The sequence below is a fragment of the Colletes latitarsis genome, unplaced genomic scaffold (assembly GCF_051014445.1).
Source record: "Colletes latitarsis isolate SP2378_abdomen unplaced genomic scaffold, iyColLati1 scaffold0006, whole genome shotgun sequence".
Classification (NCBI taxonomy): domain Eukaryota; kingdom Metazoa; phylum Arthropoda; class Insecta; order Hymenoptera; family Colletidae; genus Colletes; species Colletes latitarsis.
The window spans coordinates 13,004,910-13,076,998 of record NW_027488366.1 but is presented as its reverse complement, the minus strand read 5'-3'; positions in this window follow the sequence as shown (position 1 = coordinate 13,076,998).

Genomic DNA, 72,089 nt, shown 5'->3' with positions numbered 1-72,089 from the left:
ATATTTTAGAGGATAACGCATGTTAGGTTTGGGTTAGGTCTTGGATTTGCCCTCATCAGGCTCTTACTTTCGCATATCTCTCATACTTCATGGCTAGACCCTGGGCTGTTTCTGGATTGTATCACGAAGTAATGTGGTACCACGCTGAAACAGTCAATTAAACCTGATTTCGATCAATATTTTAGAGGATAACGCAAGTTAGGTCTGGGATAGGTCTGGGATTCGCCCTCATCAGGCTCATACTTTCGCATATTTCTCATACTTGATGGCTAGATCCTGGGTTTCTTCCGGTTTGGGTCACGTGGTAGTGAAGTACCACACTGAAACAGTCGATTAAACCTGGTTTCGAACAATATTTTTTAGGATAACGCATGTTAGGTCTAGGTTAGGCCGGGGATTTTCACTCATCAGACTCATACTTTCGCATTCTTCACATACTTGTTGAACGGATCCTGGGTTTTTACTGGTTTGGATCACGTAGTAATGTGGTACCACACTGAAACATTCAATTAAACCTGGTCTTGATAAATATTTTAGAGGACCACGCAAGTTAGGTCTGGGATAGGTCTGGGATTCGCCCTCATCAGGCTCATACTTTCGCGTTTTTCACATACTTGTTGAACTGATCCTGGGTTTTTTCTGGTTTGGATCACGTAGCAATGTGGTACCACACTGAAACAGTCGATTAAACCTGGTTTCGATCACTATTTTAGAGGATAACGCTAGTTAGGTCTGGGATAGGTCTGGGATTAGCCCTCATCAGACTCATACTTTCGCATATTTCTCATACTTGATGACTAGATCCTGGGCTTTTTCTGGATTGCATCACGTAGTAATGAAGTACAACACTGAAACAGTCAATTAAACCTGGTTTCCATCAATACTTTAGAGGACAACGCATGTTAGGTCTAGGTTAGGCCTGGGATTTGCCCTCGTCAGGGTCATACTTTCGCAGTTTTAACATACATGTTGACGTGATCGAGGGTTTTTTCTGCTTTGGATCACGTAGTAAAGTGGTACCACATTGAAACAGTCCATTAAACCTTGTTTGGATCAATATTTTTGAGGATAACGCATGTTAGGTCTAGGTTAGGCCTGGGATTTTCACTCATCAGACTCATACTTTCGCATTCTTCACATACTTGTTGAACGGATCCTGGGTTTTTCTGGTTTGGATCACGTAGTAATGTGGGGCCACACTGAAACAATCAATTAAACCTGGTCTTGATAAATATTTTAGAGGACAACCCATGTTAGGTCTGGGTTAGGTCTAGGATTTGCTCTCATCAGGCTCATACTTTCGCATATTTCTCATACTTCATGGCTAGATCCTGGGATATTTCTGGATTGGATCACGTAGTAAAGTGGTACCACAACTAAAACAGTCAATTAAACCTGGTTTCGGTCACTATTTTAGAGGATAACGCAAGTTAGGTCTGGGATTATCCCTCATCAGACTCATACTTTCGCACACTTCACATACTCGTTGACAAGATCCTGGGTTTTTTTCTGGTTTGGATCACGTAGTAATGTGGTACCACACTGAAACTGTCGATTAAACCTGGTTTCGAACACTATTTTAGAAGACAATGCAAGTTAGGTCTGGGATAGGTCTGGGTTTTGCCCTCATCAGGCTCATACTTTCGCGTTTTTCACATACTTGTTGAACAGATCCTGGTTTTTTTCTGGTTTGGATCATGTAGTAGTGTGGTACCACACTGAAACAGTCAATTAAACCTGGTTTCGATCACTATTTTACAGGATAACGCAAGTTAGGTCTGGGATAGGTCCGGGATTATCCCTCATCAGACTCATACTTTCGCACACTTCACATACTCGTTGACAAGATCCTGGGTTTTTTTCTGGTTTGGATCACGTAGTAATGTGGTACCACACTGAAACTGTCGGTTAAACCTGGTCTCGATCAATATTTTAGTGGATAACGCAAGTTAGGTCTGGGATAGGTCTGGGATTTGCCCTCATCAGACTCATACCTACGCACACTTCACATACTAGGTGAACAGATCCTGGGTTATTTTCTGGTTTGGATCACATAGTAATGTGGTACCAATCTGAAACAGTCAATTAAACCTGGTTTCCATCAATAGTTTAGAGGACAACGCATGTTAGGTCTAGGTTAGGCCTGGGATTTGCCCACATCAGGGTCATACTTTCGCAGTTTTAACATACATGTTGACCTGATCGAGGGTTTTTTCTGCTTTGGATCACGCAGTAAAGTGGTACCACACTGAAACAGTCCATTAAACCTGGTTTGGATCAATATTTTTGAGGATAACGCATGTTATGTCTAGGTTAGGCCTGGGATTTTCACTCATCAGGCTCATACTTTCGCATTCTTCACAAACTTGTTGGACAGATACAGGGTTTTTTCTGGTTTGGTTCACGCAGTAATGTGGTACCACACTGAAACATTCAATTAAACCTGGTCTTGATAAATATTTTAGAGGATAACGCATGTTAGGTTTGGGTTAGGTCTTGGATTTGCCCTTATCAGGCTCATACTTTCGCATATATCTCATACTTCATGGCTAGACCCTGGGCTGTTTCTGGATTGTATCACGAAGTAATGTGGTACCACGCTGAAACAGTCAATTAAACCTGATTTCGATCAATATTTTAGAGGATAACGCAAGTTAGGTCTGGGATTCCCCGACGGCGTCAGCACGGTGTGTTATGCGGATGACACACTGGTGCTGGCCGTCGGGGCGCACTGGGGGAGGGCCATGCGTCGCGCGGAGGAGGGGTCGCAACGCGTCGTCGACCGGATCAGGGGGATGGGGATGACGGTGGCGGTCCATAAGACCGAGGTGATTGCATTTCATTCACCTCGGCAGGATCCGCCACCCCCTCTGATCCGGGTGGGTGGGGCTGACATCGAGGTGAAGCCCCGGATCAGGTATCTAGGGCTGATCCTCGATAGCCACTGGCGTTTCGAGGAGCATTTCCGCTGCCTGGTCCCCCGGTTGGAAAGGATGGTTGCGGCTCTGGGCCGGATCCTGCCCAACCTGGGGGGCCCGGCGGGCCGAGTTCGTCGCCTCTATGTGGCAATGGTCCAGTCGGTGGCCCTATACGGGGCCCCCGTCTGGGCGGACGACCTGGCTGCCTCCCGGCGCAGCATGACTATGCTGCGTCGGGTGCAGAGGCGCATGGCGCTCAGGGTCGTCCGCGGGTATCGGACCATGTCACATGAGGCGGCGACGGTTCTAGCGGGGATGCCGCCCATGGACCTGCTCGCGCGGTCGCACGCGGTGATGTACCGGCACCGCGTCGACCGTCGCGCGGGGGTGGGGGCGGTCCCGGGCGGGCAGGAACCTGCTTGGGGCGATTTGAAGCGCCAGGCCCGGCAGTCCGTGTTGCTCGCGTGGCAGGAGCGGCTGGCTCTGCCAACCGCGGGGCACCGGACTGTCGGGGCGGTTCGGCCACTCCTGAAGGAGTGGCTGGACAGAGGCCATGGCAGCCTCACCTACCGGATGGCACAGGTATTTTCCGGGCATGGCAGCTTCGGAAGATACCTGTGCCGGATAGGGAAGGAGCCGACGGCGCGTTGCTGCCACTGCGACGCTGAGCAGGACACGGCGGATCATACCCTGGAGGTATGCCCCGCGTGGGAGGGGGAGCGCCGTGTCCTGGTCGGCGTCGTCGGGCGGGATGTCTCGCTGCCGGGCGTGGTGCGCGCCATGCTCGGCAGCGAGGAGAAGTGGAGGGCCGTGGCCTCCTTCTGCGAGAACGTAATGTTGCAGAAGGAGGCCGCGGGGAGGGAGCGCGAGCTTCAGCGGCGCGCTGAAGCTCGCGCTCGTGCGGTGGCCCGAGGTCGTCGCCCGGTCGCGAGGCGTCGCGGGCGGCCGCCTCGGCGTGGCGGATGACCTAGGCTGGGAGGGGGGTCCTGAGGGGACCCTCCTCCCGCCAGGCGGCGCCGGGTCGGACCGGTTGGGGGTAGGAGTGCCTCCCCCTACCGGTCCGACGCAAGGGGAGGCACCCTCGGCGGTCTGGTGCGGCCATGAACGCCCGGCCGCCGAGGGGTGGAAACGGGGTCGCGGGCGGTTGCGAGTTGGGGCTCGCAGCCGCCACTAAACGCGGCCCCGGGACGGATAGCGGCGGGATGGAGTGGCCCCGTCCCGCCGCTATGAGGCAGTGTGTCTACTGGGGGGACCGATTGTCCCCCCGGGGGATGGGCGCGAAAGCGCGGGCACGGGGAGGATACCGGAAGAATGCTTCGAGCGATTCCCGGTATCCTCCCAAAGCGTGCCGAAGGGTCACCGTGGGGTTTTTAGTGGGTAGGTCCCGCGCCTGTCGTTGTACGGGCGCGGGGAATCCCACACACCCCTCCCACCTCTCCCCAAGGAGGTGGGAGGGAGTCTTTCGAAGATTTTCCCCACGACAAAAAAAAAAAAAAAAAAAAAAAAAAAAAAAAAAAAAAAAAAAAAAAAGTTAGGTCTGGGATAGGTCTGGGATTCGCCCTCATCAGGCTCATACTTTCGCATATTTCTCATACTTGATGGCTAGATCCTGGGTTTCTTCCGGTTTGGGTCACGTGGTAGTGTGGTACCACACTGAAACAGTGGATTAAACCTGGTTTCGAACAATATTTTTTAGGATAACGCATGTTAGGTCTAGGTTAGGCCGTGGATTTTCACTCATCAGACTCATACTTTCGCATTCTTCACATACTTGTTGAACGGATCCTGGGTTTTTACTGGTTTGGATCACGTAGTAATGTGGTACCACACTGAAACATTCAATTAAACCTGGTCTTGATAAATATTTTAGAGGATAACGCATGTTAGGTCTGGGATAGGTCTGGGATTTGCATTCATCAGACTCATACTTTCGGACGCCTCACATACTCGTTGAACAGATCCTGGGTTATTTTTGCTGGTTTGGATCACATAGTAATGTGGTACCACACTGAAACAGTCGATTAAACCAGGTTTCGATCAATATTTTGGAGGATAACGCATGTCAGGTCTAGGTTAGGCCTGGGATTTTCACTCTTCAGACTCATACTTTCGCATTCTTCACATACTTGTTGAACGGATCCTGGGTTTTTTCTGGTTTGGATCACGTAGTAATGTGGGACCACACTGAAACAATCAATTAAACCTGGTCTTGATAAATATTTTAGAGGATAACGCATGTTAGGTCTGGGTTTGGTCTAGGATTTGCCCTCGTCAGGCTCATACTTTCGCATATTTCTCATACTTCATGGCTAGATCCTGGGCTATTTCTGGATTGGATTACGTAGTAATGTGGTGCCACACTGAAACAGTCGATTAAGCCAGGTTTCTATCAATATTTTTGAGGATAACGCAAGTTAGGTCTGGGATAGGTCTGGGATTTGCCCTCATCAGGCTCATACTTTCGCGTTTTTCACATACTTGTTGAACAGATCCTGGGTTTTTTCCTGTTTGTGTCACGTAGTAGTGTGGTACCACACTGAAACAGTCGATTAAACCTGGTTTCGAACAATATTTTTGAGGATAACGCATGTTAGGTCTAGGTTAGGTCTGGGATTTGCCCTCATCAGGGTCATACTTTCGCAGTTTTAACATGCATGTTGACCTGATCGAGGGTTTTTTCTGCTTTGGATCACGTAGTAAAGTGGTACCACAACTAAAACAGTCAATTAAACCTGGTTTCGATCAATATTTTAGAGAATAATTCATGTTAGGTCTAGGTTAGGTCTGGGATTAGCCCTCATCAGACTCATACTTTCGCATTCTTCACATACTTGTTGACCGGATCCTGGGTTTTTTCTGGTTTGGTTCACGTAGTAATGTGGTACCACACTGAAACATTAAATTAAACCTGGTCTTGATAAATATTTTAGAGGATAACGCATGTTAGGTTTGGGTTAGGTCTAGGATTTGCCCTCATCAGGCTCATACTTTCGCATATTTCTCATACTTCATGGCTAGATCCTGGGCTGTTTCTGGATTGTATCGCGTAGTAATGTGGTACCACGCCGAAACAGTCAATTAAAACTGATTTCGATCAATATTTTAGAGGATCACGCAAGTTAGGTCTGGGACAGGTCTGGGATTCGCCCTCATCAGGTTCATACTTTCGCGTTTTTCACATACTTGTTGAACTGATCCTGGGTTTTTTTTGGTTTGGATCACGTAGCAATGTGGTACCACACTGAAACAGTCGATTAAACCTGGTTTCGATCACTATTTTAGAGGATAACGCAAGTTAGGTCTGGGATAGGTCTGGGATTAGCCCTCATCAGACTCATACTTTCGCATATTTCTCATACTTGATGGCTAGATCCTGGGCTTTTTCTGGATTGCATCACGTAGTAATGAAGTACAACACTGAAACAGTCAATTAAACCTGGTTTCCATCAATATTTTAGAGGACAACGCATGTTAGGTCTAGGTTAGGCCTGGGATTTGCCCTCATCAGGGTCATACTTTCGCAGTTTTAACATACATGTTGACGTGATCGAGGGTTTTTTCTGCTTTGGATCACGTAGTAAAGTGGTACCACAACTAAAACAGTCAATTAAACCTGGTTTCGATCAATATTTTAGAGAATAATTCATGTTAGGTCTAGGTTAGGTCTGGGATTAGCCCTCATCAGACTCATACTTTCGCATTCTTCACATACTTGTTGAACGGATCCTGGGTTTTTACTGGTTTGGATCACGTAGTAATGTGGGGCCACACTGAAACAATCAATTAAACCTGGTCTTGATAAATATTTTAGAGGACAACCCATGTTAGGTCTGGGTTAGGTCTAGGATTTGCTCTCATCAGGCTCATACTTTCGCATATTTCTCATACTTCATGAATAGATCCTGGGATATTTCTGGATTGGATCACGTAGTAAAGTGGTACCCCAACTAAAACAGTCAATTAAGCCTGGTTTCGATCACTATTTTAGAGGATAACGCAAGTTAGGTCTGGGATAGGTCTGGGATTATCCCTCATCAGACTCATACTTTCGCACACTTCACATACTCGTTGACAAGATCCTGGGTTTGTTTCTGGTTTGGATCACGTAGTAATGTGGTACCACACTGAAACTGTCGATTAAACCTGGTTTCGAACACTATTTTAGAAGACAATGCAAGTTAGGTCTGGGATAGGTCTGGGTTTTGCCCTCATCAGGCTCATACCTACGCACACTTCACATACTCGGTGAACAGATCCTGGGTTATTTTCTGGTTTGGATCACATAGTAATGTGGTACCAAACTGAAACAGTCAATTAAACCTGGTTTCCATCAATAGTTTAGAGGACAACGCATGTTAGGTCTAGGTTAGGCCTGGGATTATCCCTCATGAGACTCATACTTTCGCACACTTCACATACTCGTTGACAAGATCCTGGGTTTTTTTCTGGTTTGGATCACGTAGTAATGTGGTACCACACTGAAACTGTCGGTTAAACCTGGTTTCGATCAATATTTTAGTGGATAACGCAAGTTAGGTCTGGGATAGGTCTGGGATTTGCCCTCATCAGACTCATACCTACGCACACTTCACATACTCGGTGAACAGATCCTGGGTTATTTTCTGGTTTGGATCACATAGTAATGTGGTACCAAACTGAAACAGTCAATTAAACCTGGTTTCCATCAATAGTTTAGAGGACAACGCATGTTAGGTCTAGGTTAGGCCTGGGATGTGCCCACATCAGGGTCATACTTTCGCAGTTTTAACATACATGTTGACCTGATCGATGGTTTTTTCTGCTTTGGATCACGCAGTAAAGTGGTACCACACTGAAACAGTCCATTAAACCTGGTTTGGATCAATATTTTAGAGGATAACGCATGTTAGGTCTAGGTTAGGCCTGGGATTTTCACTCATCAGGCTCATACTTTCGCATTCTTCACATACTTGTTGGACAGATACTGGGTTTTTTCTGGTTTGGTTCACGCAGTAATGTGGTACCACACTGAAACATTCAATTAAACCTGGTCTTGATAAATATTTTAGAGGATAACGCATGTTAGGTTTGGGTTAGGTCTTGGATTTGCCCTCATCAGGCTCATACTTTCGCATATCTCTCATACTTCATGGCTAGACCCTGGGCTGTTTCTGGATTGTACCACGTAGTAATGTGGTACCACGCTGAAACAGTCAATTAAACCTGATTTCGATCAATATTTTAGAGGATAACGCAAGTTAGGTCTGGGATAGGTCTGGGATTCGCCCTCATCAGGCTCATACTTTCGCATATTTCTCATACTTGATGCCTAGATCCTGGGTTTCTTCCGGTTTGGGTCACGTGGTAGTGTGGTACCACACTGAAACAGTCGATTAAACCTGGTTTCGAACAATATTTTTTAGGATAACGCATGTTAGGTCTAGGTTAGGCCGGGGATTTTCACTCATCAGACTCATACTTTCGCATTCTTCACATACTTGTTGAACGGATCCTGGGTTCTTACTGGTTTGGATCACGTAGTAATGTGGTACCACACTGAAACATTCAATTAAACCTGGCCTTGATAAATATTTTAGAGGATAACGCATGTTAGGTCTGGGATAGGTCTGGGATTTGCATTCATCAGACTCATACTTTCGCACGCCTCACATACTCGTTGAACAGATCCTGGGTTATTTTCTGGTTTGGATCACATAGTAATGTGGTACCACACTGAAACAGTCGATTAAACCAGGTTTCGATCAATATTTTTGAGGATAACGCATGTCAGGCCTAGGTTAGGCCTGGGATTTTCACTCTTCAGACTCATACTTTCGCATTCTTCACATACTTGTTGAACGGATCCTGGGTTTTTTCTGGTTTGGATCACGTAGTAGTGTGGTACCACACTGGAACATTCAATTAAACCTGGTCTTGATAAATATTTTAGAGGATAACGCATGTTAGGTTTGGGTTAGGTCTAGGATATGCCCTCATCAGGCTCATACTTTCGCATATTTCTCATACTTCATGGCTAGATCCTGGGCTGTTTCTGGATTGTATTACGTAGTAATGTCGTACCACGCTGAAACAGTCAATTAAACCTGGTTTCGATCAATAGTTTTGAGGATAACGCGTGTTAGGTCTAGGTTAGCCCAGGGATTTTCACTCATCAGGGTCATACTTCCGCGTTTTTGACATACTTGTTGAACTGGTCCTCGGTTTTTTCTGGTTTGGATCACGTAGCAATGTGGTACCACACTGAAGCAGTCGATTAAACCTGGTTTCGATCAATATTTTAGAGGATAACGCAAGTTTGGTCTGGGATAGGTCTGGGATTTGCCCTCATCAGGCTCATACTTTCGCGTTTTTGACATACTTGTTGAACTGGTCCTCGGTTTTTTCTGGTTTGGATCACGTAGCAATGTGGTACCACACTGAAGCAGTCGATTAAACCTGGTTTCGATCAATATTTTAGAGGATAACGCAAGTTTGGTCTGGGATAGGTCTGGGATTTGCCCTCATCAGGCTCATACTTTCGCGTTTTTGACATACTTGTTGAACTGGTCCTCGGTTTTTTCTGGTTTGGATCACGTAGCAATGTGGTACCACACTGAAGCAGTCGATTAAACCTGGTTTCGATCAATATTTTAGAGGATAACGCAAGTTTGGTCTGGGATAGGTCTGGGATTTGCCCTCATCAGGCTCATACTTTCGCATTCTTCACATACTTGTTGAACGGATCCTGGGTTTTTTCTGGTTTGGATCACGTTGTAATGTGGGACCACACCGAAACAATCAATTAAACCTGGTCATGATCAATATTTTAGAGAATAATTCATGTTATGTCTAGGTTAGGTCTGGGATTTGCTCTCATCAGGCTCATTCTTTCGCATATTTCTCATACTTGATGGCTAGATCCTGGGCTTTTTCTGGATTGCATCACGTAGTAATGAAGTACAACACTGAAACAGTCAATTAAACCTGGTTTCCATCAATATTTTAGAGGACAACGCATGTTAGGTCTAGGTTAGGCCTGGGATTTGCCCTCATCAGGGTCATACTTCCGCAGTTTTAACATACATGTTGACCTGATCGAGGGTTTTTTCTGCTTTGTATCACGTAGCAATGTGGTACCACACTGAAGCAGTCGATTAAACCTGGTTTCGATCAATGTTTTAGAGGATAACGCAAGTTTGGTCTGGGATAGGTCTGGGATTTGCCCTCATCAGGCTCATACTTTCGCATTCTTCACATACTTGTTGAACGGATCCTGGGTTTTTTCTGGTTTGGATCACGTAGTAATGTGGGACCACACTGAAACAATCAATTAAACCTGGTCATGATCAATATTTTAGAGAATAATTCATGTTATGTCTAGGTTAGGTCTGGGATTTGCTCTCATCAGGCTCATTCTTTCGCATATTTCTCATACTTGATGGCTAGATCCTGGGCTTTTTCTGGATTGCATCACGTAGTAATGAAGTACAACACTGAAACAGTCAATTAAACCAGGTTTCCATCAATATTTTAGAGGACAACGCATGTTAGGTCTAGGTTAGGCCTGGGATTTGCCCTCATCAGGGTCATACTTCCGCAGTTTTAACATACATGTTGACCTGATCGAGGGTTTTTTCTGCTTTGTATCACGTAGTAAAGTGGTTCCACACTGAAACAGTCCATTAAACCTGGTTTGGATCAATATTTTAGAAGATAACGCATGTTAGGTCTAGGTTTGCCCTGGGATTTTCACTCATCAGACTCATACTTTCGCATTCTTCACATACTTGTTGACCGGATCCTGGGTTTTCTCTGGTTTGGTTCACGTAGTAATGTGGTACCACACTGAAACATTCAACTAAACCTGGTCTTGATAAATATTTTAGAGGATAACGCATGTTAGGTTTGGGTTAGGTCTAGGATTTGCCCTCATCAGGCTCATACTTTCGCATATTTCTCATACTTCATGGCTAGATCCTGGGCTGTTTCTGGATTGTATCACGTAGTAATGTGGTACCACGCTGAAACAGTCAATTAAACCTGATTTCGATCAATATTTTAGAGGATAACGCAAGTTAGGTCTGGGATAGGTCTGGGATTCGCCCTCATCAGGCTCATACTTTCGCATATTTCTCATACTTGATGGCTAGATCCTGGGTTTCTTCCGGTTTGGGTCACGTGGTAGTGTGGTACCACACTGAAACAGTCGATTAAACCTGGTTTCGAACAATATTTTTTAGGATAACACATGTTAGGTCTAGGTTAGGCCGGGGATTTTCACTCATCAGACTCATACTTTCGCATTCTTCACATACTTGTTGAACGGATCCTGGGTTTTTACTGGTTTGGATCACGTAGTAATGTGGTACCACACTGAAACATTCAATTAAACCTGGTCTTGATAAATATTTTAGAGGATAACGCATGTTAGGTCTGGGATAGGTCTGGGATTTGCATTCATCAGACTCATACTTTCGCACGCCTCACATACTCGTTGAACAGATCCTGGGTTATTTTCTGGTTTGGATCACATAGTAATGTGGTACCACACTGAAACAGTCGATTAAACCAGGTTTCGATCAATATTTTTGAGGATAACGCATGTCAGGTCTAGGTTAGGCCTGGGATTTTCACTCTTCAGACTCATACTTTCGCATTCTTCACATACTTGTTGAACGGATCCTGGGTTTTTTCTGGTTTGGATCACGTAGTAGTGTGGTACCACACTGGAACATTCAATTAAACCTGGTCTTGATAAATATTTTAGAGGATAACGCATGTTAGGTTTGGGTTAGGTCTAGGATTTGCCCTCATCAGGCTCATACTTTCGTATATTTCTCATACTTCATGGCTAGATCCTGGGCTGTTTCTGGATTGTATCACGTAGTAATGTGGTACCACGCCGAAACAGTCAATTAAAACTAGTTTCGATCAATATTTTAGAGGATAACGCAAGTTAGGTCTGGGATAGGTCTGGGATTCGCCCTCATCAGGCTCATACTTTCGCGTTTTTCACATTGTTTAAATATGTTAAAAAACTATTTAAAATCGCGTTAGTCTGAAAACATTAAATTCTCGGCTGCGATTCCCGTATCCGTTTGTGTACGTGACACTGCGGAAGGTTAAGCGTTCGTCAGGTTCGTTGAACGTTCGGACGATTTAAAACCGCAGCCGTTTACGTGTTTTTGTACGCCGACCTCACGCGAAGATTCGCTTCGCACCGGTTTAAACGGTATCGTGACGTCAGCGTCGAGAGAGAGAACCGTATAATATATTGAAAAGAGATCGACAGCTGAATTCGGCAGCGCCGCATCGCGACGACAAGGCGCGACCGAGTCTTCGTCTGTCGATCCGCGACAATATTCGTAATTATTCACGAGCCGACTGCCAACGGGAGCGGATCCCAGAAGATCTCGCTCCTCAAGTACGGACTCGCACATAATATTCGGACTTGTATAAAAAAGAATTCTCTCCGTTGCTGCGGTTAGAGTTTCCCAGAACAATCTACCTGCGACAAAAGGGAGGTCGTAATACACGCAACGCGTGGCGCGACCGCCTTCGCTAGGAAGGATTGTACGTTGCAGTCGTTGCCGCGACCGCGACGTAAGGGACTCAGGGTGCACCCACCCAGAATCCCTTTAAAGCTATACGGCTTTGGAGCCTCCCAAAGGTCATACCGTTGAATCGGTACCGCCTCGTGGAGTGCTCTTCGTGCAAAGGTCGCCAAAAAACCCTCTCCAAAAACCCGTCGGTGTACGAGTCGACCGTACACCCTACGGAGGAGTTCGGGTTCAAGGTCGCCTCACCTTCCGTCACGCCGCCTACCAAATACGGTCCCCGTGCAACACGGTCGCCGGGTAGGCTTTATAGTGCGGTTGGACCCGCGAGGGATTTTTTGCAAAGGACACTTTACTGTCACGGTCCCCGGTAGAAACGGTCGCCGTGCAGTAATTTTACAGTGTCGCAGGAAATCACCTCGCACGACGTTCCTACGTCACCCGCACGGAGAGCGTGCTCACGGGATCCACCCATTTGGAGCTTTACGACCTCCATTTGGTGACCCGTCCGTGGCTAAGTCGCCCCCGACAGATACGAGTGAATTCTCTTCTGTTCAGGGCAAACGTATCGCTGATAGTTTCAATAAATAATTATCAGCGTACAAGTACAAATTTACAGTCCACTGATTCACGTTGAACGACAGCCGATTCCCCCCTCCCAGCGCACAGCTAGCCGCTAGGAGAGCGAGGCGAACAGCTGACGAGCGTGTTTACGATACGTGTACGCACGTATTTAATCTGAACAAACCTTTGTTACAGCAACCAAGGTTCATCCCAACCGGGGCAACGCCGGTGAATCTCCACCCCCGGCTGGATTATAAAATAATTCTCGTTTTTTTGTAATTTATATTTTTTTTATTTTTTTCATTTTTTTTTGTTAAAATTAAATAAAAGGCTTGTCGCAAAGCAACAAGCGAAAATTACAAAATAAAAAACTTATCAATCACTCTCCCTAGTATTTCCCTCGTCCGGACCCCGGTTAGAACCCTTAGTTTCTAACAAACGGTCCTTCGAGCCGGATTGAGGTTGAAAGAACAGGAAAGAGTTGCAGTACGTTCACGTAAGTCGCTGCTTACGGAACCACTTAATTTCGAGTAGATTGTAAAATCCTCGAATTAGAGATCACCATGTCTGTCGCCAAGGATGAAGGTCGAAGCGAGTTCGAAGGCGATCTCGACGACCTGATCACCCGGTTCGACATGATGTCAAGGTCGATCTCTTACTTAAAGAAACGTGGCCGAGCTCAGTTCACTGAGGAGCTCCTCAGGACAAAGCTCGCCACCGTATCCGAACAATACAAGGAAGCTATTGAGCAGTACTTGTCGATTCGGAGAAAATATGCCCCTGCGAAACGCAACACGTGCGACTTCCTCGCAAAAGGTGGCGTAGAGAATAAGGAGACGGAATATATGGAATTCCAGGCGTACGTTACCACGGAGCTGACCAGACTGGCCGCTGAATCAAAAGCGGCACCCACGTCGGTCAGCCCCCATGACGTCGCTATCGAACTTCCAAAACAACGGCTCCCCAAGTTCGGAGGTGACCCACGTAAATGGAGACATTTCGCGGATCTGTTCACCTCCGGCATAATAAATAATCCGAGGCTTGCAGATGTGCATCGATTGCAATATCTGAACGCCTGTCTGGAGGATAAAGCGTTGGCAGCGATCGCGCACCTCGAAGTTACCGATGAGAATTTCGAAGTGGCGTGGAAAACCCTGAAAGAACAATTCGGGTTACCACGTATCGTGACCGCCAAATTGCTTAATCAACTGACCAAACTGAAAACGATTAAAAGAGATGATCTCGATAGCCTAAATCAGGTCGTCGTCGTTTTCAAACAGGCCCTTGCGGCATTCGAAAAACGGGCACGATTTTACAGCAGCGAAACTGGCTGCTTGCCCATACTATTCGAAGCCATTTAGAAGGGCCTCTGAAAGCTGAGTGGGAACGGTCGCAACGTCTCACCCCGGACTATCCCTCGCATGTCGAGCTGATAGAGTTCCTGGAGGGGCATGCAAGGGCTCTAACTATGTTAGATGAAGGTCCGAGCAAGCCTACGACCGAACACCCACCGAAACATAAAGTACGGAGTCACAACTCCGTTCTAGAAAGTCCAGCTGAGAAAACTGTGACCTGCGGATTTTGCGGCCTTGAGCACAGAATGACCAAATGTGGTGCATTCAGAAACTTGACGCCGAACCGCCGCTATCAGTTTATAAAAGATAGCCAGCGGTGCATTCTCTGCTTGTCACCTCAGCATGGAAACGCGCGTTGTCCATCCGAGGAGGGGTGCCCGAAGTGCAAGGGCAGACATCATGCTCTGCTGCATTTTGAGACCTTTCGTAGCGAAACCGAAAGTCGTAAACCTGCGACAACGGTTTCGTCGGACAAACGCCCGAAAAAGCGGTATACGGCTCCATCGAGCCGGCCGCAACCTGCCGAACGAGCAGCTCGTACCACGACGTCACAGGCAACGACGTCACAGCCCGGTACGTCACATTGTATCGCGCTCGGTGCAGACGTACCGAAGGCTGTGCTGTTAGCCACGGCGAGCGTGCGTGTGTACGGAGAGAACGGTGCGTCGCGAATCGCGCGCGCACTGATCGATCAGGGTTCCGAGTCGTCTTTCATCTCCGCGAATTTGACAAATGACCTCAAATTCTCGCGGAGGAAATCCCCAGCCACAGTGACGGGCTTGGGGGGCGGCCGAACCCAACAAATTAAATACAGCGTGCAGATGCATTTGGGAACGGTACAAGATACCGCGCCGTTAGTCGAGACGAGAGCGTACATCGTACACAAAATTACGAGCTACGCCTCGCCCTTGGCCGGTGCACTCAAATGCGACGCGCTGCGGGATCTGCCGCTTGCAGATCCAAATCCAGCTTCCGGTCAACCGATTGAAGTGTTGACCGGTGCGGACCTGTACGCGCAAATTATTCGACCGGGTTTCCGTCGAATAAGCAGTACAGGTCCAATCGCCCAAGAAACTGCATTTGGCTGGATTCTTTCCGGCCCAATAAATGCTAAGGGCAGTAAAAACAAAACTTTGCGGACGTTGCACTGTAACGTCCTCGAATCGCTGGACACGGCGATTCGCAAGTTTTGGGAAGTCGAAGAACTCCCTTCGACCTCGGTACACACCAAGGCGGAGGAGGAGTGTGAAATGCACTTCCAAAAAACCGTCGCTCGAGATGCGACAGGACGGTTTGTCGTCCGATTGCCTTTTTCTTACCCGAGACCGGACGAAGCGTTAGGAAACTCCTATCGAATCGCTCTCTCCGCCCTTGGGAGGTTGAGGAAAAAATTGGACACCGACCAGACCCTCGTAAGAGAATATACGACGTTTCTCGAGGAATATGAGGAGCTGGGTCATATGACTCGCATAGAGCCTATTGACGAGACCAGACTCTATATTCCGCATCGAGCGGTCATACGCACCGAGAGTGCAACGACTAAATTAAGAGTCGTATTTAACGCGACAAGCCGAACTACCGGCGGTCGTTCATTAAATGACATCCTACACGTAGGTCCAAAATTGCAGAACGACATCACGTCAGTCTTGACCCGATGGCGTCTGTATGAATACGTGTTGGTGGCTGACATTGAGAAAATGTTCCGACAGATTCTCGTCGCCCCGCAGGATCGTCGTTTTCAATGCATCCTATGGCGCACACCCGAAAACGAACAGCTCAATGCGTTCGAATTAAATACCGTAACGTACGGTACGGCGTGTGCACCATACCTGTCGATGCGAACCCTCCTTGAGTTAAAAAATCAGGACGGGCACAGGTACCCCCTTGCCGCCCCGATTCTCGAGCAGGACATTTATGTAGACGACGTTTTTATGGGAGCACCCGATACGTCTTTGTTGGAGAAAATTCGCAACCAAGTTTGCGAGCTCCTACAAAGAGGTGGGTTTAAGCTGCGAAAATGGGCAGGAAATTCGCCATTGTTATTGCGAAATATCCCCCAAAGCGCTCACTCCCACGCCGTCGACCTTACCTTGTTCGATGACAGCGAATTAAAGGTATTAGGTTTACGCTGGATACCGTCCGGCGATTATTTTTATTTCAATCTGCAACGGTTTCAGCCGTCTGCCTTGCCGATGACAAAACGGAATTTGTTTTCGGAGATTGCTAAGTTGTTCGATCTGCTCGGCTGGTTATCACCAGTCGTGATTCGCGCAAAGATTCTGATGCAATCCCAATGGCTGGAAAAAATCCAGTGGGATGATCAAATCTCAGCGAATACGCTCAATACGTGGAATACGTTTTGCGTGGATTGGAGCAGCTTAAATAAGCTAAAAATCCCCAGATGGATTAATTATGGAGCCGACACAATTTCCGTGGAAATTCATGGATTTTGTGACGCTTCGCTCGCAGCCTACTTAGCGGTCACTTACTTACGAGTGACCACAATGAGCAATGTCACCTCCTCGACATTGATAATGGCAAAAACGCGAGTGGCTCCAATTAAAACGCAGTCAATTCCTGTACTGGAATTGAACGGCGCCGTGCTGCTCGCCGAGCTTATTGTGCACGTGGAGAAGTCACTTTCATTGAAGGTCGACAGAATAATCTGCTGGACAGATTCCACGATCGCATTGGCATGGTTGAGAAAGCACGCCTCCACATGGAAGGTTTTAATCGCCAACCGTGTGTCAAAGGTCCAAACGTTACTTCCGAATGCTGAATGGAGGCACGTTCCCACCCGCTTCAATCCCGCGGATCTGAATTCGCGCGGAGTGGAAGCTGCGGAACTCCTTCAATCTAAGCTGTGGATTTCAGGACCAAGTTGGCTAACGGAATCGAAAGATTGTTGGCCGAAAACGCCTTCGTCCATCGAGACCGAAGAAGGGAAGCGCAAAGTGCACGCCCACGTAGCAATTCCGGAGAAAGAATGGGAATTTGTATTTCGATTCTCGACCTGGAATAAGCTACTTCGCGTAACCGCATACTGTCTCCGACTGAGGGGACCGATGCAAGGTGAGCGAAGGTCGTATGATGCGAAGATCGTTGACGCGTCTGAGATGCAGCTCGCAAGCGAGAGAATTGTCCGCTACATCCAGCGCACGCATTTTGCAAAGGAGTACCGGTGTTTGAAAAACCACCGAAAAATCCCAGCAAAATCAACATTAAAAAGTCTGAACCCTTTTCTCGATGACAAAGATGTCTTGAGAGTCGGAGGCAGACTGGAAAATACAACACTGTCATGGGAAACCAAGCACCCCATAATTTTGCCGAAACATCACGTTTCTACGATGATAATTCGGCAGTGCCACATTGACACGTTGCACGGGGGATTGCAGTTGACCATGTACACAGTAAGACAAAGATTTTGGATTCTCGGCTGTCGAAATGCAGCGCGAACGGTAATCCATGGATGCATGCGATGCGTTAGATGGAGGGTAAAAACCTCCACGTAAATCATGCAGGATTTAATACCTGAGCGTTGCCGCGAGGCGAGAGCATTTTCGAACTGCGGAGTGGATTATGCGGGACCTTTTCTTGTCCGCGACTCCGCCGGTCGAGGAAAAACCGCCCACAAAGCGTACATAGCAGTTTTTGTCTGTTACGCGACACGGGCCATCCACATCGAACTCGTCCACGATTATACGACGAGTGCCTTTTTGGCAGCATTAGATCGATTCATTGCACGAAGGGGAGTTCCGTCCTGCATTTTCAGTGACAATGGAACGAACTTTGTCGGGGCAGATCGAGAATTACGCGAAAATTTCGAAGCAGTGTACAACACGCAAGAAATGCGTAATAAATGCAGTCAAAAAGGAATTAGATGGAAATTTAACCCACCGAGTGCACCGCACTTCGGTGGCATGCAAGAGGCCGGTGTGAAATCGGTGAAATTTCACCTGAAGCGGACTCTGGGCGAATTCACTCCCACAAGCGAAGAGTTACAAACATTGCTTTGTTAAATCGAAGCGAGTTTAAACTCGCGACCGATTGCCGCTTTGAGTGATAGCCCGGACGATTACGCGCCGCTCACACCGGGGCATTTCTTAGTCGGAAGTCCGCTGAACGCGCTTCCGACACAATCAGTGGAAACTGAAAAACTCTCCCGTTTGACACGATGGAGGGCGATTCAAAAATTCCACGAACAAATCTGGAGGCATTGGACACGTGATTATCTCACGCACCTCCAGAATCGTTATAAGTGGCGTACAGCCCAAAAAACATTAAAACTAAACGACTTAGTTTTAGTGCAAAATCCTCTCCTCCCCCCGAATCAATGGGAAATGGGACGAGTAGAGGAGGTATTCACCGGCAGGGATGGAAATGCACGTGTTGTTAAAATACACACGGAAAAATCCATTTTTACGCGACCTATTACGCGGTTGTGTAAGCTGCCTGTGGAAGAAACCGAGTCGGCAACGGTTAGCGACGCCGACGAGGTCACATAAAAACCATAACATCCAACGGCCGAAAGTGATCGAAAGGTGAGAAACGACCGTTTCTAGAAATAAACGGTGTTGATTCTCACCTGACCGTTGTCACTGAAAGTTCAAACGGATTAGTGGGGGTTACGAATCCACCAATCTGAGTTGGATTATTGGTAGGGCGTAACGAATAATCCGAGCGCCCCCGAATCGTAACGGAATTCGCGGAATCGAAAACCGCTCAGTTCCTAAACGACAGCATCATGAGTGACACCGCGTCCAACATATCTTGCGAGAGTAGTGCGGTATCCTTTTCCGGGGACCCGGAAATCGATGAGCGATTCGGGCGCATTTTGCAGCTCGGGGAAAGGCCCATATCCCCGAGAGGCAATAAAGAGGAGCCTACCACCGTACAGGCGCCAGGAGAACCGGAGGTGACCCTCAATTTCGGGGTCGACTCATTCAGGATTCCGGCCAGGGTTATAACGACAACCCGAAAATACCACTACCGGGCCCCCGGAGGCCAATACGTCCTCCGATGGGACAAGGACGGACACATGCGGTCCTGTGCGTGGCGGGCCGACAAACCGGAGGAATCGACCCCGCCGCCACCACCAGCAGTGCCAGGGTCGACTTTGGCTGCCCCCACCGACCGAGCTCCGCAACAAAAGCGGAAACGGAGGAAACAGGCGAAACTCGCCCCGGCCACCCCTGGACCGTCCACCAGCGGCCTGCAGCCGCAGACCCCAGCGGCCCCGGCAAAGAAAAAAAGAAGGACCTGGCAGCCGGCGTTCGGTCAGATCGCCATGGCTTTCGCCATGGCGGACCAGATGCTGACCACGTCCATGAGATTCCTTCAACAGGCTGCAGCTGGTCAATAGTAAGTACTTTTGATTTTTTACAATTAAAAGTGCGCGAGTTCTCTCTCTCCGCGTAAAAAAGTGACCGTACGGGACTACCGCGTTCTCCGGGTATTGCACAATTCGTGCAAGGGGGGGGCGGTATGTTTAAATATGTTAAAAAACTATTTAAAATCGCGTTAGTCTGAAAACATTAAATTCTCGGCTGCGATTCCCGTATCCGTTTGTGTACGTGACACTGCGGAAGGTTAAGCGTTCGTCAGGTTCGTTGAACGTTCGGACGATTTAAAACCGCAGCCGTTTACGTGTTTTTGTACGCCGACCTCACGCGAAGATTCGCTTCGCACCGGTTTAAACGGTATCGTGACGTCAGCGTCGAGAGAGAGAACCGTATAATATATTGAAAAGAGATCGACAGCTGAATTCGGCAGCGCCGCATCGCGACGACAAGGCGCGACCGAGTCTTCGTCTGTCGATCCGCGACAATATTCGTAATTATTCACGAGCCGACTGCCAACGGGAGCGGATCCCAGAAGATCTCGCTCCTCAAGTACGGACTCGCACATAATATTCGGACTTGTATAAAAAAGAATTCTCTCCGATGCTGCGGTTAGAGTTTCCCAGAACAATCTACCTGCGACAAAAGGGAGGTCGTAATACACGCAACGCGTGGCGCGACCGCCTTCGCTAGGAAGGATTGTACGTTGCAGTCGTTGCCGCGACCGCGACGTAAGGGACTCAGGGTGCACCCACCCAGAATCCCTTTAAAGCTATACGGCTTTGGAGCCTCCCAAAGGTCATACCGTTGAATCGGTACCGCCTCGTGGAGTGCTCTTCGTGCAAAGGTCGCCAAAAAACCCTCTCCAAAAACCCGTCGGTGTACGAGTCGACCGTACACCCTACGGAGGAGTTCGGGTTCAAGGTCGCCTCACCTTCCGTCACGCCGCCTACCAAATACGGTCCCCGTGCAACACGGTCGCCGGGTAGGCTTTATAGTGCGGTTGGACCCGCGAGGGATTTTTTGCAAAGGACACTTTACTGTCACGGTCCCCGGTAGAAACGGTCGCCGTGCAGTAATTTTACAGTGTCGCAGGAAATCACCTCGCACGACGTTCCTACGTCACCCGCACGGAGAGCGTGCTCACGGGATCCACCCATTTGGAGCTTTACGACCTCCATTTGGTGACCCGTCCGTGGCTAAGTCGCCCCCGACAGATACGAGTGAATTCTCTTCTGTTCAGGGCAAACGTATCGCTGATAGTTTCAATAAATAATTATCAGCGTACAAGTACAAATTTACAGTCCACTGATTCACGTTGAACGACAGCCGATTCCCCCCTCCCAGCGCACAGCTAGCCGCTAGGAGAGCGAGGCGAACAGCTGACGAGCGTGTTTACGATACGTGTACGCACGTATTTAATCTGAACAAACCTTTGTTACAGCAACCAAGGTCCATCCCAACCGGGGCAACGCCGGTGAATCTCCACCCCCGGCTGGATTATAAAATAATTCTCGTTTTTTTGTAATTTATATTTTTTTTATTTTTTTCATTTTTTTTTGTTAAAATTAAATAAAAGGCTTGTCGCAAAGCGCCAAGCGAAAATTACAAAATAAAAAACTTATCAATCACTCTCCCTAGTATTTCCCTCGTCCGGACCCCGGTTAGAACCCTTAGTTTCTAACACACATACTTGTTGAACTGATCCTGGATTTTTTCTGGTTTGGATCACGTAGTAAAGTGGTACCACACTAAAACAGTCGATTAAACCTGGTTCCGATCAATATTTTAGAGGATAACGCATGTTAGGTCTAGGTTAGCCCTGGGATTTTCACTCATCAGACTCATACTTTCGCATCCTTCACATACCTGTTGAACGGATCCTGGGTTTTTTCTGGTTTGGATCACGTAGTAATGTGGTACCAAACTGAAACGGTCAATTAAACCTGGTTTCGATCAATATTTTAGAGGATAACGCAAGTTAGGTCTGGGATAGGTCTGGGATTTGCTCTCATCAGGCTCATTCTTTCGCATATTTCTCATACTTGATGGCTAGATCCTGGGCTTTTTCTGGATTGCATCACGTAGTAATGAAGTACAACACTGAAACAGTCAATTAAACCTGGTTTCCATCAATATCTTAGAGGACAACGCAAGTTAGGTCTGGGATATGTCTGGGATTTGCCCTCATCAGGCTCATACTTTCGCGTTTTTCACATACTTGTTAAACAGATCCTGGGTTTTTTCTGGTTTGGATCACGTAGTAGTGTGGTACCACACTGAAACAGTCCATTAAACCTGGTTTGGATCAATATTTTAGGGGATAACGCATGTTAGGTCTAGGTTAGGTCTGGGATTTTCACTCATCAGACTCATACTTTCGCATTCTTCACATACTTGATGAACGGATCCTGGGTTTTTTCTGGTTTGGATCACGTAGTAATGTGGTACCACACTGAAACAGTCGATTAAACCTGGTTTCGATCAAAATTTTAGAGGATAACGCAAGTTAGGTCTGGGATAGGTCTGGGATTTTCACTCATCAGACTCATACTTTCGCATTCTTCACATACTTGTTGAACGGATCATGGGATTTTTCTGGTTTGGATCACGTAGTAATGTGGGATCACACTGAAACAGTCAATTAAACCTGGTTTCGATCAATATTTTAGAGAATAATTCATGTTAGGTCTAGGTTAGGTCTGGGATTTGCTCTCATCAGGCTCATTCTTTCGCATATTTCTCATACTTGATGGCTAGATCCTGGGCTTTTTCTGGATTCCATCACGTAGTAATGAAGTACAACACTGAAACAGTCAATTAATCCTGGTTTCCATGAATATTTTAGAGGACAACGCACGTTAGGTCTAGGTTAGGTCTGGGATTTTCTCTCATCAGACTCATAATTTCGCAGTTTTAACATACATGTTGACCTGATCGAGGGTTTTTCTGCTTTGGATCACGTAGTAAAGTGGTATCACACTGGAGCTGTCCATTAAACCTGGTTTGGATCAATATTTTAGAGGATAACGCATGTTAGGTTTGGGTTAGGTCTAGGTTTGCTCTCATCAGGCTCATTCTTTCGCATATTTCTCATACTTGATGGCTAGATCCGGGGCTTTTTCAGGATTGCATCACGTAGTAATGAAGTACAACACTGAAACAGTCAATTAAACCTGGTTTCCATCAATATCTTAGAGGACAACGCAAGTTAGGTCTGGGATAGGTCTGGGACTTGCCCTGATCAGGCTCATACTTTCGCATATTTCTCATACATGTTGAACAGATCCTGGGTTTTTTCTGGTTTGGATCACGTAGTAATGTGGGACCACACTGAAACAATCAATTAAACCTGGTCTTGATAAATATTTTAGAGGATAACGCATGTTAGGTCTGGGTTAGGTCTAGGATTTGCCCTCATCAGGCTCATACTTTCGCATATTTCTCATACTTCATGGCTAGATCCTGGGCTGTTTCTGGATTGTATCACGTAGTAATGTGGTACCACGCTGAAACAGTCAATCAAACCTGGTTTTCATCAATATTTTAGAGGATAACGCAAGTTAGGTCTGGGATAGGTCTAGGATTTGCCCTCATCAGGCTCTTACTTTCGCATATTTCTCATACTTCATGGCTAGATCCTGGGCTGTTTCTGGATTGTATCACGTAGTAATGTGGTACCACGCTGAAACAGTCAATCAAACCTGGTTTCCATCAATATTTTAGAGGATAACGCAAGTTAGGTCTAGGTTAGGTCTGGGATTTGCTCTCATCAGGCTCATTCTTTCGCATATTTCTCATACTTGATGGCTAGATCCTGGGCTTTTTCTGGATTGCATCACGTAGTAATGTAGTACCACACTGAAACAGTCAATGAAACCTGATTTCCATCAATATTATAGAGGACAACGCAAGTTAGGTCTAGGTAAGTCCTGGGATTTTCACTCATCAGTCTCATACTTTCGCATTCTTCACATACTTGTTGAACTGATCCTGGGTTTTTTTCTGGTTTGGATCACGTAGTAGTGTGGTACCACACTGAAACAGTCGATTAAACCTGGTTCCGATCAATATTTTAGAGGATAACGCATGTTAGGTCTAGGTTAGCCCTGGGATTTTCACTCATCAGTCTCATACTTTCGCATTCTTCACATACTTGTTGAACTGATCCTGGGTTTTTACTGGTTTGGATCACGTAGTAATGTGGTACCACACTGAAACAGTCGATTAAACCTAGTCTCGATCAATATTTTAGTGAATAATTCATGTTAGGTCTAGGTTAGGTCTGGGATTTGCTCTCATTAGGCTCATTCTTTCGCATATTTCTCATACTTGATGGCTAGATCCTGGGCTTTTTCTGGATTGCATCACGTAGTAATGTAGTACCACACTGAAACAGTCAATGAAACCTGGTTTCCATCAATATTTTAGAGGACAACGCAAGCTAGGTCTAGGTAAGGCCTGTGATTTTCACTGATCAGACTCATACTTTCGCATGCTTCACATACTTGTTCAACGGATCCTGGGTTTTTTCTGGTTTGGATCACGGAGTAATGTGGTGCCACACTGAAACAGTCGACTAAACCTGGTCTCGATCAATATTTTAGAGAATAATTCATGGTAGGTCTAGGTTAGGTCTGGGATTTGCTCTCATCAGGCTCATTCTTTCGCATATTTCTCATACTTGATGGCTAGATCCTGGGCTTTTTCTGGATTCCATCACGTAGTAATGAAGTACAACACTGAAACAGTCAATTAATCCTGGTTTCCATCAATATTTTAGAGGACAACGCATGTTAGGTCTAGGTTAGGTCTGGGATTTTCTCTCATCAGACTCATACTTTCGCAGTTTTAACATACATGTTGACCTGATCGAGGGTTTTTCTGCTTTGGATCACGTAGTAAAGTGGTATCACACTGGAGCTGTCCATTAAACCTGGTTTGGATCAATATTTTAGAGGATAACGCATGTTAGGTTTGGGTTAGGTCTAGGTTTGCCCTCGTCAGGCTCATACTTTCGCATATTTCTCATACTTAATGGCTAGATCCTGGGCTGTTTCAGGATTGTATCACGTAGTACCGTGGTACCACGCTGAAACAGTCAATTAAACCTGGTTTCGATCAATATTTTAGAGGATAACGCAAGTTAGGTCTGGGACAGGCCTGGGATTCGCCCTCATCAGGCTCATACTTTCGCGTTTTTCACATACTTGTTGAACTGATCCTGGGTTTTTTCTGGTTTCGGTTCACGTAGTAAGGTGGTACCACACTGAAACAGTCGATTAAACCTGGTTTCGATCAATATTTTAGAGGATAACGCAAGTTAAGTCTGGGATAGGTCTGGTATTTCACCTCACCAGACTCATACTTTCGCGTTTTTCACATACTTGTTGAACAGATCCTCGGTTTTTTCTGGTTTGGATCACGTAGTAGTGTGGTACCACAATGAAACAGTCCATTAAACCAGGTTTCGCTCAATATTTTAGAGGATAACGCATGTTAGGTCTAGGTTAGGTCTGGGATTCGCTCTCATCAGGCTGATTCTTTCGCATATTTCTCATACTTGATGGCTAGATCCTGGGCTGTTCCTGGATTGTATCACGTAGTAATGTGGTACCACGCTGAAACAGTCAATCAAACCTGGTTTCCATCAATATTTTAGAGGATAACGCAAGTTAGGTCTGGGATAGGTCTAGGATTTGCCCTCATCAGGCTCTTACTTTCGCATATTTCTCATACTTCATGGCTACATCCTGGGCTAGTTCTGGAGTGGATCACGTAGTAAAGTGGTACCACACTGAAACATTCAATGATACCTGGTCTGGATAAATATTTTAGTGGATAACGCATCTTAGGTCTGGGTTAGGTCTAAGATTGCCCTCATCAGGGTCACAGTTTCGCGTTTTTCACATACTTGTTGAACAGATCCTGGGTTTTTTCTGGTTTGGATCACGAAGTAGTGTGGTACCACACTGAAACAGTCCATTAAACCTGGTTTCGCTGAATATTTTAGAGGATAACGCATGTTAGGTCTAGGTTAGGTCTGGGATTTGCTCTCATCAGGCTCATTCTTTCGCATATTTCTCATACTTGATGGCTAGATCCTGGGCTTTTTCTGGATTGCATCACGTAGTAATGTAGTACCACACTGAAACAGTCAATGAAACCTGGTTTCCATCAATATTATAGAGGACAACGCAAGTTAGGTCTAGGTAAGGCCTGGGATTTTCACTCATCAGTCTCATACTTTCACATTCTTCACATACTTGTTGAACTGATCCTGGGTTTTTACTGGTTTGGATCACGTAGTAATGTGGTACCACACTGAAACAGTCGATTGAACCAGGTTTCGCTCAATATTTTAGAGGATAACGCATGTTAGGTCTAGGTTAGGTCTGGGATTCGCTCTCATCAGGCTGATTCTTTCGCATATTTCTCATACTTGATGGCCAGATCCTGGGCTCTTTCTGGATTGCATCACGTTGTAATGTAGTACCACAGTGAAACAGTCAATGAAACCTGGTTTCGATCAATATTTTAGAGAATAATTCATGTTAGGTCTAGGTTAGGTCTGGGATTTGCTCTCATCAGGCTCATTCTTTCGCATATTTCTCATACATGTTGAACAGATCCTGGGTTTTTTCTGGTTTGGATCACGTAGTAATGTGGGACCACACTGAAACAATCAATTAAACCTGGTCTTGATAAATATTTTAGAGGATAACGCATGTTAGGTCTGGGTTAGGTCTAGGATTTGCCCTCATCAGGCTCATACTTTCGCATATTTCTCATACTTCATGGCTAGATCCTGGGCTGTTTCTGGATTGTATCACGTAGTAATGTGGTACCACGCTGAAACAGTCAATCAAACCTGGTTTCCATCAATATTTTAGAGGATAACGCAAGTTAGGTCTGGGATAGGTCTACGATTTGCCCTCATCAGGCTCTTACTTTCGCATATTTCTCATACTTCATGGCTAGATCCTGGGCTAGTTCTGGAGTGGATCACGTAGTAAAGTGGTACCACACTGAAACATTCAATGATACCTGGTCTGGATAAATATTTTAGTGGATAACGCATCTTAGGTCTGGGTTAGGTCTAAGATTTGCCCTCATCAGGCTCACAGTTTCGCGTTTTTCACATACTTGATGGCTAGATCCTGGCCTTTTTCTGGATTGCATCACGTAGTAATGTAGTACCACACTGAAACAGTCAATGAAACCTGGTTTCCATCAATATTATAGAGGACAACGCAAGTTATGTCTAGGTAAGACCTGGGATTTTCACTCATCAGTCTCATACTTTCGCATATTTCTCATACTTCATGGCTAGATCCTGGGCTGTTTCTGGATTGTATCACGTAGTAATGTGGTACCACGCTGAAACAGTCAATCAAACCTGGTTTCCATCAATATTTTAGAGGATAACGCAAGTTAGGTCTAGGTTAGGTCTGGGATTTGCTCTCATCAGGCTCATTCTTTCGCATATTTCTCATACTTGATGGCTAGATCCTGGGCTTTTTCTGGATTGCATCACGTAGTAATGTAGTACCACACTGAAACAGTCAATGAAACCTGATTTCCATCAATATTATAGAGGACAACGCAAGTTAGGTCTAGGTAAGTCCTGGGATTTTCACTCATCAGTCTCATACTTTCGCATTCTTCACATACTTGTTGAACTGATCCTGGGTTTTTACTGGTTTGGATCACGTAGTAATGTGGTACCACACTGAAACGGTCAATTAAACCTGGTTTCGATCAATATTTTAGAGGATAACGCAAGTTAGGTCTGGGATAGGTCTGGGATTTGCCCTCATCAGGCTCATACTTTCGCGTTTTTCACATACTTGTTGAACAGATCATGGGTTTTTTCTGGTTTGGGTCACGTAGTAGTGTGACACCACACTGAAACAGTCGATTACACCTGGTTTCGATCAATATTTTAGAGGATAACGCATGTTAGGTCTAGGATAGCCCTGGGATTTTCACTCATCAGACTCATACTTTCGCATTCTTCACATACTTGTTGAACTGTTCCTGGGTTTTTTTCTGGTTTGGATCACGTAGTAATGTGGTACCACACTGAAACAGTCGATTAAACCTGGTTCCGATCAATATTTTAGAGGATAACGCATGTTAGGTCTAGGTTAGCCCTGGGATTTTCACTCATCAGTCTCATACTTTCGCATTCTTCACATACTTGTTGAACTGATCCTGGGTTTTTACTGGTTTGGATCACGTAGTAATGTGGTACCACACTGAAACAGTCGATTAAACCTAGTCTCGATCAATATTTTAGTGAATAATTCATGTTAGGTCTAGGTTAGGTCTGGGATTTGCTCTCATTAGGCTCATTCTTTCGCATATTTCTCATACTTGATGGCTAGATCCTGGGCTTTTTCTGGATTGCATCACGTAGTAATGTAGTACCACACTGAAACAGTCAATGAAACCTGGTTTCCATCAATATTTTAGAGGACAACGCAAGCTAGGTCTAGGTAAGGCCTGTGATTTTCACTGATCAGACTCATACTTTCGCATGCTTCACATACTTGTTCAACGGATCCTGGGTTTTTTCTGGTTTGGATCACGGAGTAATGTGGTGCCACACTGAAACAGTCGACTAAACCTGGTCTCGATCAATATTTTAGAGAATAATTCATGGTAGGTCTAGGTTAGGTCTGGGATTTGCTCTCATCAGGCTCATTCTTTCGCATATTTCTCGTACTTCATGGCTAGATCCTGGGCTATTTCTGGATTGGATCACGTAGTAAAGTGGTACCACACTGAAACATTCAATGAAACCTGGTCTGGATAAATATTTTAGAGGATAACGCATCTCAGGTCTGGGTTAGGTCTAAGATTTGCCCTCATCAGGCTCACAGTTTCGCGTTTTTCACATACTTGTTGAACAGATAATGGGTTTTTTCTGGTTTGGATCACGTAGTAATGTGGTACCACACTGAAACAGTAGATTAAACCTGGTTTCGATCAATATTTTAGAGGATAACGCATGTTAGGTCTAGGTTAGCCCTGGGATTTTCACACATCAGACTCATACTTTCGCATTCTTCACATACTTGTTGAACTGATCCTCTGTTTTTTCTGGTTTGGATCACGTAGTAATGTGGTACCACACTGAAACAGTCGATTAAACCTGGTCTCGATCAATATTTTAGAGAATAATTCATGTTAGGTCTAGGTTAGGTCTGGGATTTGCTCTCATCAGGCTCATTCCTTCGCATATTTCTCAGACTTGATGGCTAGATCCTGGGTTATTTTCTGGTTTGGATCACATAGTAATGTGGTACCACACTGAAGCATTCGATTAAACCAGATTTCGATCAATATTTTAGAGTATAACTCACGTTAGGTCTAGGTTAGGCCTGGGATTTTCACTGATCAGACTCATACTTTCGCATTCTTCACATACTTGTTGAACGGATCCTGGGTTTTTTCTGGTTCGGATCACGTAGTAATGTGGTACCACACTGAAACGGTCAATTAAACCTGGTTTCGATAAATATTTTAGAGGATAACGCAAGTTAGGTCTGGGATAGGTCTGGGATTTGCCCTCATCAGACTCATACTTTCGCATTCTTCACATACTTGTTGAACAGATCCTGGGTTTTTTCTGGTTTGAATCACGTAGTAATGTGGGACCACACTGAAACAATCAATTAAACCTGGTCTTGATAAATATTTTAGAGGATAACGCATGTTAGGTCTGGCTTAGGACTAGGATTTGCCCTCATCAGGCTCATACTTTCGCATATTTCTCATACTTGATGGCTAGATCCTGGGCTGTTTCTGGATTGTATCACGTAGTAATGCGGTACCACACTGAAACAGTCGGTTAAACCAGGTTTCGATCAATATTTTAGTGGATAACGCATGTTAGGTCTAGGTTGGCACTGGGATTTTCACTCATCAGACTCATACTTTCGCATTCTTCACATACTTGTTGAACTGATCCCGGGTTTTTTCTGGTTTGGATCACGTAGTAATGCGGTACCACACTGAAACAGTCGATTAAACCTGGTTTCGATCAATATTTTAGAGGATAACGCATGTTAGGTCTAGGTTAGCCCTGGGATTTTCACTCATCAGACTCATACTTTCGCATTCTTCACATACTTGTTGAACTGATCCTCGGTTTTTTCTGGTTTGGATGACGTAGTAATGTGGTGCCACACTGAAACAGTCGACTAAACCTGGTTTCGATCAATATTTTAGAGGATAACGCATGTTAGGTCTAGGTTAGGCCTGGAATTTTCAATCATCAGACTCATACTTTCGCATTCTTCAAATACTTGTTGTACGGATCCTGGGCTGTTTCTCGATTGTATCACGTAGTAATGTAGTACCACACTGAAACAGTCAATGAAACCTGGTTTCCATCACTATTTTAGAGGACAACGCAAGTTAGGTGTAGGTAAGGCCTGAGATTTTCACTCATCAGACTCATACTTTCGCATTCTTCACATACTTGTTGAACGGATCCTGGGTTTTTTCTGGTTTGGATCACGTAGTAATGAGGTACCACACTGAAACGGTCAACTAAACCTGGTTTCGATCGATATTTTAGAGGATAACACAAGTTAGGTCTGGGATAGGTCTGGGATTTGCCCTCATCAGGCTCATACTTTCGCGTTTTTCACATACTTGTTGAACAGATCATGGGTTTCTTCTGGTTTGGGACACGTAGTAATGAGGTACCACACTGAAACAGTCGATTAAACCTGGTTTCGATCAATATTTTAGAGGATAACGCAAGCTAGGTCTAGGTTAGGCCTGGGATTTTCACTGATCAGTCTCATACTTTCGCATTCTTCACATACTTGTTGAACTGATCCTGGGTTTTTTCTGGTTTGCATCACGTAGTAATGTGGTACCACACTGAAACAGTCGATTAAACCTGGTTTCGATCAATATTTTAGAGGATAACGCATGTTAGGTCTAGGTTAGCCCTGGGATTTTCACTCATCAGACACATACTTTCACATTCTTCACATACTTGTTGAACAGATCCTGGGTTTTTTCTGGTTTGGAACACGTAGTAATGTGGTACCACACTGAAACAGTCGATTAAACCTGGTTTCGATCAATATTTTAGAGGATAACGCAAGTTAAGTCTGGGATTGGTCTGGGATTTGACCTCATCAGACTCATACTTTCGCACACTGCACATACTCGTTGAACAGATCCTGGGTTATTTTCTGGTTTGGATAACATAGTAATGCGGTACCACACTGAATCAGTCGATTAAACCAGGTTTCGATCAATATCTTAGAGTATAACTCATGTTAGGTCTAGGTTAGGCCTGGGATTTTCACTCATCAGACTCATACTCTCGCATTCTTCACATACTTGTTGGACGGATCCTGGGTTTTTTCTGGTTTGGATCGCGTAGTAGTGTGGTACCACACTGAAACAGTCGATTAAACCTGGTTTCGATCAAAATTTTAGAGGATAACGCAAGTTAGGTCTGGGATAGGTCTGGGATTTGATCTCATCAGACTCATACTTTCGCACACTTCACATACTCGTTGAACAGATCCTGGGTTATTTTCTGGTTTGGATCACATAGTAATGCGGTACCACACTGAAACAGTCGATTAAACCAGGTTTCGATCAATATTTTAGAGTATAACTCATGTTAGGTCTAGGTTAGGCCTGGGATTTTCACTCATCAGACTCATACTTTCGCATTCTTCACATACTTGTTGAACAGATCCTGGGTTTTTTCTGGTTTGGATCACGTAGTAGTGTGGTACCACACTGAAACAGTCGATTAAACCTGGTGTCGATCAAAATTTTAGAGGATAACGCAAGTTAGGTCTGGGATAGGTCTGGGATTTGACCTGATCAGACACATACTTTCGCATACTTCACATACTCCTTGAACAGATCCTGGGTTATTTTCTGGTTTGGATCACATAGTAATGCGGTACCACACTGAAACAGTCGATTAAACCAGGTTTCGATGAATATTTTAGAGTATAACTCTTGTTAGGTCTAGGTTAGGCCTGGGATTTTCACTCATCAGACTCATACTTTCGCATTCTTCACATACTTGTTGAACAGATCCTGGGTTTTTTCTGGTTTGGATCACGTAGTAATGTGGTACCACACTGAAACAGTCCATTAACCCTGGTTTGGATCAATATTTTAGGGGATAACGCATGTTAGGTCTAGGTTAGGTCTGGGATTTTCACTCATCAGACTCATACTTTTTTTTTTTTTTTTTTTTTTTTTTTTTTTTTTTTTTTTTTTTTTCGTGGGGAAGATCTTCGAAAGACTCCCTCCCACCTCCTTGGGGAGAGGTGGGAGGGGTGTGTGGGATTCCCCGCGCCCGTACAACGACAGGCGCGGGACCTACCCACTAAAAACCCCACGGTGACCCTTCGGCACGCCTTGGGAGGATACCGGGAATCGCTCGAAGCATTCTTCCGGTATCCTCCCCGTGCCCGCGCTTTCGCGCCCATCCCCCGGGGGGACAATCGGTCCCCCCAGTAGACACACTGCCTCATAGCGGCGGGACGGGGCCACTCCATCCCGCCGCTATCCGTCCCGGGGCCGCGTTTAGTGGCGGCTGCGAGCCCCAACTCGCAACCGCCCGCGACCCCGTTTCCACCCCTCGGCGGCCGGGCGTTCATGGCCGCACCAGACCGCCGAGGGTGCCTCCCCTTGCGTCGGGCCGGTAGGGGGAGGCACTCCTACCCCCAACCGGTCCGACCCGGCGCCGCCTGGCGGGAGGAGGGTCCCCTCAGGACCCCCCTCCCAGCCTAGGTCATCCGCCACGCCGAGGCGACCGCCCGCGACGTCTCGCGAGCGGGCGACGACCTCGGGCCACCGCACGAGCGCGAGCTTCAGCGCGCCGCTGAAGCTCGCGCTCCCTCCCCGCGGCCTCCTTCTGCAACATTACGTTCTCGCAGAAGGAGGCCACGGCCCTCCACTTCTCCTCGCTGCCGAGCATGGCGCGCACCACGCCCAGCAGCGAGACATCCCGCCCGACGGCGCCGACCAGGACACGGCGCTCCCCCTCCCACGCGGGGCATACCTCCAGGGTATGATCCGCCGTGTCCTGCTCAGCGTCGCAGTGGCAGCAACGCGCCGTCGGCTCCTTCCCTATCCGGCACAGATATCTTCCGAAGCTGCCATGCCCGGAAAATACCTGTGCCATCCGGTAGGTGAGGCTGCCATGGCCTCTGTCCAGCCACTCCTTCAGGAGTGGCCGAACCGCCCCGACAGTCCGGTGCCCCGCGGTTGGCAGAGCCAGCCGCTCCTGCCACGCGAGCAACACGGACTGCCGGGCCTGGCGCTTCAAATCGCCCCAAGCAGGTTCCTGCCCGCCCGGGACCGCCCCCACCCCCGCGCGACGGTCGACGCGGTGCCGGTACATCTCCGCGTGCGACCGCGCGAGCAGGTCCATGGGCGGCATCCCCGCTAGAACCGTCGCCGCCTCATGTGACATGGTCCGATACCCGCGGACGACCCTGAGCGCCATGCGCCTCTGCACCCGACGCAGCATAGTCATGCTGCGCCGGGAGGCAGCCAGGTCGTCCGCCCAGACGGGGGCCCCGAATAGGGCCACCGACTGGACCATTGCCACATAGAGGCGACGAACTCGGCCCGCCGGGCCCCCCAGGTTGGGCAGGATCCGGCCCAGAGCCGCAACCATCCTTTCCAACCGGGGGACCAGGCAGCGGAAATGCTCCTCGAAACGCCAGTGGCTATCGAGGATCAGCCCTAGATACCTGATCTGGGGCTTCACCTCGATGTCAGCCCCACCCACCCGGATCAGAGGTGGTGGCGGATCCTGGCGAGGTGAATGAAACGCAATCACCTCGGTCTTATGGACCGCCACCGTCATCCCCATCCCCCTGATCCGGTCGACGACGCGTTGCGACCCCTCCTCCGCGCGACGCATGGCCCTCCCCCAGTGTGCCCCGACGGCCAGCACCAGTGTGTCATCCGCATAACACACCGTGCTGACGCCGTCGGGGAGGCCGGCCCGCAACACCGAGTCGTACGCGATGTTCCACAGGAGTGGCCCGAGGACCGACCCCTGCGGAACACCGCAGTACACCTCCCTCCGCATATCACCATCCCGGCCCGGATACTCGATCCACCTGCCGCGGAGATAATCCCCGACGACCGCCCTGAGACAAGGGGGGACTCGATGATATTCGAGTCCCCTCCTTATCTCTTCCCAGGGGAGGGTGTTAAAGGCATTGGCAATATCCAAGGATATTGCCAATGCCACCCCTCCCCGGGAGACGGCCGCCCCCGAGAGGGCCCTCACACGACCTATCGCGTCGATAGTCGATCGGCCCCCCCGGAAACCGAACTGGCAGTCGGCCAGACCGGGATCACCCCGCGACAGGTGCTCGACGAGGCGTGCAGCAATCACACGCTCGAAGAGCTTGCCCACCTCGTCGAGGAGACAAATGGGCCGGTATGCGGAGGGAGACTCCGCGGGCCGACCCTCCTTCCGGAGGAGGACCATCCTCGCCACCTTCCAACTGGGGGGGAATCGCCCGTCCCTCAGGCAGCGGTCGAACAACCGCCTGAGGTCGGCCCCAAGGACGCCCTGGGTCAAGACCCAAACCCGGCCGGGCACACCATCCGGACCCGGGGCCGTGTTACGAACCCTGAGCCGTCTGATGGCCGCTGCCAGCTCCTCCTGCGTGACCCCCAGCTCGGCCGTCCACTCCACTGGGACAGCCGCCGCCGCCGGAGGACGCGGTCCCCTCTCCCCAATTGGGAAGAGTGTATTGACCACGTCCTCCAGCAGCCGGGGGTCAAGACCCTCGGTGACGGGGGGCGCCCACGGGCGGAGCTTATTCAGCACCACCTTATATGGGCGCCCCCATGGATCGTCATCAAGGGTCTGGAGGAGCTCCTTCCATGCCTGGGTCTTGGCCCGTTTGATGGCGACCTGCAGAGCAACCCGCGCCACGCGGTATGCTCCATACAGGTGATCAGCTGCCCTCGCTCGCGCCACGCCGTCGCCTGTACGTTGACGACGGCGTGCGCGGGTGTACTGGCGTCGGGCGCGGACAGTCGCGACTCGCAACTCCGCGATCGCGTCCGACCACCAGTACACCGCCCGGCGAGGAGAAGCCCGCCCGACCCGAGGCATCGCCGCGTCGCAAATACCCGCGACCAATGCTCCGAGTCGGGCGACCTCCTCCTCTATGCTCGGCAACTCGGCCGCTCCCTGCGGCCAAGTTGCAGCGAGGGCAGCTGCCATCAGGGCGTCCTTGTCCAGGCGCCGAAGCGCCCAGCGGCGTGGTGGGGTGCCACGCAGGCGGCCGTGTCGGGATGCACTCGCGGCGGCAGAGACCTCCATCCGGATGTACCGGTGATCGGAGAGTGTCTCTGCCCCCGCGACCACGTGCCAACCCGACACCATGCGCACGGCGTTGGGGGTCGCGAATCCAACATCCACGATGGACCCCCCATATCGCCGCACGCATGTGTGCTCCGACCCCCGGTTCAATACCCGGAGGTCGAGCCCCGCCGCCCAATCGCCCAGGATCCCGCCGCGAACGGAGGTCCTGGGGGATCCCCAAGCCACCGACTTGGCATTAAAATCCCCCAGGACCAGCACCGGCCGGGCCGCGCAGCGCTGCACGCATGCCGCGACCTCGGCCAAGTACAGCTCGAACGCAGCGTGACCGCTACGGGGCGAAATGTAGCACCCCACCACAGCGACTCCCCCCCAGTCCACGGCGACGAATCCCCGACCGCGCTCCAACAAGGAGAACGGTGGGGACCCGTCGCCCCCTCCCCATACCGTCGCCACCAAGCCGTCCGCGTCGCCCACCCAATGAGGGTGATCAGGGACGCGGTACGGCTCGGCGGCGACCGCCAGGCCAACCCCCCACTCCGCGAGGACTTGGGACATCAAGTCCTGTGCCGCGCGGCAGTGGTTGAGGTTGGCCTGGAGGAGGAGGCGGGGCGGCATTAATTAATGGCCGCGCCAGCCTCCTCCCGGCCGTCCGTCCCCGTAGCACCGTCCACCTCCATGGAGGACGATGCCACCGCCCCCGGCACCGGAGCCGGTGCAGCCCGCCTCTTCCTCTCCTTCCGGGAGGGGGGGGAGCACTTCTTGCTCCCCACCCTGTGATCGGCTGGCCTCCCCATGTCCGCACACAGCGGGCAGTGGGGGGCCGCCGAGCACTGGCTCGCACGGTGCTCTTTGGCACCGCAGCGGTAACACTGACCGCTGCGGTCCACCGGCGAGGTGCACCACTGCCTCACGTGCCCCAATTCGAGGCAGCGGTGACACTGGAGCGGGCGCGGCGCGAGGATTTCCACTCGCGCCGAAACCCACCCCACCAACACCCTCCCGGATTCCGCCACCTTACGGGCGGCGGAGAGGGGGCACCGGGCCCACACCGACCCGAGGCCGGAGGGCGACCTGCGGATCTCTCCGATCCGCAGGTCCTCCACAGGACAGTCCCCCGCCCTCGCAAGGGCACGGGACACATCCTGTGCGCTGACCGAGTCGTCCAGCCCACAAACGCGCATCTCCGTGCGCTTCGTGGGCCGGGCGACCCGGACACCTCGCTCGCCCAGCTGCTCCCGGAGCCTCTGGGCGAGACGATCCGCCTTCGCGTCGCCTTCTGCACCGGGGATCTCCAGCAAGAGACCCCCGGTCACGGCCCTCTTCGCCCTCACGGAGGCGATGCCCAGCTCTTCCAGGGAGATATTCTCCCTGGCGAGCCGCATCGCCTCCGCGAGGGTCAGGTCGCCCCCCTGCGCAACGGTCAGCGTCACCGCTGCCGTTTTTGGGGGACGACCTGGTCGTGCCTTCCCGACCTTCGCGGCCTTTACCTTGGCCGCCGCCGGCGGAGGCGGAGCCTGCGGTTGCGAGGCCTTCCTCGCCGCCCGCTTCGCCTTCCGCCCCACCACCTCACTCCACGCCACCCCCCCTTGGGAGGGTGCCGTGGAGGACGCGACCACCGCGACCACGGGTACACCACCCCCCTTGGGGGTCGCGACCCGGGGCCCTGGTGCCGCAACGCTGGGCGGAGCCTTCACTCCGCCCTTCTTTGCCTTCCCCGACTGTACCGGAACAGGTCGGGGAGGCACCGCCTTCCTGCTGACCGCTCTTCCGGCGAGGAGCTCCTCCCGGAAGGCGGCCAGCTTGCCATCAATCATGTCCCCAATCCTCCTCAGAAGATCGTCTTCTGAGGAGGACGGGGACTTCTTCACGGGCGGAGTGCGGGTGGAGGGGCCCGCGGTGCCCCGCACCACTGCCGCCGCACTCCGCTTATTTACCTCCGCCGAGGGACGCGGCGGTGGAGGAGGAGGGAGGATGGGAGGGAGGGCCGCGCTGTTCCACAGCGCCTCTGCCCTCCTCCTCCCCTGTCGCTCCTCCTCCAACAGGAGCTGCAGACGGGCGTTCCGCCCTCTGAGCTCCCGCGCCGCCTCCCTCATTTCCTCCGCCGCGGCCTTCAGGGCCTCCGCGCCACCGCTTTTCTGCCCCTTAAAGGCGCAGGCAGCGGCGACTTTCTCCACCCGCCTCAGGGACGAGGAGATCCTCTCCGATATCTCCTCGGTCACCTCGTCCCTGAGGCAACTCAGCCTCACCGACGGGCTCATCGCCCCGCCCACCTCGACGACGGCCTGCCCCGCCCTCTTCCTCTTAGAGCCTATGAGGCTCCTGGTGGAGGAGAAGGACGAGACTGACGCAGTCTCGTCGTCCTCCTCCACCTTCCACGAAGCCGGGCCAGGCGCTGGAGGCGGCGCGAGCGCCGTCACTCCAGTCCCAACACCGCCTTCGTCCTCCCCCTCTGACTTACCCCGTCCCATCCCCGTTTTAATATTGAACTCCATAATATTCCCACGAGCAGGTCGGAAGAAAAGGTCCGCCCGGGCAGAGCCGCCTTACCCGGGTAAGCCTATATACTCCGGGGGTTCGGCAGGTTCCCCGGAGGTGGTCGCTTGGGATTGGGCCTTCTCCCCCAACCATGCATCCCATCGCCGCGCACCATAGCTTAGGATTGGAGGGCGATTTTATAGAGTCGCCATACTCGTGGCCCAGGCGGTTAAGCCAAGACCCCCGTTCCTCCTGCCGTCACGTACCATTCACAAAACCAATAGGGAATTGTGAATGGGTCGTTGTGGCGACCAACAGGAGGCTTACGGTGTGTGTATGACTCGGGTACCTCGGGTTCGTTAAGCCCGTACTGCAGCTGAAAGGCTGGCAGCCCCTGAGGGAATCAGACTCATACTTTCGCATTCTTCACATACTTGTTGAACGGATCCTGGGTTTTTTCTGGTTTGGATCACGTAGTAATGTGGTACCACACTGAAACAGTCGATTAAACCTGGTTTCGATCAAAATTTTAGAGGATAACGCAACTTAGGTCTGGGATAGGTCTGGGATTTGACCTCATCAGACTCATACTTTCGCACACTTCACATACTCTTTGAACAGATCCTGGGTTATTTTCTGGTTTGGATCACATAGTAATGTGGTACCACACTGAAACAGTCGATTAAACCAGGTTTCGATCAATATTTTAGAGGATAACGCGTGTTAGGTCTAGGTTAGGCCTGGGATTTTCACTCGTCAGGCTCATACTTTCGCACACTTCACATACTCCTTGAACAGATCCTGGGTTATTTTCTGGTTTGGATCACGTAGTAATGTGGTACCACACTGAAACAGTCGATTAAACCTGGGTTCGACCAATACTTTAGAGAATAATTCACGTTAGGTCTAGGTTAGGTCTGGGATTTGCTCTCATCAGGCCCTTTCTTTCGCATATTTCTCATACATGTTGAACAGATCCTGGGCTGTTTCTGGATTGTATCACGTAGTAATGTGGTACCACGCTCAAACAGGCAATTAAACCTGGTTTCGATCAATATTTTAGAGGATAACGCAAGTTAGGTCTCGGATAGGTCTAGGATTTGCCCTCATCAGGCTCCTACTTTCGCATATTTCTCATACTTCGTGGCTAGATCCTGGGCTATCTCTGGATTGGATCACGTAGTAAAGTGGTACCACACTGAAACATTCAATGAAACCTGGTCTGGATAAATATTTTAGAGGATAACGCATCTTAGGTCTGGGTTAGGTCTAAGATTTGCCCTCATCAGGCTCAGAGTTTCGCGTTTTTCACATTCTTGTTGAACAGATCCTGGGTTTTGTCTGGTTCGGATCACGAAGTAGTGTGGTACCACACTGAAACAATCCATTAAACCTGGTTTCGCTCAATATTTTAGAGGATAACGCATGTTAGGCCTAGGTTAGGTCTTGGATTTGCTCTCATCAGGCTCATTCTTTCGCATATTTCTCATACTTGATGGCTAGATCCTGGGCTTTTTCTGGTTTGGATCACGTAGTAATGTGGTACCACACTGAAACAGTCGATTAAACCTGGTTTCGATCAAAATTTTAGAGGATAACGCAAGTTAGGTCTGGGATAGGTCTGGGATTTGACCTCATCAGACTCATACTTTCGCACACTTCACATACTCCTTGAACGGATCCTGGGCTGTTTCTCGATTGTATCACGTAGTAATGTGGTACCACGCTGAAACAGTCAATTAAACCTGGTTTCGATCAATATTTTACAGGATAACGCTAGTTAGGTCTGGGATAGGTCTAGGATTTGCCCTCATCAGGCTCAGAGTTTCGCGTTTTCCACATTATTGTTGAACAGATCCTGGGTTTTGTCTGGTTCGGATCACGAAGTAGTGTGGTACCACACTGAAACAATCCACTAAACCTGGTTTCGCTCAATATTTTAGAGGATAACGCATGTTAGGTCTAGGTTAGGTCTGGGATTTGCTCTCATCAGGCTCATTCTTTCGCATATTTCCCATACTTGATGGCTAGATCCTGGGCTTTTTCTGGATTGCGTCACGTAGTAATGTAGTACCACACTGAAACAGTCAATGAAACCTGGTTTCCATCACTATTTTAGAGGACAACGCAAGTTAGGTGTAGGTAAGGCCTGAGATTTTCACTGATCAGTCGCATACTTTCGCATTCTTACCATACTTGTTGAACGGATCCTGGGTTTTTTTCTGGTTTGGATCACGTAGTAATGAGGTACCACACTGAAACGGTCAATTAATCCTGGTTTCGATCAATATTTGAGAGGATAACGCAAGTTAGGTCTGGGATAGGTCTGGGATTTGCCCTCATCAGGCTCATACTTTCGCGTTTTTCACATACTTGTTGAACAGATCATGGGTTTTTTTCTCGTTTGGATCACGTAGTAATGTGGTACCACACTGAAACAGTCGATTAAACCTGGTTTCGATCAATATTTCAGAGGATAACGCATGTTAGGTCTAGGTTAGCCCTGGGATTTTCACTCATCAGACTCATACTTTCGCATTCTTCACATACTTGTTGAACGGATCTTGGGTTTTTTCTGGTTTGGATCACATAGTAATGTGGTACCACACTGAAACAGTCGATTAAACCTGGTTTGGATCAATATTTTAGGGGATAACGCATGTTAGGTCTGGGATAGGTCTGGGATTTGACCTCATCAGGCTCCTACTTTCGCATATTTCTCATACTTCATGGCTAGATCCTGGGCTATCTCTGGTTTGGATCACGTAGTAATGTGGTACCACACTGAAACAGTCGATTAAACCTGGTTTCGATCAATATTTTAGAGGATAACGCATGTTAGGTCTAGGTTAGCCCTGGGACTTTCACTCATCAGACTCATACTTTCGCATTCTCCACTTACTTGTTGAACAGATCCTGGGTTTTGTCTGGTTTGGATCACATAGTAATGTGGTACCACACTGAAACAGTCGATTAAACCAGGTTTCGATCAATATTTTAGAAGATAACGCGTGTTAGGTCTAGGTTAGGCCTGGGATTTTCACTCATCAGACTCATACTTTCGCATTCTTCACATACTTGTTGAACGGATCCTGGGTTTTTTCTGGTTTGGATCACGTAGTAATGTGGGACCACACTGAAACAGTCAATTAAACCTGGTTTCGATCAATATTTTAGAGAATAATTCATGTTAGGTCTAGGTTAGGTCTGGGATTTGCTCTCATCAGGCTCTTTCTTTCGCATTCTTCACATACTTGTTGAACGGATCCTGGGTTTTTTCTGGTTTGGATCACGTAGTAATGTGGGACCTCACTGAAACAGTCAATTAAACCTGGTTTCGATCAATATTTTAGAGAATAATTCATGGTAGGTCTAGGTTAGGTCTGGGATTTGCTCTCATCAGGCTCATTCTTTCGCATATTTCTCATACTTGATGGCTAGATCCTGGGCTTTTTCTGGATTGCATCACGTAGTAATGTAGTACCACACTGAAGCAGTCAATGAAACCTGGTTTCCATCACTATTTTAGAGGACAACGCAAGGTAGGTCTAGGTAAGGCCTGAGATTTTCACTGATCAGACTCATACTTTCGCATTCTTCACATACTTGTTGAACGGATCCTGGGTTTTTTCTGGTTTGGATCACGTAGTAATGTGGTACCACACTGAAACAGTCGATTAAACCTGGTTTCGATCAATATTTTAGAGAATAATTCATGTTAGGTCTAGGTTAGGTCTGGGATTTGCTCTCATTAGGCTCATTCTTTCGCATGTTTCTCATACTTGATGGCTAGATCCTGGGCTTTTTCTGGATTGCATCACGTAGTAATGAAGTACAACACTGAAGCAGTCAATTAAACCTGGCTTCCATCAATATCTTAGAGGACAACGCAAGTTAGGTCTGGGATATGTCTGGGATTTGCCCTCATCAGGCTCATACTTTCGCATATTTCTCATACTTCATGGCTAGATCCTGGGCTATTTCTGGATTGGATCACGTAGTAAAGTGGTACCACACTGAAACATTCAATGAAACCTGGTCTGGATAAATATTTTAGAGGATAACGCATCTTAGGTCTGGGTTAGGTCTAAGATTTGCCCTCATCAGGCCCACAGTTTCGCGTTTTTCACATTCTTGTTGAACAGATCCTGGGTTTTGTCTGGTTTGGATCACGTAGTAATGAGGTACCACACTGAAACGGTCAATTAATCCTAGTTTCGATCAATATTTTAGAGGATAACGCAAGTTAGGTCTGGGATAGGTCTGGGATTTGCCCTCATCAGGCTCATACTTTCGCGTTTTTCTCATACTTGTTGAAAAGATCATGGGTTTTTTCTGGTTTCGGTCACGTAGTAGTGTGATGCCACACTGAAGGAGTCGATTAAACCTGGTTTCGATCAATATTTTAGAGGATAACGCATGTTAGGTCTAGGTTAGCCCTGGGATTTTCACTCATCAGGCTCATTCTTTCGCATATTTCTCATACTTGATGGCTAGATCTTGGGCTTTTTCTGGATTGCATCACGTAGTAATGTAGTACAACACTGAAACATTCAATGAAACCTGGTCTGGATAAATATTTTAGAGGATAACGCATCTTAGGTCTGGGTTAGGTCTAAGATTTGCCCTCATCAGGCCCACAGTTTCGCGTTTTTCACATTCTTGTTGAACAGATCCTGGGTTTTGTCTGGTTTGGATCACGTAGTAATGAGGTACCACACTGAAACGGTCAATTAAACCTAGTTTCGATCAATATTTTAGAGGATAACGCATGTTAGGTCTGGGATAGGTCTGGGATTTGACCTCATCAGACTCATACTTTCGCACACTTCACATACTCCTTGAACAGATCCTGGGTTATTTTCTGGTTTGGATCACATAGTAATGTGGTACCACACTGAAACAGTCGATTAAACCAGGTTTGGATCAATATTTTTGAGGATAACGCATGTTAGGTCTAGGTTAGGCCTGGGATTTTCACTCATCAGACTCATACTTTCGCATTCTTCACATACTTGTTGAACGGATCCTGGGTTTTTTCTGGTTTAGATCACGAAGTAATGTGGGACCACACTTAAACAGACAATAAAACCTGGTTTCGCTCAATATTTTAGAGGATAACGCATGTTAGGTCTAGGTTAGGTCTGGGATTTGCTCTCATCAGGCTCATTCTTTCGCATATTTCTCATACTTGATGGCTAGATCCTGGGCTTTTTCTGGATTGCATCAGGTAGTAATGAAGTACAGCACTGAAACAGTCAATTAAACCTGGTTTCGATCAATATTTTAGAGAATAATTCATGTTAGGTCTAGGTTAGGTCTGGGATTTGCTCTCATCCGGCCCATTCTTTCGCATATTTCTCATACTTCATGGCTAGATCCTGGGCTGTTTCAGGATTGTATCACGTAGTAATGTGGTACCACACTGAAACAATCAATTAAACCTGGTCTTGATAAATATTTTAGAGGATAACGCATGTTAGGTCTGGGTTAGGTCTAGGATTTGCTCTCGTCAGGCTCATACTTTCGCATATTTCTCATTCCTCATGGCTAGATCCTGGGCTATTTCTGGATTGGATCACGTAGTAATGTGGTACCACACTGAAACAGTCAATTAAACCTGGTTTCGATCAATATTTTAGAGGATAACGCAAGTTAGGTCTGGGATCGGTCTGCGATTTGCCCTCATCAGGCTCATACTTTCGCGTTTTTCACATACTGGTTGAACAGATCCTGGGTTTTTTGCTGGTTTGGATAACGTAGTAGTGTGGTACCACACTGAAACTGTCCATTAAACCTGGTTTCGATCAATATTTTTCAGGATAACGCATGTTAGGTCTAGGTTAGGCCGAGCATTTTCACTCATCAGACTCATACTTTCGCATTATTCACATACTTGTTGAACGGATCCTGGGGTTTTACTGGTTTGGATCACGTAGTAATGTGGTACCACACTGAAACAGTCAATTAAACCTGGTTTCGATCAATATTTTAGGGAATAATCCATGTTAGGTCTAGGTTAGGTCTGGGATTTGCTCTCATCAGGCTCATTCTTTCGCATATTTCTCATACTTGATGGCTAGATACTGGGGTTTCTGGATTGCATCACGTAGTAATGAAGTACAACACTGAAACAGTCAATTAAACCAAGTTTCCATCAATATTTTAGAGGACAACCCATGTTAGGTCTAGGTTAGGCCTGGGATTTGCCCTCATCAGGGTCATACTTTCGCAGTTTTAACATACATGTTGACCTGATCGAGGGTTTTTTCTCCTTTGGATCACGTAGTAAAGTGGTATCACACTGAAGCTGTCCATTAAACCTGGTTTGGATCAATATTTTAGAGGATAACGCATGTTAGGTTTGGGTTAGGTCTAGGATTTGCCCTCGTCAGGCTCATACTTTCGCATATTTCTCATACTTCATGGCTAGATCCTGGGCTGTTTCAGCATTGTATCACGTAGTAACGTGGTACCACGCTGAAACAGTCAATTAAACCTGGTTTCGATCAATATTTTAGAGGATAACGCAAGTCAGGTCTGGGATAGGTCTGGGATTCGCCCTCATCAGGCTCATACTTTCGCGTTTTTCACATACTTGTTGAACTGATCCTGGGTTTTTTCTGGTTTGATTCACGTAGTAATGTGGTACCACACTGAAACAGTCCATTAAACCTGGTTTCGCTCAATATTTTAGAAGATAACGCATGTTATGTCTAGGTTAGGCCTGGGATTTGCCCTCATCAGGGTCATACTTTCGCAGTTTTAACATGCATGTTGACCTGATCGAGGGTTTTTTCTGCTTTGGAGCACGTAGTAAAGTGGTACCACAATAAAACAGTCAATTAAACCTGGTTTCGATCAATATTTTAGAGGATAACGCAAGTTAGGTCTACGCTAGGCCTGGGATTTTCACTCATCAGACTCATACTTTCGCATTCTTCACATACTTGTTGAACGGATCTTGGGTTTTTTCTGGTGTGGATCACGTAGTAATGTGGTACCACACTGAAACAATCAATTAAACCTGGTCTTGATAAACATTTTAGAGGATAACGCATGTTAGGTCTGGGTTAGGTCTAGGATTTGCCCTCAACAGGCTCATACTTTCGCATATTTCTCATACTTCATGCCTGGATCCTGGGCTATTACTGGATCGGATCACGTAGTAATGTGGTACCACACTGAAACAGTCGATTAAACCAGGTTTCGATCAATATTTTTGAGGATAACGCATGTTAGGTCTACGCTAGGCCTGGGATTTTCACTCATCAGACTCATACTTTCGCATTCTTCACATACTTGTTGAACGGATCTTGGGTTTTTTCTGGTTTGGATCACATAGTAATGTGGTACCACACTGAAACAGTCGATTAAACCTGGTTTGGATCAATATTTTAGGGGATAACGCATGTTAGGTCTGGGATAGGTCTGGGATTTGACCTCATCAGGCTCCTACTTTCGCATATTTCTCATACTTCATGGCTAGATCCTGGGCTATCTCTGGTTTGGATCACGTAGTAATGTGGTACCACACTGAAACAGTCGATTAAACCTGGTTTCGATCAATATTTTAGAGGATAACGCATGTTAGGTCTAGGTTAGCCCTGGGACTTTCACTCATCAGACTCATACTTTCGCATTCTCCACTTACTTGTTGAACAGATCCTGGGTTTTGTCTGGTTTGGATCACATAGTAATGTGGTACCACACTGAAACAGTCGATTAGACCAGGTTTCGATCAATATTTTAGAAGATAACGCGTGTTAGGTCTAGGTTAGGCCTGGGATTTTCACTCATCAGACTCATACTTTCGCATTCTTCACATACTTGTTGAACGGATCCTGGGTTTTTTCTGGTTTGGATCACGTAGTAATGTGGGACCACACTGAAACAGTCAATTAAACCTGGTTTCGATCAATATTTTAGAGAATAATTCATGTTAGGTCTAGGTTAGGTCTGGGATTTGCTCTCATCAGGCTCTTTCTTTCGCATATTTCTCATGCATGTTGAACAGATCCTGGGCTGTTTCTGGATTGTATCACGTAGTAATGTGTTACCACGCTGAAACGGGCAATTAAACCTGGTTTCGATCAATATTTTAGAGGATAACGCAAGTTAGGTCTGGGATAGGTCTAGGATTTGCCCTCATCAGGCTTTTACTTTCGCATATTTCTCATACTTCATGGCTAGATCCTGGGCTATTTCTGGATTGGATCACGAAGTAGTGTGGTACCGCACTGAAACAGTCCATTAAACCTGGTTTCCATCACTATTTTAGAGGACAACGCAAGTTAGGTGTAGGTAAGGCCTGAGATTTTCACTGATCAGACTCATACTTTCGCATTCTTCACATACTTGTTGAACGGATCCTGGGTTTTTTCTGGTTAGGATCACGTAGTAATGAGGTACCACACTGAAACGGTCAATTAAACCTGGTTTCGCTCAATATTTTAGAGGATAACGCATGTTAGGTCTAGGTTAGGTCTGGGATTTGCTCTCATCAGGCTCATTCTTTCGCATATTTCTCATACTTGATGGCTAGATCCTGGGCTTTTCTGGATTGCATCACGTAGTAATGTAGTACCACACTGAAACAGTCAATGAAACCTGGTTTCCATCACTATTTTAGAGGACAACGCAAGTTAGGTGTAGGTAAGGCCTGAGATCTTCACTGATCAGACTCATACTTTCGCATTCTTCACATTCTTGTTGAACGGATCCTGGGTTTTTTCTGGTTTGGATCACGTAGTAATGAGGTACCACACTGAAACGGTCAATTAAACCTGGTTTCGATCAATATTTTAGAGGATAACGCAAGTTAGGTCTAGGTTAGCCCTGGGATTTTCACTCATCAGACACATACTTTCGCATTCTACAGATACTTGTTGAACTGATCCTGGGTTTTTTCTGGTTTGGATCACGTAGTAATGTGGTACCACACTGAAACAGTCGATTAAACCTGGTTTCGATCAATATTTTAGAGGATAACGCATGTTAGGTCTAGGTTAGCCCTGGGACTTTCACTCATCAGACTCATACTTTCGCATTCTCCACTTACTTGTTGAACAGATCCTGGGTTTTTTCTGGTTTGGATCACGTAGTAATGTGGTACCACACTGAAACAGTCGATTAAACCTAGTTTCGATCAATATTTTAGAGGATAACGCAAGTTAGGTCTGGGATAGGTCTGGGATTTGACCTCATCAGACTCATACTTTCGCACACTTCACATACTCCTTGAACGGATCCTGGGTTATTTTCTGGTTTGGATCACATAGTAATGTGGTACCACACTGAAACAGTCGATTAAACCAGGTTTCGATCAATATTTTTGAGGATAACGCATGTTAGGTCTAGGTTAGGCCTGGGATTTTCACTCATCAGACTCATACTTTCGCATTCTTCACATACTTGTTGAACGGATCCTGGGTTTTTTCTGGTTTGGATCACGAAGTAATGTGGGACCACACTGAAACAGTCAATTAAACCTGGTTTCGATCAATATTTTAGAGAATAATTCATGTTAGGTCTAGGTTAGGTCTGGGATTTGCTCTCATCAGGCACATTCTTTCGCATATTTCTCATACTTGATGGCTAGATCCTGGGCTTTTTCTGGATTGCATGACGTAGTAATGAAGTACAGCACTGAAACAGTCAATTAAACCTGGTTCCGATCAATATTTTAGAGAATAATTCATGTTAGGTCTAGGTTAGGTCTGGGATTTGCTCTCATCCGGCTCATTCTTTCGCATATTTCTCATACTTCATGGCTAAATCCTGGGCTGTTTCAGGATTGTATCACGTAGTAATGTGGTACCACACTGAAACATTCAGTTAAACCTGGTCTTGATAAATATTTTTGGGGATAACGCATGTTAGGTCTGGGTTAGGTCTAGGATTTGCCGTCATCAGGCTCATATTTTCGCATATTTCTTATACTTCATGGATAGATCCTGGGCTATTTTCTGGTTTGGATCACATAGTAATGTGGTACCACACTGAAACAGTCGATTAAACCAGGTTTCGATCAATATTTTTGAGGATAACGCATGTTAGGTCTGGGATCGGTCTGCGATTTGCCCTCATCAGGCTCATACTTTCGCGTTTTTCACATACTGGTTGAACAGATCCTGGGTTTTTTGCTGGTTTGGATAACGTAGTAGTGTGGTACCACACTGAAACTGTCCATTAAACCTGGTTTCGATCAATATTTTTCAGGATAACGCATGTTAGGTCTAGGTTAGGCCGAGCATTTTCACTCATCAGACTCATACTTTCGCATTATTCACATACTTGTTGAACGGATCCTGGGGTTTTACTGGTTTGGATCACGTAGTAATGTGGTACCACACTGAAACAGTCAATTAAACCTGGTTTCGATCAATATTTTAGGGAATAATCCATGTTAGGTCTAGGTTAGGTCTGGGATTTGCTCTCATCAGGCTCATTCTTTCGCATATTTCTCATACTTGATGGCTAGATACTGGGGTTTCTGGATTGCATCACGTAGTAATGAAGTACAACACTGAAACAGTCAATTAAACCAAGTTTCCATCAATATTTTAGAGGACAACCCATGTTAGGTCTAGGTTAGGCCTGGGATTTGCCCTCATCAGGGTCATACTTTCGCAGTTTTAACATACATGTTGACCTGATCGAGGGTTTTTTCTCCTTTGGATCACGTAGTAAAGTGGTATCACACTGAAGCTGTCCATTAAACCTGGTTTGGATCAATATTTTAGAGGATAACGCATGTTAGGTTTGGGTTAGGTCTAGGATTTGCCCTCGTCAGGCTCATACTTTCGCATATTTCTCATACTTCATGGCTAGATCCTGGGCTGTTTCAGCATTGTATCACGTAGTAACGTGGTACCACGCTGAAACAGTCAATTAAACCTGGTTTCGATCAATATTTTAGAGGATAACGCAAGTCAGGTCTGGGATAGGTCTGGGATTCGCCCTCATCAGGCTCATACTTTCGCGTTTTTCACATACTTGTTGAACTGATCCTGGGTTTTTTCTGGTTTGATTCACGTAGTAATGTGGTACCACACTGAAACAGTCCATTAAACCTGGTTTCGCTCAATATTTTAGAAGATAACGCATGTTATGTCTAGGTTAGGCCTGGGATTTGCCCTCATCAGGGTCATACTTTCGCAGTTTTAACATGCATGTTGACCTGATCGAGGGTTTTTTCTGCTTTGGAGCACGTAGTAAAGTGGTACCACAATAAAACAGTCAATTAAACCTGGTTTCGATCAATATTTTAGAGGATAACGCAAGTTAGGTCTACGCTAGGCCTGGGATTTTCACTCATCAGACTCATACTTTCGCATTCTTCACATACTTGTTGAACGGATCTTGGGTTTTTTCTGGTGTGGATCACGTAGTAATGTGGTACCACACTGAAACAATCAATTAAACCTGGTCTTGATAAACATTTTAGAGGATAACGCATGTTAGGTCTGGGTTAGGTCTAGGATTTGCCCTCAACAGGCTCATACTTTCGCATATTTCTCATACTTCATGCCTGGATCCTGGGCTATTACTGGATCGGATCACGTAGTAATGTGGTACCACACTGAAACAGTCGATTAAACCAGGTTTCGATCAATATTTTTGAGGATAACGCATGTTAGGTCTACGCTAGGCCTGGGATTTTCACTCATCAGACTCATACTTTCGCATTCTTCACATACTTGTTGAACGGATCTTGGGTTTTTTCTGGTTTGGATCACATAGTAATGTGGTACCACACTGAAACAGTCGATTAAACCTGGTTTGGATCAATATTTTAGGGGATAACGCATGTTAGGTCTGGGATAGGTCTGGGATTTGACCTCATCAGGCTCCTACTTTCGCATATTTCTCATACTTCATGGCTAGATCCTGGGCTATCTCTGGTTTGGATCACGTAGTAATGTGGTACCACACTGAAACAGTCGATTAAACCTGGTTTCGATCAATATTTTAGAGGATAACGCATGTTAGGTCTAGGTTAGCCCTGGGACTTTCACTCATCAGACTCATACTTTCGCATTCTCCACTTACTTGTTGAACAGATCCTGGGTTTTGTCTGGTTTGGATCACATAGTAATGTGGTACCACACTGAAACAGTCGATTAGACCAGGTTTCGATCAATATTTTAGAAGATAACGCGTGTTAGGTCTAGGTTAGGCCTGGGATTTTCACTCATCAGACTCATACTTTCGCATTCTTCACATACTTGTTGAACGGATCCTGGGTTTTTTCTGGTTTGGATCACGTAGTAATGTGGGACCACACTGAAACAGTCAATTAAACCTGGTTTCGATCAATATTTTAGAGAATAATTCATGTTAGGTCTAGGTTAGGTCTGGGATTTGCTCTCATCAGGCTCTTTCTTTCGCATATTTCTCATGCATGTTGAACAGATCCTGGGCTGTTTCTGGATTGTATCACGTAGTAATGTGTTACCACGCTGAAACAGGCAATTAAACCTGGTTTCGATCAATATTTTAGAGGATAACGCAAGTTAGGTCTGGGATAGGTCTAGGATTTGCCCTCATCAGGCTTTTACTTTCGCATATTTCTCATACTTCATGGCTAGATCCTGGGCTATTTCTGGATTGGATCACGAAGTAGTGTGGTACCGCACTGAAACAGTCCATTAAACCTGGTTTCCATCACTATTTTAGAGGACAACGCAAGTTAGGTGTAGGTAAGGCCTGAGATTTTCACTGATCAGACTCATACTTTCGCATTCTTCACATACTTGTTGAACGGATCCTGGGTTTTTTCTGGTTAGGATCACGTAGTAATGAGGTACCACACTGAAACGGTCAATTAAACCTGGTTTCGCTCAATATTTTAGAGGATAACGCATGTTAGGTCTAGGTTAGGTCTGGGATTTGCTCTCATCAGGCTCATTCTTTCGCATATTTCTCATACTTGATGGCTAGATCCTGGGCTTTTCTGGATTGCATCACGTAGTAATGTAGTACCACACTGAAACAGTCAATGAAACCTGGTTTCCATCACTATTTTAGAGGACAACGCAAGTTAGGTGTAGGTAAGGCCTGAGATCTTCACTGATCAGACTCATACTTTCGCATTCTTCACATTCTTGTTGAACGGATCCTGGGTTTTTTCTGGTTTGGATCACGTAGTAATGAGGTACCACACTGAAACGGTCAATTAAACCTGGTTTCGATCAATATTTTAGAGGATAACGCAAGTTAGGTCTAGGTTAGCCCTGGGATTTTCACTCATCAGACACATACTTTCGCATTCTACAGATACTTGTTGAACTGATCCTGGGTTTTTTCTGGTTTGGATCACGTAGTAATGTGGTACCACACTGAAACAGTCGATTAAACCTGGTTTCGATCAATATTTTAGAGGATAACGCATGTTAGGTCTAGGTTAGCCCTGGGACTTTCACTCATCAGACTCATACTTTCGCATTCTCCACTTACTTGTTGAACAGATCCTGGGTTTTTTCTGGTTTGGATCACGTAGTAATGTGGTACCACACTGAAACAGTCGATTAAACCTAGTTTCGATCAATATTTTAGAGGATAACGCAAGTTAGGTCTGGGATAGGTCTGGGATTTGACCTCATCAGACTCATACTTTCGCACACTTCACATACTCCTTGAACGGATCCTGGGTTATTTTCTGGTTTGGATCACATAGTAATGTGGTACCACACTGAAACAGTCGATTAAACCAGGTTTCGATCAATATTTTTGAGGATAACGCATGTTAGGTCTAGGTTAGGCCTGGGATTTTCACTCATCAGACTCATACTTTCGCATTCTTCACATACTTGTTGAACGGATCCTGGGTTTTTTCTGGTTTGGATCACGAAGTAATGTGGGACCACACTGAAACAGTCAATTAAACCTGGTTTCGATCAATATTTTAGAGAATAATTCATGTTAGGTCTAGGTTAGGTCTGGGATTTGCTCTCATCAGGCACATTCTTTCGCATATTTCTCATACTTGATGGCTAGATCCTGGGCTTTTTCTGGATTGCATGACGTAGTAATGAAGTACAGCACTGAAACAGTCAATTAAACCTGGTTCCGATCAATATTTTAGAGAATAATTCATGTTAGGTCTAGGTTAGGTCTGGGATTTGCTCTCATCCGGCTCATTCTTTCGCATATTTCTCATACTTCATGGCTAAATCCTGGGCTGTTTCAGGATTGTATCACGTAGTAATGTGGTACCACACTGAAACATTCAGTTAAACCTGGTCTTGATAAATATTTTTGGGGATAACGCATGTTAGGTCTGGGTTAGGTCTAGGATTTGCCGTCATCAGGCTCATATTTTCGCATATTTCTTATACTTCATGGATAGATCCTGGGCTATTTTCTGGTTTGGATCACATAGTAATGTGGTACCACACTGAAACAGTCGATTAAACCAGGTTTCGATCAATATTTTTGAGGATAACGCATGTTAGGTCTAGGTTAGGCCTGGGATTTTCACTCATCAGACTCATACTTTCGCATTCTTCACATACTTGTTGAACGGATCCTGGGTTTTTTCTGGTTTGGATCACGAAGTAATGTGGGACCACACTGAAACAGTCAATTAAACCTGGTTTCGATCAATATTTTAGAGAATAATTCATGTTAGGTCTAGGTTAGGTCTGGGATTTGCTCTCATCAGGCACATTCTTTCGCATATTTCTCATACTTGATGGCTAGATCCTGGGCTTTTTCTGGATTGCATCACGTAGTAATGAAGTACAGCACTGAAACAGTCAATTAAACCTGGTTCCGATCAATATTTTAGAGAATAATTCATGTTAGGTCTAGGTTAGGTCTGGGATTTGCTCTCATCCGGCTCATTCTTTCGCATATTTCTCATACTTCATGGCTAAATCCTGGGCTGTTTCAGGATTGTATCACGTAGTAATGTGGTACCACAATGAAACATTCAGTTAAACCTGGTCTTGATAAATATTTTTGGGGATAACGCATGTTAGGTCTGGGTTAGGTCTAGGATTTGCCGTCATGAGGCTCATATTTTCGCATATTTCTTATACTTCATGGATAGATCCTGGGCTATTTTCTGGTTTGGATCACATAGTAATGTGGTACCACACTGAAACAGTCGATTAAACCAGGTTTCGATCAATATTGTTGAGGATAACGCATGTTAGGTCTAGGTTAGGCCTGGGATTTTCACTCATCAGACTCAATCTTTCGCATTCTTCACATACTTGTTGAACGGATCCTGGCTTTTTTGTGGTTTGGATCACGTAGTAATGTGGGACCACACTGAAACAATCAATTAAACCTGGTCTTGATAAATATTTTAGAGGATAACGCATGTTAGGTCTGGGTTAGGTCTAGGATTTGCTCTCGTCAGGCTCATACTTTCGCATATTTCTCATACCTCATGGCTAGATCCTGGGCTATTTCTGGATTGGATCACGTAGTAATGTGGTACCACACTGAAACAGTCAATTAAACCTGGTTTCGATCAATATTTTAGAGGATAACGCAAGTTAGGTCTGGGATCGGTCTGGGATTTGCCCTCATCAGGCTCATACTTTCGCGTTTTTCACATACTTGTTGAAATGATCCTGGGTTTTTTCTGGTTTGGTACACGTAGTAATGTGGTACCACACTGAAACAGTCCATTAAACCTGGTTTCGCTCAATATATTAAAAGATAACGCATGTTAGGTCTAGGTTAGGCCTGGGATTTGCCCTCATCAGGGTCATACTTTCGCAGTTTTAACATGCATGTTGACCTGATCGAGGGTTTTTTCTGCTTTGGAGCACGTAGTAACGTGGTACCACACTAAAACAGTCAATTAAACTTGGTTTCGATCAATATTTTAGAGGATAACGCAAGTTAGGTCTTGGATAGGTCTAGGATTTGCCCTCATCAGGCTCATTCTTTCGCATATTTCTCATACTTCATGGCTAGATCCTGGGCTTTTTCTGGATTGCATCACGTAGTATTGTGCTACCACACTGAAACAGTCGATTAAACCAGGTTTCGATCAATATTTTTGAGGATAACGCATGTTAGGTCTTCGCTAGGCCTTGGATTTTCACTCATCAGACTCATACTTTCGCATTCTTCACATACTTGTTGAACGGATCTTGGGTTTTTTCTGGTGTGGCTCACGTAGTAATGTGGTACCACACTGAAACAATCAATTAAACCTGGTCTTGATAAACATTTTAGAGGATAACGCATCTTAGGTCTGGGTTAGGTCTAGGATTTGCCCTCATCAGGCTCATACTTTCGCATATTTCTCATACTTCATGGCTGGATCCTGGGCTTTTTGTGGATTGCATCACGTAGTATTGTGGTACGACACTGAAACAGTCGATTAAACCAGGTTTCGATCAATATTTTTGAGGATAACGCATGTTAGGTCTACGCTAGGCCTGGGATTTTCACTCATCAGACTCATACTTTCGCATTCTTCACATACTTGTTGAACGGATCTTGGGTTTTTTCTGGTTTGGATCACATAGTAATGTGGTACCACACTGAAACAGTCCATTAAACCAGGTTTGGACCAATATTTTAGGGGATAACGCATGTTAGGTCTTGGTTAGGTCTGGGATTTTCACTCATCAGACTCATACTTTCGCATTCTTCACATACTTGTTGAACGGATCCTGGATTTTTTCTGGTTTGGATCACATAGTAATGTGGTACCACACTGAAACAGTCGATTAAACCTGGTTTCGATCAAAATTTTAGAGGATAACGCAAGTTAGGTCTGGGATAGGTCTGGGATTTGACCTCATCAGACTCATACTTTCGCGTTTTTCACATACTTGTTGAACAGATCCTGGGTTTTTTCTGGTTTGGATCACGTAGTAATGTGGGACCACACTGAAACAGTCGATTAAACCTGGTCTCGATCAATATTTTAGAGGATAACGCAAGCTAAGTCTGGGATTGGTCTGGGATTTGCCCTCATCAGGCTCATACTTTCGCATATTTCTCATACTTCATGGCTAGATCCTGGGCTATTTCTGGTTTGGATCACATAGTAATGTGGTACCACACTGAAACAGTCGATTAAACCAGGTTTCGATCAATATTTTTGAGGATAACGCATGTTAGGTCTAGGTTAGGCCTGGGATTTTCACTCATCAGACTCATACTTTCGCATTCTTCACATACTTGTTGAACGGATCCTGGGTTTTTTCTGGTTTGGATCACGACGTAACGTGGGACCACACTGAAACAGTCAATTAAACCTGGTTTCGATCAATATTTTAGAGAATAATTCATGTTAGGTCTGGGTTAGGTCTAGGATTTGCCCTCATCAGGCTCACAGTTTCGCGTTTTTCACATACTTGTTGAACAGATCCTGGGCTTTTTCTGGATTGCATCACGTAGTAATGAAGTACAACACTGAAACACTCAATTAAACCTGGTTTCCATCAATATTATTGAGGATAACGCATGTTAGGTCTAGGTTAGGCCTGGGATTTTCACTCATCAGACTCATACTTTCGCATTCTTCACATACTTGTTGAACCGATCTTGGGTTTTTTCTGGTGTGGATCACGTAGAAGTGTGGTACCACACTGAAACAGTCCATTAAACCTGGTTTGGATCAATATTTTAGAGGATAACGCATGTTAGGTCTAGGTTAGGTCTGGGATTTTCACTCATGAGACTCATACTTTCGCATACTTCACATACTTGTTGAACGGATCCTGGGCTATTTCTGGATTGGATCACGTAGTAATGTGGTACCACACTGAAACAGTCAATTAAACCTGGTTTTGATCAATATTTTAGAGAATAATTCATGTTAGGTCTAGGTTAGGTCTGGGATTTGCTCTCATCAGGCTCATTCTTTCGCATATTTCTCATACTTGACGGCTAGATCCTGGGCTTTTTCTGGATTGCATCACGTAGTAATGATGTACAACACTGAAACAGTCAATTAAACCTGGTTTCGATCAATATTTTAGAGAATAATTCATGTTAGGTCTAGGTTAGGTCTGGGATTTGCTCTCATCAGGCTCATTCTTTCGCATATTTCTCATACTTGATGGATAGATCCTGGGCTTTCTCTGGATTGCATCACGTAGTAATGATGTACAACACTGAAACAGTCAATTAAACCTGGTTTCCATCTTTATTTTAGAGGACAACACATGTTATGTCTAGATTAGGCCTGGGATTTGCTCCCATCAGGGTCATACTTTCGCAGTTTTAACATACATGTGGACCTGATCGAGGGTTTTTTCAGCTTTGGATCACGTAGTAAAGTGGTACCACACTGAAACAGTCCATTAAACCTGGTTGCGATCAATATTTTAGAGGATAACGCATGTTAGGTCTGGGTTAGGTCTAGGATTTGCCCTCATCAGGCTCATACTTTCGCATATTTCTCATACTTCATGGCTAGATCCTGGGCTATTTCTGGATTGGATCACGTAGTAATGTGGTACCACACTGAAACAGTCAATTAAACCTGGTTTCCATCAATATTTTAGAGGACAACGCATGTTTGGTCTAGCTTAGGCCTGGGATTTGCCCTCATCAGGGGCATTCTTTCGCAGTTTTAACATACATGTCGACCTGATCGAGGGTTTTTTCTGCTTGGGATCACGTAGTAAAGTGGTGCCACACTGAAACAGTCCATTAAACCTGGTTTGGATCAATATTTTAGAGGATAACGCATGTTAGGTCTAGGTTAGCCCTGGGATTATCACTCATCAGACTCATACCTTCGCATTCTTCACATACTTGTTGAACGGATCCTGGGTTTTTTCTGGTTTGGTTCACGTAGTAATGTGGTACCACACTGAAACATTCAATTAAACCTGATCTTGATAAATATTTGAGAGGATAACGCATGTTAGGTTTGGGTTAAGTCTAGGATTTGCCCTCATCAGGCTCATACTTTCGCATATTTCTCATACTTGATGGCTAGATCCTGGGCTGTTTCTACATTGTATCACGTAGTAATGTGGTACCACGCTGAAACAGTCAATTAAACCTGGTTTCGATCAATATTTTAGAGGATAACGCATGTCAGGTCTAGGTTAGCCCTGGGATTATCACTCATCAGACTCATACCTTCGCATTCTTCACATACTTGTTGAACGAATCCTGGGTTTCTTCTGGTTTGGTTCACGTAGTAATGTGGTACCACACTAAAACATTCAATTAAACCTGGTCTTGATAAATATTTTAGAGGATAACGCATGTTAGGTCTGGGTTAGGTCTGGGATTTGCCCTCATCAGGCTTATACTTTCGCATATTTCTCGTACTTAATGGCTAGATCCTTTGCTTTTTCTGGATTGGATCACGTAGTAATGTGGTACCACACTGAAACAGTCGATTAAACCTGGTTTCGATCAATATTTTAGAGGATAACGCAAGTTAGGTCTGGGATAGGTCTGGGATTTGACCTCATCAGACTCATACTTTCGCACACTTCACATACTCGCTGAACAGATCCTGGGTTATTTTCTGGTTTGGATCAGGTAGTAATGTGGTACCACACTAAAACATTCAATTAAACCTGGTCTTGATAAATATTTTAGAGGATAACGCATGTTAGGTCTGTGTTAGGTCTAGGATTTGCCCTCATCAGGCTCATTCTTTCGCATATTTGTCAAACTTGATGGCTAGATCCTGGGCTTTTTCTCGATTGCATCGCGTAGTAATGTGGTACCACACTAAAACATTCAATTAAACCTGGTCTTGATAAATATTTTAGAGGATAACGCATGTTAGGTCTGGGTTAGGTCTTGGATTTGCCCCCATCAGGCTCATACTTTTGCATATTTCTCATATTTCATGGCTAGATCCTTTGCTTTTTCTGGATTGTATCACGTAGTAATGAAGTACAACACTGAAACAGTCAATTAAACCTGGTTTCCATCAATATCTTAGAGGACAACGCAAGTTAGGTCTGGGATAGGTCTGGGACTTGCCCTCATCAGGCTCATACTTTCGCGTTTTTCACATACTTTTTGAACAGATCCTGGGCTTTTTCTGGATTGCATCACGTAGTAATGAAGTACAACACTGAAACAGTAAATTAAACCTGGTCTCGATCAATATTTTAGAGGATAACGCAAGCTAAGTCTGGGATTGGTCTGGGATTTGACCTCATCAGACTCATACTTTCGCATTCTTCACATACTTGTTGAACGGATCATGGGTTTTTTCTGGTTTGGATCACGTAGTAATGTGGGTCCACACTGAAACAATCAATTAAACCTGGTCTTGATAAATATTTTAGAGGATAACGCATGTTAGGTCTGGGATAGGTCTGGGATTTGCCCTCATCAGACTCATACTTTCGCACACTTCACATACTCGTTGAACAGATCCTGGGTTTTTTCTGGTTTGGATCACGTAGTAATGTGGTACCACACTGAAACAGTCGATTAAACCTGGTTTCGATCAATATTTTAGAGGATAACGCAAGTTAAGTCTGGGATTGGTCTGGGATTTGACCTCATCAGACTCATACTTTCGCACACTTCACATACTCGTTGAACAGATCCTGGGTTATTTTCTGGTTTGGATCACATAGAAATGTGGTACCACACTGAAACAGTCGATTAAACCAGGTTTCGATCAATATTCTTGAGGATAACGCATGTTAGGTCTAGGTTAGTCCTGGGATTTTCACTCATCAGGCTCATACTTTCGCAATCTTCACATACTTGTTGAACGGATCCTGGGTTTTTTCTGGTTTGGATCACGTAATAATGTGGGACCACACTGAAACAGTCAATTAAACCTGGTTTCGATCAATATTTTAGAGAATAATTCATGTTAGGTCTAGGTTAGGTCTGGGATTTGCTCTCATCAGGCTCATTCTTTCGCATATTTCTCATACTTGATGACTAGATCCTGGGCTTTCTCCGGATTGCATCACGTAGTAATGAAGTACAACACTGAAACAGTCAATTAAACCTGGTTTCCATCAATATCTTAGAGGACAACGCAAGTGAGGTCTGGGATAGGTCTGGGATTTGCCCTCATCAGGCTCATACTTTCGCGTTTTTCACATACTTGTTGAACAGATCCTGGGTTTTTTCTGGTTTGTATCACGTAGTAGTGTTGTACCACACCGAAACAGTCCATTAAACCTGGTTTGGATCAATATTTTAGAGGATAACGCATGTTAGGTCTAGGTTAGCCCTGGGATTTTCACTCATCAGACTCATACTTTCGCATTCTTCACATACTTGTAGAACTGATCCGGGGTTTTTTCTGGTTTGGATCACGTAGTAATGTGGTACCACACTGAAACAGTCAATGAAACCTGGTTTCCATCAATATTTTAAAGGACAACGCAAGTTAGGTCTAGGTAAGGCCTGTGATTTCCACTGGTCAGACTCATACTTTCTCATCCTTCACATACTTGTTGAACGGATCATGGGTTTTTTCTGGTTTGGATCACGTAGTAATGTGGGTCCACACTGAAACAATCAATTAAACCTGGTCTTGATAAATATTTTAGAGGATAACGCATGTTAGGTCTGGGATAGGTCTGGGATTTGCCCTCATCAGACTCATACTTTCGCACACTTCACATACTCGTTGAACAGATCCTGGGTTTTTTCTGGTTTGGATCACGTAGTAATGTGGTACCACACTGAAACAGTCGATTAAACCTGGTTTCGATCAATATTTTAGAGGATAACGCAAGTTAAGTCTGGGATTGGTCTGGGATTTGACCTCATCAGACTCATACTTTCGCACACTTCACATACTCGTTGAACAGATCCTGGGTTATTTTCTGGTTTGGATCACATAGAAATGTGGTACCACACTGAAACAGTCGATTAAACCAGGTTTCGATCAATATTCTTGAGGATAACGCATGTTAGGTCTAGGTTAGTCCTGGGATTTTCACTCATCAGGCTCATACTTTCGCAATCTTCACATACTTGTTGAACGGATCCTGGGTTTTTTCTGGTTTGGATCACGTAGTAATGTGGGACCACACTGAAACAGTCAATTAAACCTGGTTTCGATCAATATTTTAGAGAATAATTCATGTTAGGTCTAGGTTAGGTCTGGGATTTGCTCTCATCAGGCTCATTCTTTCGCATATTTCTCATACTTGATGACTAGATCCTGGGCTTTCTCCGGATTGCATCACGTAGTAATGAAGTACAACACTGAAACAGTCAATTAAACCTGGTTTCCATCAATATCTTAGAGGACAACGCAAGTGATGTCTGGGATAGGTCTGGGATTTGCCCTCATCAGACTCATACTTTCGCACACTTCACATACTCGTTGAACAGATCCTGGGTTTTTTCTGGTTTGGATCACGTAGTAATGTGGTACCACACGGAAACAGTCGATTAAACCTGGTTTCGATCAATATTTTAGAGGATAACGCAAGTTAAGTCTGGGATTGGTCTGGGATTTGACCTCATCAGACTCATACTTTCGCACACTTCACATACTCGTTGAACAGATCCTGGGTTATTTTCTGGTTTGGATCACATAGAAATGTGGTACCACACTGAAACAGTCGATTAAACCAGGTTTCGATCAATATTCTTGAGGATAACGCATGTTAGGTCTAGGTTAGCCCTGGGATTTTCACTCATCAGACTCATACTTTCGCATTCTTCACATACTTGTGGAACTGATCCGGGGTTTTTTCTGGTTTGGATCACGTAGTAATGTGGTACCACACTGAAACAGTCAATGAAACCTGGTTTCCATCAATATTTTAGAGGACAACGCAAGTTAGGTCTAGGTAAGGCCTGTGATTTCCACTGATCAGACTCATACTTTCTCATCCTTCACATACTTGTGGAACGGATCCTGGGTTTTTTCTGGTTTCGATCACGTAGTAATGTGGTACCACACTGAAACGGTCAATTAAACCTGGTTTCGATCAATATTTTAAAGGACAACGCAAGTTACGTCTGGGATAGGTCTAGGATTTGCCCTCATCAGGCTCTTACTTTCGCATATTTCTCATACTTCATGGCTAGATCCTGGGCTGTTTCTGGATTGTATCACGCAGTAATGTGGTACCACGCTGAAACAGTCAATTAAACCTGGTTTCGATCAATATTTTAGAGAATAATTCATGTTAGGACTGGGTTAGGTCTAGGATTTGCCCTCATCAGGCTCATACTTTCGCATATTTCTCATACTTCATGGCTAGATCCTGGGCTGTTTCTGGATTGTATCACGTAGTAATGTGGTACCACGCTGAAACAGTCAATTAAACCTGGTTTCGATCAATATTTTAGAGGACAACGCAAGTTACGTCTGGTATAGGTCTAGGATTTGCCCTCATCAGGCTCTTACTTTCGCATATTTCTCATACTTCATGGCTAGATCCTGGGCTGTTTCTGGATTGTATCACGTAGTAATGTGGTACCACGCTGAAACAGTCAATTAAACCTGGTTTCGATCAATATTTTAGGGAATAATTCATGTTAGGTCTGGGATAGGTCTGGGATTTGCTCTCATCAGGCTCATTCCTTCGCATATTTCTCATACTTGATGGCTAGATCCTGGGCTTTTTCTGGATTGCATCACGTAGTAATGTAGTACCACACTGAAACAGTCAATGAAACCCGGTTTCCATCAATATTTTAGAGGACAACGCAAGTTAGGTCTAGGTAAGGCCTGTGATTTCCACTGATCAGACTCATACTTTCGCATCCTTCACATACTTGTTGAACGGATCCTGGGTTTTTTCTGGTTTGGATCACGTAGTAATGTGGTACCACACTGAAACGGTCAATTAAACCTGGTTTCGATCAGTATTTTAGAGGACAACGCAAGTTACGTCTGGGATAGGTCTAGGATTTGCCCTCATCAGGCTCTTACTATCGCATATTTCTCATACTTCATGGCTAGCTCCTGGGCTATTTCTGGATTGGATCACGTAGTAAAGTGGTACCACACTGAAACATTCAATGAAACCTGGTCTGGATAAATATTTTAGAGGATAACGCATCTTAGGTCTGGGTTAGGTCTAAGATTTGCCCTCATCAGGCTCACCGTTTCGCGTTTTTCACACACTTGCTGAACAGATCATGGGTTTTTTCTGGTTTGGGTCACGTAGTAGTGTGATACCACACTGAAACAGTCGATTAAACCTGGCTTCGATCAATATTTTAGTGGATAACGCATGTTAGGTCTAGGTTAGCACTGGGATTTTCACTCATCAGACTCATACTTTCGCATTCTTCACATACTTGTTGAACGGATCCTGGGTTTTTTCTGGTTTGGATCACGTAGTAATATGGGTCCACACTGAAACAATCAATTAAACCTGGTCTTGATAAATATTTTAGAGGATAACGCATGTTAGGTCTAGGTTAGGTCTGGGATTTGCTCTCATCAGGCTCATTCTTTCGCATATTTCTCATACATGTTGAACAGATCCAGGGTTTTTTCAGGTTTGGATCACGTAGTAATGTGGGACCACACTGAAACAATCCATTAAACCTGGTCTTGATAAATATTTTAGAGGATAACGCATGTTAGGTCTAGGTTAGGTCTGGGATTTTCACTCATCAGACTCATACTTTCGCATTCTTCACATACTTGTTGAACGGATCCTGGGTTTTTTCTGGTTTGGATCACGTGGTAATGTGGGTCCACACTGAAACAATCAATTAAACCTGGTCTTGATAAATATTTTAGAGGATAACGCATGTTAGGTCTGGGATAGGTCTGGGATTTGCGCACATCAGACTCATACTTTCGCATTCTTCACATACTTGTTGAACGGATCCTGGGTTTTTTCTGGTTTGGATCACGTAGTAATGTGGGACCACACTGAAACAGTCAATTAAACCTGGTTTCGATCAATATTTTAGAGAATAATTCATGTTAGGTCTAGGTTAGGTCTGGGATTTGCTCTCATCAGGCTCATTCTTTCGCATATTTCTCATACTTGATGACTAGATCCTGGGCTTTTTCTGGATTGCATCACGTAGTAATGAAGTACAACACTGAAACAGTCAATTAAACCTGGTTTCCATCAATATCTTAGAGGACAACGCAAGTGAGGTCTGGGATAGGTCTGGGATTTGCCCTCGTCAGGCTCATACTTTCGCGTTTTTCACATACTTGTTGAACAGATCCTGGGTTTTTTCTGGTTTGTATCACGTAGTAGTGTGGTACCACACTGAAACAGTCCATTAAACCTGGTTTGGATCAATATTTTAGAGGATAACGCATGTTAGGTCTAGGTTAGCCCTGGGATTTTCACTCATCAGACTCATACTTTCGCATTCTTCACATACTTGTAGAACTGATCCTGGGTTTTTTCTGGTTTGGATCACGTAGTAATGTGGTACCACACTGAAACAGTCAATGAAACCTGGTTTCCATCAATATTTTAGAGGACAACGCAAGTTAGGTCTAGGTAAGGCCTGTGATTTCCACTGATCAGACTCATACTTTCGCATCCTTCACATACTTGTTGAACGGATCCTGGGTTTTTTCTGGTTTCGATCACGTAGTAATGTGGTACCACACTGAAACGGTCAATTAAACCTGGTTTCGATCAATATTTTAGAGGACAACGCAAGTTACGTCTGGGATAGGTCTAGGATTTGCCCTCATCAGGCTCTTACTTTCGCATATTTCTCATACTTCATTGCTAGATCCTGGGCTGTTTCTGGATTGTATCACGTAGTAATGGGGTACCACGCTGAAACAGTCAATTAAACCTGGTTTCGATCAATATTTTAGAGAATAATTCATGTTAGGTCTGGGTTAGGTCTAGGATTTGCCCTCATCAGGCTCATACTTTCGCATATTTCTCGTACTTCATGGCTAGATCCTGGGCTGTTTCTGGATTGTATCACGTAGTAATGTGGTACCACGCTGAAACAGTCAATTAAACCTGGTTTCGATCAATATTTTAGAGGACAACGCAAGTTACGTCTGGGATAGGTCTAGGATTTGCCCTCATCAGGCTCTTACTTTCGCATATTTCTCATACTTCATGGCTAGATCCTGGGCTGTTTCTGGATTGTATCACGTAGTAATGTGGTACCACGCTGAAACAGTCAATTAAACCTGGTTTCGATCAATATTTTAGAGAATAATTCATGTTAGGTCTGGGATAGGTCTGGGATTTGCTCTCATCAGGCTCATTCCTTCGCATATTTCTCATACTTGATGGCTAGATCCTGGGCTTTTTCTGGATTGCATCACGTAGTAATGTAGTACCACACTGAAACAGTCAATGAAACCTGGTTTCCATCAATATTTTAGAGGACAACGCAAGTTAGGTCTAGGTAAGGCCTGTGATCTCCACTGATCAGACTCATACTTTCGCATCCTTCACATACTTGTTGAACGGATCCTGGGTTTTTTCTGGTTTGGATCACGTAGTAATGTGGTACCACACTGAAACGGTCAATTAAACCTGGTTTCGATCAATATTTTAGAGGACAACGCAAGTTACGTCTGGGATAGGTCTAGGATTTGCCCTCATCAGGCTCTTACTTTCGCATATTTCTCATACTTCATGGCTAGCTCCTGGGCTATTTCTGGAATGGATCACGTAGTAAAGTGGTACCACACTGAAACATTCAACGAAACCTGGTCTGGATAAATATTTTAGAGGATAACGCATCTTAGGTCTGGGTTAGGTCTAAGATTTGCCCTCATCAGGCTCACAGTTTCGCGTTTTTCACATACTTGCTGAACAGATCATGGGTTTTTTCTGGTTTGGATCACGTAGTAGTGTGATACCACACTGAAACAGTCGATTAAACCTGGCTTCGATCAATATTTTAGTGGATGACGCATGTTAGGTCTAGGTTAGGTCTGGGATTTGCTCTCATCAGGCTCATTCTTTCGCATATTTCTCATACATGTTGAACAGATCCTGGGTTTTTTCAGGTTTGGATCACGTAGTAATGTGGGACCACACTGAAACAATCAATTAATCCTGGTCTTGATAAATATTTTAGAGGATAACGCATGTTAGGTCTAGGTTAGGTCTGGGATTTTCACTCATCAGACTCATACTTTCGCATTCTTCACATACTTGTTGAACGGATCCCGGGTTTTTTCTGGTTTGGGTCAGGTGGTAATGTGGGTCCACACTGAAACAATCAATTAAACCTGGTCTTGATAAATATTTTAGAGGATAACGCATGTTAGGTCTGGGATAGGTCTGGGATTTGCCCACATCAGACTCATACTTTCGCACACTTCACATACTCGTTGAACAGATCCTGGGTTTTTTCTGGTTTGGATCACATAGTAATGTGGTACCACACTGAAACAGTCCATTAAACCTGGTTTGGATCAATATTTTAGAGGATAACGCATGTTAGGTCTAGGTTAGCCCTGGGATTTTCACTCATCAGACTCATACTTTCGCATTCTTCACATACTTGTTGAACTGATCCTGGGTTTTTTCTGGTTCGGATCACGTAGTAATGTGGTACCACACTGAAGCAGTCGATTAAACCTGGTCTCGATCAATATTTTAGAGGATAACGCAAGTTAGGTCTGGGATAGGTCTGGGATTTGACCTCATCAGACTCATACTTTCGCACAACTTCACATACTCGTTGAACAGATCCTGGGTTATTTTCTGGTTTGGATCACATAGTAATGTGGTAGCACACTGAAACAGTCGATTAAACCAGGTTTCGATCAATATTTTAGAGTATAACTCATGTTAGGTCAAGGTTAGGCCCGGGATTTTCATTTATCAGACTCATACTTTTGCATTCTTCACATACTTGTTGAACGGATTCTGGGATTTTTCTGGTTTGGATCACGTAGTAATGTGGGACCACACTGAAACAGTCAATTAAACCTGGTTTCGATCAATATTTTAGAGGATAACGCAAGTTAAGTCTGGGATTGGTCTGGGATTTGACCTCATAAGACTCATACTTTCGCATACTTCACATACTTGTTGATCGGATCCTGGGTTTTTTCTGGTTTGGATCACGTAGTAATGAGGTACCACACTGAAACGGTCAATTAAACCTGGTTTCGATCAATATTTTAGTGGATAACGCAAGTTAGGTCTGGGATAGGTCTGGGATTTGCCCTCATCAGGCTCATACTTTCGCGTTTTTCACATACTTGTTGAACAGATCATGGGATTTTTCTGGTTTGGGTCACGTAGTAATGTGGTACCACACTGAAACAGTCGATTAAACCTGGTTTCGATCAATATTTTAGAGGATAACGCAAGCTAGGTCAAGGTTAGGCCTGGGATTTTCACTGATCAGACTCATACTTTGGCATTCTTCACATACTTGTTGAACTGATCCTGGGTTTTTGCTGGTTTGGATCACGTAGTAATGTGGTACCACACTGAAACAGTCGATTAAACCTGGTTTCGATCAATATTTTAGAGTATAACTCATGTTAGGTCTAGGTTAGGCCTGGGATTTTCACTCATCAGACTCATACTTTCGCATTCTTCACATACTTGTTGAAGGGAACCGGGGTTTTTTCTGGTTTGGATCACGTAGTAATGTGGGACCACACTGAAACAGTCAATTAAACCTGGTTTCGATCAATATTTTAGAGAATAATTCATGTTAGGTCTAGGTTAGGTCTGGGATTTGCTCTCATCAGGCTCATTTTTTCGCATATTTCTCATACTTGATGGCTAGATCCTGGGCTTTTTCTGGATTGCATCACGTAGTAATGAAGTACAACACTGCAACAGTCAATTAAACCTGGTTTCCATCAATATCTTAGAGGACAACGCAAGTTAGGTCTGGGATATGTCTGGGATTTGCCCTCATCAGGCTCATACTTTCGCGTTTTTCACATACTTGTTGAACAGATCCTGGGTTTTTTCAGGTTTGGATCACGTTGTAGTGTGGTACCACACTGAAACAGTCCATTAAACCTGGTTTTGATCAATATTTTAGAGGATGACGCATGTTAGGTCTAGGTTAGCCCTGGGATTTTCACTCATCAGACTCATACTTTCGCATTCTTCACTTACTTGTTCAACTGATCCTGGGTTTTTTCTGGTTTGGACCACGTAGTAATGTGGTACCACGCTGAAACAGTCAATTAAACCTGGTTTCGATCAATATTTTAGAGAATAATTCATGTTAGGTCTGTGTTAGGTCTAGGATTTGCCCTCATCAGGCTCATACTTTCGCATATTTCTCATACTTCATGGCTAGATCCTGGGCTGTTTCTGGATTGTATCACGTAGTAATGTGGTACCACGCTGAAACAGTCAATTAAACCTGGTTTCGATCAATATTTTAGAGGATAACGCAAGTTACGTCTGGGATAGGTCTAGGATTTGCCCTCATCAGGCTCTTACTTTCGCATATTTCTCATACTTCATGGCTAGATCCTGGGCTATTTCTGGTTTGGATCACTAAGTAGTGTGGTACCACACTGAAACAGTCCATTTAACCTGGTTTCGCTCAATATTTTAGAGGATAACGCATGTTAGGTCTAGGTTAGGTCTGGGATTTGCTCTCATCAGGCTCATTCTTTCGCATATTTCTCATACTTGATGGCTAGATCCTGGGCTTTTTCTGGATTGCATCACGTAGCAATGTAGTACCACACTGAAACAGTCAATGAAACCTGGTTTCCATCAATATTTTAGAGGACAACGCAAGTTAGGTCTAGGTAAGGCCTGAGATTTTCACTGATCAGACTCATACTTTCGCATCCTTCACATACTTCTTGAACGGATCCTGGGTTTTTTCTGGTTTGGATCACGTAGTAATGTGGTACCACACTGAAACGGTCAATTAAACCTGGTTTCGATCAATATTTTAGAGGATAACGCAAGTTAGGTCTGGGATAGGTCTGGGATTTGCCCTCATCAGGCTCATACTTTCGCGTTTTTCACATACTTGTTGAACAGATCATGGGTTTTTTCTGGTTTGGGTCACGTAGTAGTGTGATACCACACTGAAACAGTCGATTAAACCTGGTTTCGATCAATATTTTAGAGGATAACGCATGTTAGGTCTAGGATAGCCCTGGGATTTTCACTCATCAGACTCATACTTTCGCATTCTTCACATACTTGTTGAACTGATCCTCGGTTTTTTCTGGTGTGGATCACGTAGTAATGTGGTACCACACTGAAACAGTCGATTAAACCCGGTCTCGATCAATATTTTAGAGAATAATTCATGTTAGGTCTAGGTTAGGTCTGGGATTTGCTCTCATCAGGCTCATTCTTTCGCATATTTCTCATACTTGATGGCTAGATCCTGGGCTTTTTCTGGATTGCATCACGTAGTAATGAAGTACAACACTGAAACAGTCAATTAAACCTGGTTTCCATCAATATCTTAGAGGACAACGCAAGTTAGGTCTGGGATATGTCTGGGATTTGCCCCCATCAGGCTCATACTTTCGCGTTTTTCACATACTCGTTGAACAGATCCTGGGTTATTTTCTGGTTTGGATCACATAGTAATGTGGTTCCACACTGAAACAGTCGATTTAACCAGGTTTCGATCAATATTTTTGAGGATAACGAATGTTAGGTCCAGGTTAGGCCTGGGATTTTCACTCATCAGACTCATACTTTCGCATTCTTCACATACTTGTTGAACGGATCCTGGGTTTTTTCTGGTTTGGATCACGTAGTAATGTGGGACCACACTGAAACAGTCAATTAAGCCTGGTTTCGATCAATATTTTAGAGAATAATTCATGTTAGGTCTAGGTTAGGTCTGGGATTTGCTCTCATCATGCTCATTCTGTCGCATATTTCTCATACTTGATGGCTAGATCCTGGGTTATTTTCTGGTTTGGATCACATACTAATGTGGTACCACACTGAAACAGTCGATTAAACCAGGTTTCGATCAATATTTTAGAGTATAACTCATGTTAGGTCTAGGTTAGGCCTGGGATTTTCACTGATCAGACTCATACTTTCGCATTCTTCACATACTTGTTGAAGGGATCCGGGGTTTTTTCTGGTTTGGATCACGTAGTAATGTGGGACCACACTGAAACAGTCGATTAAACGTGGTTTCGATCAATATTTTATGGGATAACGCAAGTTACGTCTGGGATTGGTCCGGGATTTGACCTCATCAGACTCATACTTTCGCATTCTTCACATACTTGTTGAACGGATCTTGGGTTTTTTCTGGAGTGGATCACGTAGTAATGTGGTACCACACTGAAACAGTTCATTAAACCTTGTTTCCATCACTATTTTAGAGGACAACGCAAGTTAGGTCTGGGATATGTCTGGGATTTGCCGTCATCAAGCTCATACTTTCGCGTTTTTCACATAATTGTAGAACAGATCCTGGGTTTTTTCTAGTTTGGATCACGTAGTAATGTGGTACCACACTGAAACAGTCGATTAAACGTGGTTTCGATCAATATTTTAGAGGATAACGCATGTTAGGTCTAGGATAACCCTGGGATTTTCACTCATCAGACTCATACTTTCGCATTCTTCACATACTTGTTGAACTGATCCTCGGTTTTTTCTGGTTTGGATCACGTAGTAATGTGGTACCACACTGAAACAGTCGATTAAACCTGGTCTCGATCAATATTTTAGAGAATAATTCATGTTAGGTCTAGGTTAGGTCTGGGATTTGCTCTCATCAGGCTCATTCTTTCGCATATTTCTCATACTTGATGGCTAGATCCTGGGCTTTTTCTGGATTGCATCACGTAGTAATGAAGTACAACACTGCAACAGTCAATTAAACCTGGTTTCCATCAATATCTTAGAGGACAACGCAAGTTAGGTCTGGGATATGTCTCGGATTTGCCCTCATCAGGCTCATACTTTCGCGTTTTTCACATACTTGTTGAACAGATCCTGGGTTTTTTCAGGTTTGGATCACGTTGTAGTGTGGTACCACACTGAAACGGTCAATTAAACCCGGTTCCGATCAATATTCTAGAGGACAACGCAAGTTACGTCTGGGATAGGTCTGGGATTTGCTCTCATCAGGCTCATACTTTCGCATATTTCTCATACTTCATGGCTAGATCCTGGGCTGTTTCTGGATTGTATCACGTAGTAATGTGGTACCACGCTGAAACAGTCAATTAAACCTGGTTTCGATCAATATTTTAGAGGACAACGCAAGTTAGGTCTAGGTAAGGCCTGTGATTTCCACTGATCAGACTCATACTTTCGCATCCTTCACATACTTGTTGAACGGATCCTGGGTTTTTTCTGGTTTGGATCACGTAGTAATGTGGTCCACACTGAAACGGTCAATTAAACCTGGTTTCGATCAATATTTTAGAGGATAACGCAAGTAACGTCTGGGATAGGTCTAGGATTTGCCCTCATCAGGCTCTTACTTTCGCATATTTCTCATACTTCATGGCTAGATCCTGGGCTATTTCTGGTTTGGATCACGAAGTAGTGTGGTACCACACTAAAACAGTCCATTAAACCTGGTTTCGCTCAATATTTTAGAGGATAACGCATGTTAGGTCTAGGTTAGGTCTGGGATTTGCTCTCATCAGGCTCATTCCTTCGCATATTTCTCATACTTGATGGCTAGATCCTGGGCTTTTTCTGGATTGCATCACGTAGTAATGTAGTACCACACTGAAACAGTCAATGAAACCTGGTTTCCATCAATATTATAGAGGACAACGCAAGTTAGGTCTAGGTAAGGCCTGTGATTTCCACTGATCAGACTCATACTTTCTCATCCTTCACATACTTGTTGAACGGATCCTGGGTTTTTTCTGGTTTCGATCACGTAGTAATGTGGTACCACACTGAAACGGTCAATTAAACCTGGTTTCGATCAATATTTTAAAGGACAACGCAAGTTACGTCTGGGATAGGTCTAGGATTTGCCCTCATCAGGCTCTTACTTTCGCATATTTCTCATACTTCATGGCTAGATCCTGGGCTGTTTCTGGATTGTATCACGCAGTAATGTGGTACCACGCTGAAACAGTCAATTAAACCTGGTTTCGATCAATATTTTAGAGAATAATTCATGTTAGGTCTGGGTTAGGTCTAGGATTTGCCCTCATCAGGCTCATACTTTCGCATATTTCTCATACTTCATGGCTAGATCCTGGGCTGTTTCTGGATTGTATCACGTAGTAATGTGGTACCACGCTGAAACAGTCAATTAAACCTGGTTTCGATCAATATTTTAGAGGACAACGCAAGTTACGTCTGGGATAGGTCTAGGATTTGCCCTCATCAGGCTCTTACTTTCGCATATTTCTCATACTTCATGGCTAGATCCTGGGCTGTTTCTGGATTGTATCACGTAGTAATGTGGTACCACGCTGAAACAGTCAATTAAACCTGGTTTCGATCAATATTTTAGGGAATAATTCATGTTAGGTCTGGGATAGGTCTGGGATTTGCTCTCATCAGGCTCATTCCTTCGCATATTTCTCATACTTGATGGCTAGATCCTGGGCTTTTTCTGGATTGCATCACGTAGTAATGTAGTACCACACTGAAACAGTCAATGAAACCCGGTTTCCATCAATATTTTAGAGGACAACGCAAGTTAGGTCTAGGTAAGGCCTGTGATTTCCACTGATCAGACTCATACTTTCGCATCCTTCACATACTTGTTGAACGGATCCTGGGTTTTTTCTGGTTTGGATCACGTAGTAATGTGGTACCACACTGAAACGGTCAATTAAACCTGGTTTCGATCAGTATTTTAGAGGACAACGCAAGTTACGTCTGGGATAGGTCTAGGATTTGCCCTCATCAGGCTCTTACTTTCGCATATTTCTCATACTTCATGGCTAGCTCCTGGGCTATTTCTGGATTGGATCACGTAGTAAAGTGGTACCACACTGAAACATTCAATGAAACCTGGTCTGGATAAATATTTTAGAGGATAACGCATCTTAGGTCTGGGTTAGGTCTAAGATTTGCCCTCATCAGGCTCACCGTTTCGCGTTTTTCACACACTTGCTGAACAGATCATGGGTTTTTTCTGGTTTGGGTCACGTAGTAGTGTGATACCACACTGAAACAGTCGATTAAACCTGGCTTCGATCAATATTTTAGTGGATAACGCATGTTAGGTCTAGGTTAGCACTGGGATTTTCACTCATCAGACTCATACTTTCGCATTCTTCACATACTTGTTGAACGGATCCTGGGTTTTTTCTGGTTTGGATCACGTAGTAATATGGGTCCACACTGAAACAATCAATTAAACCTGGTCTTGATAAATATTTTAGAGGATAACGCATGTTAGGTCTAGGTTAGGTCTGGGATTTGCTCTCATCAGGCTCATTCTTTCGCATATTTCTCATACATGTTGAACAGATCCAGGGTTTTTTCAGGTTTGGATCACGTAGTAATGTGGGACCACACTGAAACAATCCATTAAACCTGGTCTTGATAAATATTTTAGAGGATAACGCATGTTAGGTCTAGGTTAGGTCTGGGATTTTCACTCATCAGACTCATACTTTCGCATTCTTCACATACTTGTTGAACGGATCCTGGGTTTTTTCTGGTTTGGATCACGTGGTAATGTGGGTCCACACTGAAACAATCAATTAAACCTGGTCTTGATAAATATTTTAGAGGATAACGCATGTTAGGTCTGGG